We start from the raw sequence: 69,658 nt of genomic DNA, 5'->3' as shown, positions 1-69,658 counted from the left end.
TTTTTCATGATATTTTAAACGACATACTAACCTAGGACTTTTTTATCCGTTTTCGGACGACATACTAACCTATGACTTTTTTATCATATTTTAAACGACATACTAACCTAGGACTTTTTTATCCGTTTTCGGACGACATACTAACCTATGACTTTTTTATCATATTTTAAACGACATACTAACCTAGGACTTTTTTATCATATTTTAAACGACATGCTAACCTATGACTTTTTTTTATCATATTTCAGACGACATGCTAACCTATGACTTTTTTATCATATTTTAAACGACATACTAACCTAGGACTTTTTTATCATATTTTAAACGACATGCTAACCTATGACTTTTTTGTCAGTTTTCGGACGACATACTAAACTATGACTTTTTCATCATATTTTAAACGACATGCTAACCTATGACTTTTTTACCCGTTTCTGGACGACATGCTAACCTATGACTTTTTCATGATATTTTAAACGACATGCTAACCTATGACTTTTTTATCCGTTTTCGGACGACATACTAACCTATGACTTTTTTACCCGTTTTCGGACGACATACTAATCTATGACTTTTTTATCATATTTTAAACGACATAACCTATGACTTTTTTTATCATATTTCGGACGACATGCTAACCTATGACTTTTTTTATCATATTTCGGACGACATACTAACCTTTGACTTTTTCATCATATTTTAAACGACATGCTAATCTATGACTTTTTTATCCGTTTTCGGACGACATGCTAACCTATGACTTTTTTATCCGTTTTCGGACGACATGCTAACCTATGACTTTTTTTATCATATTTCGGACGACATACTAACCTATGACTTTTTTATCATATTTTAAACGACATGCTAACCTATGACTTTTTTATCATATTTCAGACGACATGCTAACCTATGACTTTTTTATCATATTTCAGACGACATACTAACCTATGACTTTTTTATCATATTTTAAACGACATACTAACCTATGACTTTTTTGTCAGTTTTCGGACGACATACTAACCTATGACTTTTTTATCATATTTTAAACGACATGCTAACCTATGACTTTTTTTATCATATTTTAAACGACATGCTAACCTATGACTTTTTATCATATTTTAAACAACATACTAACCTATGACTTTTTTGTGATATTTTGGACGACATACTAACCTATGACTTTTTTATCATATTTTAGACGACATACTAACCTATGACTTTTTTATCATATTTTAGACAACATGCTAACCTATGACTTTTTTATGATATTTTGGATGACATGCTAACCTATGACTTTTTCATGATATTTTAAACGACATACTAACCTATGACTTTTTTTCCCGTTTCTGGACGACATATTAACCTATGACTTTTTCATCATATTTTAAACGACATGCTAACCTATGACTTTTTTATCCGTTTTCGGACGACATGCTAACCTATGACTTTTTTTTATCATATTTTAAACGACATACTAACCTATGACTTTTTCATCATATTTTAGACGACATACTAACTAACCTATGACTTTTTTATCATATTTTAGACGACATGCTAACCTATGACTTTTTTATCAGTTTTCGGACGACATACTAACCTATGACTTTTTCATCATATTTTAGACGACATACTAACCTATGACTTTTTCATCATATTTTAGACGACATGCTAACCTATGACTTTTTTATCAGTTTTCGGACGACATGCTAACCTATGACTTTTTTATCATATTTTAGACGACATGCTAACCTATGACTTTTTTATCAGTTTTCGGACGACATGCTAACCTTTGACTTTTTTATCATATTTTAGACGACATGCTAACCTATGACTTTTTTATCATTTTTTCAGACGACATGCTAACCTATGACTTTTTTATCAGTTTTCGTACGACATACTAACCTATGACTTTTTTATCAGTTTTCGTACGACATACTAACCTATGACTTTTTTTATCATATTTTAGACAACATGCTAACCTATGACTTTTTTTATCAGTTTTCGTGCGACATACTAACCTATGACTTTTTTTTATCATATTCTAGACGACATACTAACCTATGACTTTTTTGTCAGTTTTCGGATGACATGCTAACCTATGACTTTTTTATCATATTTTAGACGACATACTAACCTATGACTTTTTTATGATATTTTGGACGACATACTAACCTATGACTTTTTTATCATATTTTAGACGACACGCTAACCTATGACTTTTTTTATCATATTTCAGACGACATGCTAACCTATGACTTTTTTATCAGTTTTCGGACGACATGCTAACCTATGACTTTTTAATCAGTTTTCGGACGACATACTAACCTATGACTTTTTCATCATATTTTAGACGACATACTAACCTATGACTTTTTTATCATATTTTAGACGACATACTAACCTATGACTTTTTTATCATATTTTAGACGACATGCTAACCTATGACTTTTTTATCATATTTTAGACGACATACTAACCTATGACTTTTTTATCATATTTTAAACGACATACTAACCTAGGACTTTTTTATCATATTTTAAACGATATGTCATCATATTTCGGACGACATGCTAACCTATGACTTTTTTACCCGTTTCTGGACGACATACTAACCTATGACTTTTTTATCATATTTTAAACGACATACTAACCTATGACTTTTTCATCATATTTCAGACGACATGCTAACCTATGACTTTTTTATCATATTTTAATCGATATGTCATATTTCGGACGACATGCTAACCTATGACTTTTTCATGATATTTTAAACGACATACTAACCTAGGACTTTTTTATCCGTTTTCGGACGACATACTAACCTATGACTTTTTTATCATATTTTAAACGACATACTAACCTAGGACTTTTTTATCATATTTTAAACGACATGCTAACCTATGACTTTTTTGTCAGTTTTCGGATGACATGCTAACCTATGACTTTTTTATCATATTTTAGACGACATGCTAACCTATGACTTTTTTATTATATTTTATACGACATGCTAACCTTTGACTTTTTATCAGTTTTCGGACGATATGCTAACCTATGACTTTTTTATCATATTTTAGACGACATACTAACCTATGACTTTTTTATCATATTTTAGACGACATACTAACCTATGACTTTTTTATCATATTTCGGACGACATACTAACTAACCTATGACTTTTTTATCATATTTTAGACGACATACTAACCTATGACTTTTTTATCATATTTTAGACGACATGCTAACCTATGACTTTTTTATCATATTTTAGACGACATACTAACCTATGACTTTTTTATCATATTTTAGACGACATGCTAACCTATGACTTTTTTATGATATTTTGGACGACATACTAACCTATGACTTTTTTATCCGTTTTCAGATGACATGCTAACCTATGACTTTTTTATGATATTTTGGACGACATGCTAACCTATGTAAGTATGAGATATTAGAGATAATAGAGATAATTAGAGACAATAGACATTTAGAGATTTTAGACATATTCATAAATAATAGATAGAGGTTTTAGATATTAGAGATATTAGAGGTAATTAGAGATATTTAAAGATATTAGAGACATTTAGAGATAATTAGAGATATTTGAGATAATTAGATATATTTAGAGATAAATAGAGATATTAGAGATAATAAAGACAATAGAGATATTTAAAGATATTAGAGATATTTAGAGATATTAGAGATAATTAGATATATTTAGAGATAAATAGAGATATTAGAGATAATAAAGATAATAGAGATATTATAGAGATATTATAGAGATATTTAGAGATAAATAGAGATATTAGAGATATCAGAGATAATAAAGATAATAGAGATATTAGAGATATTTAGAGATATTAGAGATATTTAGAGATATATAGAGATAATTAGAGATATTGATAGATATTAGAGATATGTAGAGATAATTAGAGATAATAGACTTTTAGAGATATTAGAGATGTTTAGAGATATTTAGAGATAATTAGAGATAATAGACTTTTAGAGATATTAGAGATGTTTAGAGATTTTAGAGATATTCATAAATAATAGAGATAGAGATATTTAGAGATAATGAGAGTTGTTAGAGATATTTAGCGATATTAGAGATAATAGAGATATTTAGAGATATTTAGCGATACTAGAGATAATAGAGATATTTAGAGATATTAGAGATGTTAGAGATAATTAGAGATATTAGAGATAATAGAGATATTAAGAGATGATAGAGATATTTCAGAGATATAAGAGATAATACAGATAAGACATATAATTAAAGATAGTTAAAGATAAAGAATTCATGTAACTGACATGTTACATCCTCCCAACCATGAAAACAGCACCTAAAGGCCACTAAACAGATTACCTGGATACATGCCATCCACTTGAAGACGAGTCCTGATCCAAGAGATGATGTGTCTCAGTTATCCAAACAGATTTGTTGTAATTCTTTATTAATTACAGTTTCAAGACATGCACAAGACATACATTTCAAACAACGACATACTAACCTATGACTTTTTTATCCGTTTTCGGACGTCATGCTAACCTATGACTTTTTTTTTATCATATTTCGGACGACATACTAACCTATGACTTTTTTATCATATTTTAAACGACATGCTAACCTATGACTTTTTTTATCATATTTTAAACGACATGCTAACCTATGACTTTTTTTATCATATTTCAGACGACATACTAACCTATGACTTTTTTATCATATTTTAGACAACATGCTAACCTATGACTTTTTTATCCGTTTTCGGACGATATGCTAACCTATGACTTTTTCATGATATTTTAAACGACATACTAACCTATGACTTTTTTATCCGTTTTCGGACGACATACTAACCTATGACTTTTTTTCCCGTTTCTGGACGACATACTAACCTATGACTTTTTTATCATATTTTAAACGACATGCTAACCTATGACTTTTTTTTTATCATATTTCAGACGACATGCTAACCTATGACTTTTTTATCATTTTTGGACGACATACTAACCTATGACTTTTTTATCATATTTCGGACGACATACTAACCTATGACTTTTTCATCATATTTTAAACGACATGCTAACCTATGACTTTTTTATCATTTTTGGACGACATACTAAACTATGACTTTTTTATCATTTTTGGACGACATACTAACCTATGACTTTTTTATCATATTTCGGACGACATATTAACCTATGACTTTTTCATCATATTTTAAACGACATGCTAACCTATGACTTTTTTATCCGTTTTCGGACGACATGCTAACCTATGACTTTTTTTTATCATATTTCAGACGACATGCTAACCTATGACTTTTTTACCCGTTTCTGGACGACATACTAACCTATGACTTTTTCATCATATTTTCAACGACATGCTAACCTATGACTTTTTTGTCAGTTTTCGGACGACATACTAAACTATGACTTTTTCATCATATTTTAAACGACATGCTAACCTATGACTTTTTTACCCGTTTCTGGACGACATACTAACCTAGGACTTTTTTATCATATTTTAAACGACATACTAACCTATGACTTTTTTGTCAGTTTTCGGACAACATACTAAACTATGACTTTTTCATGATATTTTAAACGACATGCTAACCTATGACTTTTTTTTATCATATTTCGGACGACATGCTAACCTATGACTTTTTTATCATTTTTGGACGACATACTAAACTATGACTTTTTTATCATATTTTAAACGACATGCTAACCTATGACTTTTTTGTCAGTTTTCGGACGACATACTAAACTATGACTTTTTCATCATATTTTAAACGACATGCTAACCTAGGACTTTTTTATCATATTTTAAACGACATGCTAACCTATGACTTTTTTACCCCTTTTCGGACGACATACTAACCTATGACTTTTTTATCATATTTTAAACGACATGCTAACCTATGACTTTTTTATCATATTTTAAACGACATGCTAACCTATGACTTTTTTTATCATATTTTAAACGACATGCTAACCTATGACTTTTTTTATCATATTTTAAACAACATACTAACCTATGACTTTTTTATCATTTTTGGACGACATGCTAACCTATGACTTTTTTATCATTTTCGGACGACATACTAACCTATGACTTTTTTATCACATTTCGGACGACATATTAACCTATGACTTTTTCATCATATTTTAAACGACATGCTAACCTATGACTTTTTTATCCGTTTTCGGACGACATGCTAACCTATGACTTTTTTTTTATCATATTTCGGACGACATGCTAACCTATGACTTTTTTTTTATCATATTTCGGACGACATGCTAACCTATGACTTTTTCATCATATTTCAGACAACATGCTAACCTATGACTTTTTTATCATATTTCGGACGACATACTAAACTATGACTTTTTTATCATATTTTAAACGACATGCTAACCTATGACTTTTTTACCCGTTTCTGGACGACATACTAACCTATGACTTTTTTATCATATTTTAAACAACATGCTAACCTATGACTTTTTTTTTATCATATTTCAGACGACATGCTAACCTATGACTTTTTTATCACATTTCGGACGACATATTAACCTATGACTTTTTCATCATATTTTAAACGACATGCTAACCTATGACTTTTTTATCCGTTTTCGGACGACATGCTAACCTATGACTTTTTTATCCGTTTTCGGACGACATGCTAACCTATGACTTTTTTATCATATTTTAAACGACATGCTAACCTATGACTTTTTTACCCGTTTCTGGACGACATGCTAACCTATGACTTTTTCATCATATTTCAGACAACATGCTAACCTATGACTTTTTTATCATATTTCGGACGACATACTAAACTATGACTTTTTTATCATATTTTAAACGACATGCTAACCTATGACTTTTTTATCATATTTTAAACAATATGTCATATTTCGGACGACATGCTAACCTATGACTTTTTCATGATATTTTAAACGACATACTAACCTATGACTTCTTTATCCGTTTTCGGACGACATGCTAACCTATGACTTTTTTACCCGTTTCTGGACGACATACTAACCTATGACTTTTTCATCATATTTTAAACGACATACTAACCTATGACTTTTTCATCATATTTTAAACGACATACTAAACTATGACTTTTTCATCATATTTTGAACGACATGCTAACCTATGACTTTTTTACCCGTTTCTGGACGACATGCTAACCTATGACTTTTTTATCATATTTTAAACGACATGCTAACCTATGACTTTTTTTATCATATTTCGGACGACATGCTAACCTATGACTTTTTTATCATATTTCGGACGACATGCTAACCTATGACTTTTTTATCATATTTCAGACGACATACTAACCTATGACTTTTTTATCATTTTTGGACGACATACTAAACTATGACTTTTTTATCATATTTTAGACAACATGCTAACCTATGACTTTTTTATCCGTTTTCGGACGATATGCTACCTATGACTTTTTCATGATATTTTAAACGACATACTAACCTATGACTTTTTTGTGATATTTTGGACGACATACTAACCTATGACTTTTTTATCATATTTTAGACAACATGCTAACCTATGACTTTTTTATCAGTTTTCGGACGACATGCTAACCTATGACTTTTTTATCATATTTCGGACGACATGCTAACCTATGACTTTTTTTATCATATTTCAGACGACATGCTAACCTATGACTTTTTTATCATATTTCAGACGACATACTGACCTATGACTTTTTTATCATTTTTGGACGTCATACTAAACTATGACTTTTTTATCATATTTTAAACGACATGCTAACCTATGACTTTTTTGTGATATTTTGGACGACATACTAACCTATGACTTTTTTATCCGTTTTCGGACGACATGCTAACCTATGACTTTTTTATCATATTTTAGACAACATGCTAAACTATGACTTTTTTATCATATTTCAGACGACATACTAACCTATGACTTTTTTATCATTTTTGGACGACATACTAAACTATGACTTTTTTATCATATTTTAAACGACATGCTAACCTATGACTTTTTTTATCATATTTTAAACGACATGCTAACCTATGACTTTTTTGTGATATTTTGGACGACATACTAACCTATGACTTTTTTATCATATTTTAGATAACATGCTAACCTATGACTTTTTTATCCGTTTTCGGACGATATGCTAACCTATGACTTTTTCATGATATTTTAAACGACATACTAACCTATGACTTTTTTTCCCGTTTCTGGACGACATACTAACCTATGACTTTTTTATCATATTTTAAACAACATGCTAACCTATGACTTTTTTTTTATCATATTTCAGACGACATGCTAACCTATGACTTTTTTATCATATTTCGGACGATATACTAAACTATGACTTTTTTTATCATATTTTAAACGATATGTCATCATATTTCGGACGACATGCTAACCTATGACTTTTTCATGATATTTTAAACGACATACTAACCTATGACTTTTTTATCATATTTCGGACGACATGCTAACCTATGACTTTTTTATCATATTTCAGACGACATACTAACCTATGACTTTTTTATCATTTTTGGACGACATACTAAACTATGACTTTTTTTATCATATTTTAGACAACATGCTAACCTATGACTTTTTTATCCTTTTTCGGACGATATGCTAACCTATGACTTTTTCATGATATTTTAAACGACATACTAACCTATGACTTTTTTGTGATATTTTGGACGACATACTAACCTATGACTTTTTTATCATATTTTAGACAACATGCTAACCTATGACTTTTTTATCAGTTTTCGGACGACATGCTAACCTATGACTTTTTTATCATATTTCGGACGACATGCTAACCTATGACTTTTTTATCATATTTCAGACGACATGCTAACCTATGACTTTTTTATCATATTTCAGACGACATACTGACCTATGACTTTTTTATCATTTTTGGACGTCATACTAAACTATGACTTTTTTATCATATTTTAAACGACATGCTAACCTATGACTTTTTTGTGATATTTTGGACGACATACTAACCTATGACTTTTTTATCCGTTTTCGGACGACATGCTAACCTATGACTTTTTTATCATATTTTAGACAACATGCTAAACTATGACTTTTTTATCATATTTCAGACGACATACTAACCTATGACTTTTTTATCATTTTTGGACGACATACTAAACTATGACTTTTTTATCATATTTTAAACGACATGCTAACCTATGACTTTTTTTATCATATTTTAAACGACATGCTAACCTATGACTTTTTTGTGATATTTTGGACGACATACTAACCTATGACTTTTTTATCATATTTTAGATAACATGCTAACCTATGACTTTTTTATCCGTTTTCGGACGATATGCTAACCTATGACTTTTTCATGATATTTTAAACGACATACTAACCTATGACTTTTTTTCCCGTTTCTGGACGACATACTAACCTATGACTTTTTTATCATATTTTAAACAACATGCTAACCTATGACTTTTTTTTTATCATATTTCAGACGACATGCTAACCTATGACTTTTTTATCATATTTTAGACGACATACTAACCTATGACTTTTTTATCATATTTTAAACAACATACTAAACTATGAATTTTTTATCATATTTCGGACGACATACTAACCTATGACTTTTTTATCCATTTTCGGACGACATGCTAACCTATGACTTTTTACCCGTTTTCGGACGACATGCTAAACTGTGACTTTTTTATCATATTTTAAACGACATGCTAACCTATGACTTTTTTTATCCATTTTCGGATGATATGCTAACCTATGACTTTTCTACCCGTTTCTGGATGACATGCTAACCTATGACTTTTTTATCATATTTTAAACGACATGCTAACCTATGACTTTTTTATCCATTTTCGGATGACATGCTAACCTATGACTTTTTTTATCATATTTTAAACGACATACTAACCTATGACTATTTTTATCATATTTTAAACGACATGCTAACCTATGACTTTTTTATCCGTTTTCGGACGACATACTAACCTATGACTTTTTTATCCATTTTTGGACGACATACTAACCTATGACTTTTTTATCCGTTTTTGAACGACATGCTAACCTATGACTTTTTTATCATATTTTAAACGATATGTCATCATATTTCGGACGACATGCTAACCTATGACTTTTTCATGATATTTTAAACGACATACTAACCTATGACTTATTTATCATTTTTGGACGACATACTAACCTAGGACTTTTTTATCATATTTTAAACGACATACTAACCTATGACTTTTTTTATCATATTTCGGACAACATACTAACCTTTGACTTTTTCATCATATTTTAAACGACATGCTAACCTATGACTTTTTTACCCGTTTCTGGACGACATGCTAACCTATGACTTTTTCATGATATTTTAAACGACATGCTAACCTATGACTTTTTTATCCGTTGTCGGACGACATACTAACCTATGACTTTTTTATCCGTTTTCGGACGACATGCTAACCTATGAGTTTTTTATCCGTTTTCGGACGACATGCTAACCTATGACTTTTTTTATCATATTTCGGACGACATACTAACCTATGACTTTTTTATCATATTTTAAACGACATGCTAACCTATGACTTTTTTTATCATATTTCAGACGACATGCTAACCTATGACTTTTTCATCATATTTTAAACGACATACTAACCTATGACTTTTTTATCCATTTTCGGACGACATACTAACCTATGACTTTTTTATCCATTTTCGGACGACATACTAACCTATGACTTTTTTGTGATATTTTGGACGACATACTTACCTATGACTTTTTTATCCGTTTTCGGACGATATGCTAACCTATGACTTTTTCATGATATTTTAAACGACATACTAACCTATGACTTTTTTATCCGTTTTCGGACGACATGCTAACCTATGACTTTTTTATCATATTTTAAACGACATGCTAACCTATGACTTTTTTATCATTTTTGGACGACATACTAACCTATGACTTTTTTATCATATTTTAAACGACATGCTAACCTATGACTTTTTTGAATCATATTTTAAACGACATACTAACCTATGACTTTTTTACCCGTTTCTGGACGACATGCTAACCTATGACTTTTTCATGATATTTTAAACGACATACTAACCTATGACTTTTTTATCATATTTTAGACGACATACTAACCTATGACTTTTTTATCATATTTTAAACAACATACTAAACTATGAATTTTTTATCATATTTCGGACGACATGCTAACCTATGACTCTTTTATCCATTTTCGGACGACATGCTAAACTGTGACTTTTTTATCATATTTTAAACGACATGCTAACCTATGACTTTTTTATCCATTTTCGGATGATATGCTAACCTATGACTTTTCTACCCGTTTCTGGATGACATGCTAACCTATGACTTTTTTATCCGTTTTCGGACGACATACTAAGCTATGACTTTTTTATCCATTTTTGGACGACATACTAACCTATGACTTTTTTATCCGTTTTTGAACGACATGCTAACCTATGACTTTTTTATCCATTTTCGGACGACATGCTAACCTATGACTTTTTTATCATATTTTAAACGACATACTAACCTATGACTTTTTTATCCGTTTTTGAACTACATGCTAACCTATGACTTTTTTATCCATTTTCGGACGACATGCTAACCTATGACTTTTTTGTGATATTTTGGACGACATACTAACCTATGACTTTTTTATCATATTTTAGACAACATGCTAACCTATGACTTTTTATCAGTTTTCGGACGACATACTAACCTATAACTTTTTTATCATATTTTAGACGACATGCTAACCTATGACTTTTTTATCATATTTTAAACGACATGCTAACCTATGACTTTTTTATCATATTTTAGACGACATACTAACCTATGACTTTTTTATCCGTTTTCGGACGACATACTAACCTATAACTTTTTCATCATATTTTAAACGACATACTAACCTATGACTTTTTCATCATATTTTAAACGACATACTAACCTATGACTTTTTTGTCATATTTTAGACGACATACTAACCTATGACTTTTTTATCCGTTTTCGGACGACATACTAACCTATAACTTTTTCATCATATTTTAAACGACATACTAACCTATGACTTTTTCATCATATTTTAAACGACATACTAACCTATGACTTTTTTGTCATATTTTAGACGACATGCTAACCTATGACTTTTTTTTATCATATTTCAGACGACATGCTAACTAACCTATGACTTTTTTATCATATTTTAAACGACATGCTAACCTATGACTTTTTCATCATATTTTAGACGACATACTAACCTATGACTTTTTATCAGTTTTCGGACGACATACTAACCTATAACTTTTTTATCATATTTTAGACGACATGCTAACCTATGACTTTTTTATCATATTTTAGACGACATACTAACCTATGACTTTTTTATCCGTTTTCGGATGACATGCTAACCTATGACTTTTTCATGATATTTTAAACGACATACTAACCTATGACTTTTTTTTATCATATTTCAGACGACATGCTAACCTATGACTTTTTCATCATATTTTAGACGACATACTAACCTATGACTTTTTTTATCCGTTTTCGGACGACATGCTAACCTATGACTTTTTTATCATTTTTGGACGACATACTAAAGTATGACTTTTTTATCATATTTCGGACGACATACGAACCTATGACTTTTTCATCATATTTTAAACGACATGCTAACCTATGACTTTTTTATCCGTTGTCGGACGACATACTAACCTATGACTTTTTTATCCATTTTCGGACGACATACTAAACTATGACTTCTTTATCATATTTTAAACGACATGCTAACCTATGACTTTTTTACCCGTTTTCGGACGACATGCTAACCTATGACTTTTTTTTATCATTTTTGGACGCCATGCTAACCTATGACTTTTTCATGATATTTTAAACGACATACTAACCTATGACTTTTTTATCCGTTTTCGGACGACATGCTAACCTATGACTTTTTTTTATCATTTTTGGACGCCATGCTAACCTATGACTTTTTCATGATATTTTAAACGACATACTAACCTATGACTTTTTTATCTGTTTTCGGACGACATGCTAACCTATGACTTTTTTTTATCATTTTTGGACGCCATGCTAACCTATGACTTTTTCATGATATTTTAAACGACATACTAACCTCTGACTTTTTTATCTGTTTTCGGACGACATGCTAACCTATGACTTTTTTATCATTTTTGGACGACATACTAACCTATGACTTTTTTTAATCATATATTAAACGACATGCTAACCTATGACTTTTTTTTTTATCATATTTCAGACGACATGCTAACCTTTGACTTATTTTTTATCATATATTAAACAACATACGAACCTATGACTTTTTTTTATCATATTTCGGACGACATACTAACCTATTACTTTTTTATAGTATTTTTGACGACATGCTTACCTATGACTTTTTTATCATATTTTAAACGACATGCTAACCTATGACTTTTTTATCATATTTCAGACGACATGCTAACCTATGACTTTTTTATCCGTTTTCGGACGACATGCTAACCTATGACTTTTTTATCATATTTTAAACGACATGCTAACCTATGACTTTTTCATCATATTTCGGACGACATGCTAACCTATGACTTTTTATCAGTTTTCGGACGACATGCTAACCTATGACTTTTTTATCATATTTTAAACGACATACTAACCTATGACTTTTTTATCATATTTTGGACGACATACTAACCTATGACTTTTTATCAGTTTTCGGACGACATACTAACCTATGACTTTTTTATCATATTTTAGACGACATGCTAACCTATGACTTTTTTATCATATTTTAGACGACATACTAACCTATGACTTTTTTATCCATTTTCGGACGACATGCTAACCTATGACTTTTTCATCATATTTCGGACGACATGCTAACCTATGACTTTTTTATCATATTTTAAACGACATGCTAACCTATGACTTTTTCATCATATTTCGGACGACATACTAACCTATGACTTTTTATCAGTTTTCGGACGACATACTAACCTATAACTTTTTTATCATATTTTAGACGACATGCTAACCTATGACTTTTTTTATCATATTTTAAACGACATACTAACCTATGACTTTTTTATCATATTTTAGACGACATGCTAACCTATGACTTTTTTATCCGTTTTTGGACGACATGCTAACCTATGACTTTTTCATCATATTTCGGACGACATTCAGACTTTTTTATCATATTTCGGACGACATGCGAAACTGACTTTTTTATCAGATTTTAAACGACAACTATGACTTTTTTATACATTTTCCGATGACATGCTAACCTATGACTTTTTTATCCGTTTTTGGACGACATGCTAACCTATGACTTTTTATCAGTTTTCGGACGACATACTAACCTATGACTTTTTTTAATCATATTTTAGACGACATGCTAACCTATGACTTTTTATCAGTTTTCAGACGACATACTAACCTATGACTTTTTTATCATATTTTAGACGACATGCTAACCTATGACTTTTTTATCATATTTTGGACGACATGCTAACCTATGACTTTTTATCATATTTTAGTCGACATGCTAACCTATGAATTTTTTTATCATATTTCAGACGACATGCTAACCTATGACTTTTTTCAATCAAATTTTGGACGACATGCTAACCTATGACTTTTTTCATCATATTTTAAACGACATACTAACCTATGACTTTTTTATCCGTTTTTGGACGACATGCTAACATATGACTTTTTTATCATATTTCAGACGACATGCTAACCTATGACTTTTTTGTGATATTTTGGACGACATACTAACCTATGACTTTTTTATCATATTTTAGACAACATGCTAACCTATGACTTTTTATCAGTTTTCGGACGACATACTAACCTATAACTTTTTTATCATATTTTAGACGACATGCTAACCTATGACTTTTTTATCATATTTTAAACGACATGCTAACCTATGACTTTTTTATCATATTTTAGACGACATACTAACCTATGACTTTTTTATCCGTTTTCGGACGACATACTAACCTATAACTTTTTCATCATATTTTAAACGACATACTAACCTATGACTTTTTTGTCATATTTTAGACGACATACTAACCTATGACTTTTTTTTATCATATTTTAGACGACATGCTAACCTATGACTTTTTTATCCGTTTTTGGACGACATGCTAACCTATGACTTTTTCATCATATTTCGGACGACATTCAGACTTTTTTATCATATTTCGGACGACATGCGAAACTGACTTTTTTATCAGATTTTAAACGACAACTATGACTTTTTTATACATTTTCCGATGACATGCTAACCTATGACTTTTTTATCCGTTTTTGGACGACATGCTAACCTATGACTTTTTATCAGTTTTCGGACGACATACTAACCTATGACTTTTTTTAATCATATTTTAGACGACATGCTAACCTATGACTTTTTATCAGTTTTCAGACGACATACTAACCTATGACTTTTTTATCATATTTTAGACGACATGCTAACCTATGACTTTTTTATCATATTTTGGACGACATGCTAACCTATGACTTTTTATCATATTTTAGTCGACATGCTAACCTATGAATTTTTTTATCATTTTTTAAACGACATGCTAACCTATGACTTTTTTCATCATATTTCAGACGACATGCTAACCTATGACTTTTTTCAATCAAATTTTGGACGACATGCTAACCTATGACTTTTTTCATCATATTTTAAACGACATACTAACCTATGACTTTTTTATCCGTTTTTGGACGACATGCTAACCTATGACTTTTTTGTGATATTTTGGACGACATACTAACCTATGACTTTTTTATCATATTTTAGACAACATGCTAACCTATGACTTTTTATCAGTTTTCGGACGACATACTAACCTATAACTTTTTTATCATATTTTAGACGACTTTTTTATCATATTTTAAACGACATGCTAACCTATGACTTTTTTATCATATTTTAGACGACATACTAACCTATGACTTTTTTATCCGTTTTCGGACGACATACTAACCTATAACTTTTTCATCATATTTTAAACGACATACTAACCTATGACTTTTTCATCATATTTTAAACGACATACTAACCTATGACTTTTTTGTCATATTTTAGACGACATACTAACCTATGACTTTTTTTTATCATATTTCAGACGACATGCTAACTAACCTATGACTTTTTTATCATATTTTAAACGACATGCTAACCTATGACTTTTTCATCATATTTTAGACGACATACTAACCTATGACTTTTTATCAGTTTTCGGACGACATACTAACCTATAACTTTTTTATCATATTTTAGACGACATGCTAACCTATGACTTTTTTATCATATTTTAGACGACATACTAACCTATGACTTTTTTATCCGTTTTCGGATGACATGCTAACCTATGACTTTTTCATCATATTTTAAACGACATACTAACCTATGACTTTTTTGTCAGTTTTCGGATGACATGCTAACCTATGACTTTTTCATGATATTTTAAACGACATACTAACCTATGACTTTTTTTTATCATATTTCAGACGACATGCTAACCTATGACTTTTTCATCATATTTTAGACGACATACTAACCTATGACTTTTTTTATCCGTTTTCGGACGACATGCTAACCTATGACTTTTTTATCATTTTTGGACGACATACTAAAGTATGACTTTTTTATCATATTTCGGACGACCTACTAACCTATGACTTTTTCATCATATTTTAAACGACATGCTAACCTATGACTTTTTTATCCGTTGTCGGACGACATACTAACCTATGACTTTTTTATCCATTTTCGGACGACATACTAAACTATGACTTCTTTATCATATTTTAAACGACATGCTAACCTATGACTTTTTTACCCGTTTTCGGACGACATGCTAACCTATGACTTTTTTTTATCATTTTTGGACGCCATGCTAACCTATGACTTTTTCATGATATTTTAAACGACATACTAACCTATGACTTTTTTATCCGTTTTCGGACGACATGCTAACCTATGACTTTTTTTTATCATTTTTGGACGCCATGCTAACCTATGACTTTTTCATGATATTTTAAACGACATACTAACCTATGACTTTTTTATCTGTTTTCGGACGACATGCTAACCTATGACTTTTTTTTATCATTTTTGGACGACATACTAAACTATGACTTTTTTATCATATTTTAAACGACATGCTAACCTATGACTTTTTTATCATTTTTGGACGACATACTAACCTATGACTTTTTTTAATCATATATTAAACGACATGCTAACCTATGACTTTTTTTTTTATCATATTTCAGACGACATGCTAACCTTTGACTTATTTTTTATCATATATTAAACAACATACGAACCTATGACTTTTTTTTATCATATTTCGGACGACATACTAACCTATGACTTTTTTATCATATTTTAAACGACATGCTAACCTATGACTTTTTTATCATATTTCAGACGACATGCTAACCTATGACTTTTTTATCCGTTTTCGGACGACATGCTAACCTATGACTTTTTTATCATATTTTAAACGACATGCTAACCTATGACTTTTTCATCATATTTCGGACGACATGCTAACCTATGACTTTTTATCAGTTTTCGGACGACATGCTAACCTATGACTTTTTTATCATATTTTGGACGACATACTAACCTATGACTTTTTATCAGTTTTCGGACGACATACTAACCTATGACTTTTTTATCATATTTTAGACGACATGCTAACCTATGACTTTTTTATCATATTTTAGACGACATACTAACCTATGACTTTTTTATCCATTTTCGGACGACATGCTAACCTATGACTTTTTCATCATATTTCGGACGACATGCTAACCCATGACTTTTTTATCATATTTTAAACGACATGCTAACCTATGACTTTTTCATCATATTTCGGACGACATACTAACCTATGACTTTTTATCATATTTTAGACGACATGCTAACCTATGACTTTTTTTATCATATTTTAAACGACATACTAACCTATGACTCTTTTATCCGTTTTTGGACGACATGCTAACCTATGACTTTTTCATCATATTTCGGCGGACATTCAGACTTTTTTATCATATTTCGGACGACATGCGAAACTGACTTTTTTATCAGATTTTAAACGACAACTATGACTTTTTTATACATTTTCCGATGACATGCTAACCTATGACTTTTTTATCCGTTTTTGGACGACATGCTAACCTATGACTTTTTATCAGTTTTCGGACGACATACTAACCTATGACTTTTTTATCATATTTTAGACGACATGCTAACCTATGACTTTTTTATCATATTTTGGACGACATGCTAACCTATGACTTTTTATCATATTTTAGTCGACATGCTAACCTATGACTTTTTTTAATCATATTTTAGACGACATGCTAACCTATGACTTTTTATCAGTTTTCAGACGACATACTAACCTATGACTTTTTTATCATATTTTAGACGACATGCTAACCTATGACTTTTTTATCATATTTTGGACGACATGCTAACCTATGACTTTTTATCATATTTTAGTCGACATGCTAACCTATGAATTTTTTTATCATTTTTTAAACGACATGCTAACCTATGACTTTTTTTTTTATCATATTTCAGACGACATGCTAACCTTTGACTTATTTTTTATCATATATTAAACAACATACGAACCTATGACTTTTTTTTATCATATTTCGGACGACATACTAACCTATGACTTTTTTATCATATTTTAAACGACATGCTAACCTATGACTTTTTTATCATATTTCAGACGACATGCTAACCTATGACTTTTTTATCCGTTTTCGGACGACATGCTAACCTATGACTTTTTTATCATATTTTAAACGACATGCTAACCTATGACTTTTTCATCATATTTCGGACGACATGCTAACCTATGACTTTTTATCAGTTTTCGGACGACATGCTAACCTATGACTTTTTTATCATATTTTGGACGACATACTAACCTATGACTTTTTATCAGTTTTCGGACGACATACTAACCTATGACTTTTTTATCATATTTTAGACGACATGCTAACCTATGACTTTTTTATCATATTTTAGACGACATACTAACCTATGACTTTTTTATCCATTTTCGGACGACATGCTAACCTATGACTTTTTCATCATATTTCGGACGACATGCTAACCTATGACTTTTTTATCATATTTTAAACGACATGCTAACCTATGACTTTTTCATCATATTTCGGACGACATACTAACCTATGACTTTTTATCATATTTTAGACGACATGCTAACCTATGACTTTTTTTATCATATTTTAAACGACATACTAACCTATGACTCTTTTATCCGTTTTTGGACGACATGCTAACCTATGACTTTTTCATCATATTTCGGCGGACATTCAGACTTTTTTATCATATTTCGGACGACATGCGAAACTGACTTTTTTATCAGATTTTAAACGACAACTATGACTTTTTTATACATTTTCCGATGACATGCTAACCTATGACTTTTTTATCCGTTTTTGGACGACATGCTAACCTATGACTTTTTATCAGTTTTCGGACGACATACTAACCTATGACTTTTTTATCATATTTTAGACGACATGCTAACCTATGACTTTTTTATCATATTTTGGACGACATGCTAACCTATGACTTTTTATCATATTTTAGTCGACATGCTAACCTATGACTTTTTTTAATCATATTTTAGACGACATGCTAACCTATGACTTTTTATCAGTTTTCAGACGACATACTAACCTATGACTTTTTTATCATATTTTAGACGACATGCTAACCTATGACTTTTTTATCATATTTTGGACGACATGCTAACCTATGACTTTTTATCATATTTTAGTCGACATGCTAACCTATGAATTTTTTTATCATTTTTTAAACGACATGCTAACCTATGACTTTTTTCATCATATTTCAGACGACATGCTAACCTATGACTTTTTTCAATCAAATTTTGGACGACATGCTAACCTATGACTTTTTTCATCATATTTTAAACGACATACTAACCTATGACTTTTTTATCCGTTTTTGGACGACATGCTAACCTATGACTTTTTTATCATATTTCAGACGACATGCTAACCTATGACTTTTTTATCATATTTTAAACGACATACTAACCTATGACTTTTTTATCATATATTAGACGACATGCTAACCTATGACTTTTTTTTTATCATATTTCAGATGACATGCTAACCTATGACTTTTTTATCATATTTTAGACGACATGCTAACCTATGACTTTTTATCAGTTTTCGGACGACATACTAACCTATAACTTTTTTATCATATTTTAAACGACATGCTAACCTATGACTTTTTATCAGTTTTCGGACGACATACTAACCTATGACTTTTTTTAATCATATTTTAGACGACATACTAACCTATGACTTTTTTATCATATTTTAAACGACATACTAACCTATGACTTTTTATCAGTTTTCAGACGACATACTAACCTATGACTTTTTTATCATATTTTAGACGACATACTAACCTATGACTTTTTTATCCGTTTTCAGACGACATGCTAACCTATGACTTTTTTTTAATCATATTTTAGACGACATGCTAACCTATGACTTTTTATCAGTTTTCAGACGACATACTAACCTATGACTTTTTTATCATATTTTAGACGACATGCTAACTCTATGACTTTTTTATCATATTTTGGACGACATGCTAACCTATGACTTTTTTATCATATTTTGGACGACATGCTAACCTATGACTTTTTATCATATTTTAGTCGACATGCTAACCTATGAATTTTTTTATCATTTTTTAAACGACATGCTAATCTATGACTTTTTTCATCATATTTCAGACGACATGCTAACCTATGACTTTTTTTTATCATATTTTAGACGACATACTAACCTATGACTTTTTTTTTATCATATTTTAGATGACATGCTAACCTATGACTTTTTTCAATCAAATTTTGGACGACATGCTAACCTATGACTTTTTTCATCATATTTTAAACGACATACTAACCTATGACTTTTTTATCCGTTTTTGGACGACATGCTAACCTATGACTTTTTCATCATATTTTGGACGACATGCTAACCTATGACTTTTTTATCATATTTCAGACGACATGCTAACCGATTAATTTTTTTTAATCATATTTCAGACGACATACTAACCTATGACTTTTTCATCATATTTCGGATGAAATCCCCTCAAAAAGTCATAGGTTAGCATGTCATCCGAAACACGATAAAAAGGTCACAGCGTTCGTATTTCACCCAAAAGGTGACAAAAAAGTCATAGGTTAGCATGTCGTCCAAAATATGATAAAAAAGTCGTGGTTTAACATATCGTCTTAAAACTGGTCAAAAAGTGATAAAAAAAAAGTCCAAAGTTTGTATGTCATTCAAAATATGATAAAAAGTCACGTTAGCATGTTGTCCAAAACTGATAAAAAAAGTCAAAGGTTCGCATTTCGTCCGAAAACTGATAGAAAAGTCAAAGGTTCGTATTTTAGTCCGAAAAGTGATAAAAAAAAGTCAATGGTTAACACGTCGTCTGAAAAGTAATAAAAAAAAAAGTCAAAAGTTTGTATTTTGTTCAAAATGTGATTAAAAAAAGGTTGTGATGTCGTTTTGTGTCAGTTTGCAGGATTATGCTAAAACTTCTGGATGGATTACTACAAAACTTGGTGTTACTTTGAGGTTTGAGTCAAGAAAGAACTCATTAAAGTTTTGTTTGATCCGCATCAGGTAGCAAATCCAGGATTTTCTTTCCCTTTCTTTAATATTGTTTATTACAACGGCTGTAGTTAAAAAAATATTTAAGTAAACAAAAAAGAAAAGACAGGACTGAGAATTCTATTTCAATGTTTCTTTATTAAAGAATGAAAATACAACCTCATTATTTACAAAACAACTAGAACACCTCAGGGACAGCAACATTTTAATTCATTACAGCAAAAATGTCTTTTCTGTCCTTTTAACTATCACGGCAGCTTTAACCTGACGCTAACTCATCAACATGACAACCCCCTGAGGTTAAATGAGTCATATGGGACGAGGAATGAATAACGCTGCTAACATGAATGTTTCTGTGCACTCACTAAATTTAGAAACAGGATCAAAATGAGTGAGTGTGTAAATGTCCGAGCTTCAACTTCCCTGAACATTCTGAACCAGGCCGCAGCATTTCGTCACTTCCATCACCATGGTGACGAGGCGGCGGTTACAGTGTCCACTTCAAACACCTACGGAGACACAGAAAAAGATCTTCATGAACTAATCTGACATTTTACTAAAGTGGGGAGATCAACGTACTGATTCCACAAACTTCTGTACTTATCTCGCATGTCACAAACAGCTCATCTAATTGACTTGTCGTGTGACGGTGTTGGTTGTTTAACAGACTCTGAAATAGTCGACTTGTAATGTAGGAGTGATTTACTGAACTGATGATATTTTTTCAAACGATGAAAAACATTGACTATAAAATCACTATGCACCATAGACTGCTCACAAAAAGCTCTGCACACAAGCAGTAAAAATGTGTGTTTCAGGATGACTCACTAATAACAAGGAATAATTCTGAATTAGCATCAACTGTTACGGTCATAGGTTCAAATCCCGTACGAGGCCCCAAATATGTAAAGCTGATAATCGTAATAAAAAAAAAAATTTAAAAAGGAGGGGAGAAAGAAAAAAGTGAGGAGAGCGTTACAACACAGGACATTTACACATAACATGTTTATTAGTTTAGACAGACAAACCTGGTCTCTCTGTGAGTACACAGACACTTGCTGGAGCAGTAGCGCCCCCCGCAGGTGGTGCATGTGTAGTGGGAGGGGAAACCACAGACGCAGCAGAAGTGACGGGGGGGCAGCGATGAGACGGGGGCTGCCGCTGACAGGTAATTGGGCTCCGGCTTCTCCGACAGGTTCTACCAATCAGAAAAGAGGGGAGGAGTCAGCTAACAGATCAGCCAATGACAGAGTCGGGAAAGTGTGAAAGTGCAGGACCCACCTCCTCCTCCAGCAGGGTGGTAAAGTTTTTCCTGAAACGTTGTTTAAAGTGGTCGCCCCTCGTCTTCCTCCTCTTCTTCTCTGGACGAGACAAACATTTGGAAATATGTCACATGAGAAGGAAGCGAGGAGATGACGCATGCCGTCCTCTGACGTGTCCAATCAGGACTCGTTGGAATTGTTATGTTTTGCTACAATATTGTCGAGTCTCTACCTTAAAGGGATAGTTCACTGAAAGATTTTAATTCACTCATTATCTACTCACCACTCTGCCGATGGAGGGGTGGGTGAAGTGTTTGAGTCCACAATAAAAAACATGTTTACACTGTGTTTTAAGACTCAAAGTCCACACGAGGTGGCTAAAATATCAGAGGATGTTTCGGCTTAAAACACGGTGGAAATGACCAAGTTGAGTCGAATAAGAACGTCGGGGCTTGCAGACACTTGGACGACACCACACTTTAATTGTCCTGGATTCTGCTGCAACAAAGTTCACCCCTGAAACTCCAGAAGTGTTTTGAGGAGTCAAGCACCTCACGCACCCCCGTTAGGCAAAGTGGTGAGTAGATGAGTGACGGTGAAGTATTCCTTTAAAACCTAGAGTGTCTTGAGACAGTGACTGACATGAGGTCTCACCTGGTTCCTCTGTCTCACTGAAGGCGGGCAGCCGGGCAGTCGGCCCTGGGGGAGGGAGGGAGGACAGAGGGTCGTCCTGGAAACACAAAGTGAAAACACTGACCTGGATGAAAACCACGAGGTGCAGGTGAGAGCTGCACCTTTGAGCGTGGACGTTAACTGAGCTCCTCCTCTGAGTGATCGGCTGGACGACGACGCTCACCTGGAAGTTGTCTTTCTCCAGAGCCTCCAGCTGACGAGTCAGACGCCTCTGTCTGGTCGCTTCATCCAAGACTCTGCGCTGACCCTCCACCCGAGCTGAGAGACAGAAAGACATGTAGAGAGACATGTAGAGAGACAGAGAAACATGTAGAGATAGAGAGACATGTATAGAGACATGTAGAGAGACAGAGAGACATGTAGAGAGACATGTAGAGAGACAGAGAAACATGTAGAGATAGAGAGACATGTAGAGAGACAGAGAGACATGTAGAGAGACAGAGAAACATGTAGAGATAGAGAGACATGTATAGAGACAGAGAGACATGTAGAGAGACAGAGAAACATGTAGAGATAGAGAGACATGTATAGAGACATGTAGAGAGACAGAGAGACATGTAGAGAGACAGAGAAACATGTAGAGATAGAGAGACATGTATAGAGACATGTAGAGAGACAGAGAAACATGTAGAGATAGAGAGACATGTATAGAGACATGTAGAGAAACAGAGAGACATGTAGAGAGACAGAGAAACATGTAGAGATAGAGAGACATGTATAGAGACATGTAGAGAGACAGAGAAACATGTAGAAAGACAGAGAGACATGTAGAGAGACAGAGGGACATGTAGAGAGACAGAGAGACATGTAGAGAGACAGAGGGACATGTAGAGAGACAGAGGGACATGTAGAGAGACAGAGAAACATGTAGAGAGACAGAGAGAGATAGAGAGACATGTAGAGAGACATGTAGAGAGACAGAGAAACATGTAGAGAGACAGAGAAACATGTAGAGAGACAGAGAGAGATAGAGAGACATGTAGAGAGACAGAGACACATGTAGAGAGACATGTAGAGACAGAGAGAGACAGAGAAACATGTAGAGAGACATGTAGAGAGACCGAGACACATGTAGAGACAGAGAGAGACAGAGAAACATGTAGAGACACATGTAGAGACAGAGAAACATGTAGAGACATGTAGAGAGACAGACATTAAGTGAACAAGTTACTGTGTGAATCTCTAACATTAAACATTTATTGACGTTAAATCGACATTTAACCGTGAACCGATAGAAACTCAGCGTTGTAACTATGACATCACGACGGTTGAATCGCGGTAACGTCGCGTTTCTCTGAATCTTTTCGTTAAAACAAACTCACCGGACGTTTTCTTCTCCAGCACCATGTTGTTCTTCCGCTCTACGGCAGCCGCACGGGGACACACTGAGTCAGACCAAACGCGATTTGTTTTCAATCACTATCCGATGGTTGATTCAGAGAAACTTCCCCGAAAAAAAGAATCGTTAGGAAAATTAACGTTCGGTTTAATTCGGGATGAAATTTAAAACGGTGGAGCATCTGTGTAACTTTAGTTTAAACAAAAAAAAAAACATTGAACCAATCACAACACATTTCAAACTGTTAATTTGACCTGATGAATAATAAATGAATACGTGAATAAATAAATATTCTTACGTAAGTAAGTTTGGAGCTGTAATTAAAACCAGGACCCGTTGTTACGTATAAAGGCAAAACAATTACAGTTAAAAGTTACTTGGTTAAACATTGTGAAATCAGGATTTAAAAAATCTGCAACATTTACTCAACTGTAACTTCCACTTTAATCAGTAAGTCACTTCCTGCAGTGAAGCTTTTAGTTTGTAAAGAAATGTATTTCATAAAATAATCGCAGGTAAGTTCCGAGGTCAGGTGACTATTTGAAAATCAAACAATCACAAGCAGGACAGGACATTTGAGATGGAGAGAGAAGAAGATGAATGAAAACTCAACTTCACATCTGGAACAAACGCAACCGGCTGTAACACTAACATTATTTATTAAAATCTCAAAACATTAACAAACGTCATTAACAAATAATTTAATGCAGTTTGTACAAAGCTGATTCCTTGTATCGACAGGCACGCTGAGAAAACTACAGGAGGCGTCAGGCTGAAACCTCGTCCCTTAAACACTCGACATGATTTAAATAGTTATAAACTGAGAGGAGACGATGGAGTCACAGTTGCACCTCAGCTACAGCATCAAACTGAAAATATGAAGACATGAAAGATTTTTCAAAACGATGAATAAAACATGAAAATATAAAAAGGCCTCTAACGTTTTCCCAGTAATATCTTGAAGCAGAGTTTTACCTCCGTTTACACGTTTAACAACAAAATAATGTTATATGTTTTCTTTCTCCTTATTTTCATTTACGTTCGTCTTTTCTCGAGTCATTTTCTTTGCTCATTTTTCTCCTGTTTCAAACCTTCAAAGATCGAAGAGCAATCTACACGATCTGATTGGCCGAGAAAAGCAGACGTTCGCTGTTATGATCCCCATCATCAAAACTGGTTGCCATGGTAATATCCACAGAACACGTCCAGTGGTGGATGATTAGGATTTTAAAATCGAGCTGATCAAAGTTGATCCTGTAGAGGGCACTGTGGATCAAGGTTAGGAGAGCGGCCCCTACAGGATAAAGAGTGTAACAGCAGAGAGTCGATGGACACAGAGGAGGAGTGTTATTTTTGCATAGATTGAGGTTGTGGTTAAAATAAGGCAGCGCAGTGGAGTTTTACAACAGACTCTTTTTTTGAAATGTCAGACTTTGTTTTTTTATCGGAACCTATGAATGACAATAAAATAAAGTGACTCTTACTCTGAAATGTCAGACTTGTAACACCTGGTATGAGGAAGCACTGAAATAAATCGTGTGATTGGCAGGTGAAGGTTGATCATTCAATCAGAAACAAAACAAAAAACGCTCCATAATGTCTATGCCTCCGTCCAGTCTGTCTTTACTCCTGACGATGAGGCACACGCACAAGAAACATTCAGGGGTCAACGAAGGACACCATGATGTATCTGGTCCCCCTAGTGGTCGGCAGACCCTCATGGTAGTGGGTCAGACGCCCGGGGTGCATGAAGGTCCAGCCCTTCCTGGGAGACTCCACCTTACAGTCATAACGCAGGAACCTGCAGCCTCCACCCTGTGACACACACACACACACACACACACACACACACACACACACACACACACACACACACACACACACACACACACACACACACACACACACACACACACACACACACACACACACACACACACACACACACACACACACACAGTGATGAGTCTTTACGAAAGACGTGATTCTTCCTAAACCTTCAACTTTTTTTGCATGTACCTCGTAGTCGATGTTCTTCCTGTTCAGGGCAACATTGATGGTGAAGGTGGACGAGTCGTGATGCGGTCGCAGAGACGGCTGCTCGTCAGGGCGGTAACGGACCACAAAGTTCATTATGGCCTGGGCCTACACACACACAAAATCCCAATGATCTGTAAAACCATTCATGACTGATGCTGCACACGTCTAACTTTACTCTGGAGTAGTATCACGACTGTACTTTGAAGTAACTTTACTCTATAGTATCCTGACAGTACCTTGGGGTAATATCCAGGATATAGTTTTTCCGTGACAGGAGAGATGTATTCCTTGAGGAATTTGAGCCACTCCTTCTCAAAGCCGATCTGGTTCATGTGAATATCCACAGTGGGGACGTTTTCGTAGCCGCCGGCCAGACGCTCGTCCTGAACACAAAGAAAACACAAAAAGTTTCAAAGCTGAAGTTCTCAGGTTTGTTCACAGACGGTCGGTCAGACAGGTGAGCATGTTACCTTGTGTGATCCTCCAGACCACTGGTTGTTATCCTCCATGGTCTCCACCAGGTGATCACACATCTTCTCTGAGAAAGCTGGAAACCAGTAAACATCTGGACAGGGCTGAGACACACATATTGTTTAGTTACAGAACTTTTACATCATTCAACTAATATTGAAACAGAGCGTCAGAGACAAGTCATTTGTGAAGGATTTATTTTTCATCCCTGGGTTTGATGTTGCTTTGTTACCTGCTCCACGAAGCTCTTCTCATCTTCAAAGATCTTTGAGTAGTTCTCGTGGATGTACTTCTCCTTCCAGTCCTGTAAACACACACACACACACACACACACACTCAGCCCTGGTTTTCTCTCAGTTTATCTCATGTTCGTATGGTCACGTGTGCTCGTCTGACCACAGGGTTGTCGAAGATCTGCCACATGTCCGGGTGCAGCCTGGATGTGTTGAAGTTGGTCGAAGCCACCAGACGACCAAACTCGTCGCGGTTTGACACGAACATGAAGATGCCCTGTGGACACAGTTGTTAATTGCCTTTATATACAGTCACTGATCGTCTTCATATACAGTCTCTGTCCGTCTTTATATACAGCCTCTATGTTACCTGGTCTCTGATGCTTTTGCAGAACACCATGTCAGGGTCCATCCCCTCCCCCACGTACAGATTCATCTGGGACAGTTTAGACCGCAGCACGCTGCCTTTGATCAGGTAGGCCTGAGAGATGTACGGCACGTTCCAAAGACCACTGGACACACGTGATGATAAAAGTGCTTAGAACAAAATAAAATCTGGTGTGTGTGTGTGTGTGTGTGTGTGTGTGTGTGTGTGACTCACATCCTCTTTCCCTGGACAATCTCGATGTAGTCTTCGGATCTTGAGTAGTATCCTTCAGGACTTAGAGCGCCCCAGAAGTTACTCCACAGCTTCCCGTGTTTTGACAACATGGGGGCGATGACAGATCTTAGAGAGAGGCATGACAACATCAAACAGGTAAATAAATAAAGCTTCATTCCGAAAATATTAACATCACTTAAACAACAGTTTGTGGTTTAAACGAAACGTCACAGTTGAACGAGGACATCACTCAGTAGTTTATACCTTTAAATTCACGAAATCATGTTAATTCAGATCTGCATCACATGTTCTTTCCTGTCTCATATCACACCCTTTGTCTGGTTTTTGTGTAACCCTACATAATAAGGACTATAATACCCTTTAGGACTCTTTCACACCACAGCCAAGAAGAACATCATAATAGACGCTACATGAACAGGGTACGCACTTGTTTTCCTCGATCAGTATCCTCAGTGTGTCGGGATTCGTCAACGCCACGCCAGAGTCGATGCTGAAGTAATAATCACACGCTGGATCCTTCTTACACGCCTCGCTGCACACACGTACACAAACACATGAATATGAACTCAAGTTTATTATTTGTATAAATTATATATTGAGTGGGTTCCACTCACATAGCCATGGTTCTGGCTTTGTCCTCCTGCAGATTCTCCTCGGGTCCGACCAACAGGGCTTTGGGGAACAGTGACCTGTGACGCTCCCAGAATCTCTGAATGTGACGCTCGTGGTAAACGACCTGAATTACAGGTGAACACACACGTCAGAACAGTCGTGACCAGAACACGTCACTGAGTTTTCTCCTGTGTGTCTGCGTCTGTATCGTACGTTGTTGTGGATGAAGAGGTGGATCTTCGCCGCAGGATAGTTCAGCGTGGTTAGTCGGTCAAGGAACTCCTCCATGAAGGGAGTGGCTTGTTCGATAAACACAGCAACATGAACCAGGGGCATCTCCTCATCCTGAAAATAACACTTTCTGGTGAGTCAGTGCGAAAGATAAATCAGGAGCTGTCACTTCAGGGGAGCTCACTTACAGGAACCTCGTTATAGAAAACCAGGTCGTCGTCACAGATGCCACATCCACTCTCATAGGTCCACGCCGTGGGGACGTAGTTACCGAGGTAATTCAACTGCAGCTGCAGAGATAAAGACACGTCTGACATCTGATTGGCTGATCACCTCAAACATATGATGTTAATGTTTCAGTTACTGACAGCCCATGGTTTTAAGGGGATAGTTCAGCCAAAATAGAAAATTCACTCATTATCTTCTACTATCCCTTTAAGTCGCCGGATAATTTGATAGTTTGATTTTATTTCACAATAAGACAAACATTATACAGGTATTAGTCTCCGTCATGGCAGCAACATTCACAGAATCAAAAGTGTGAGATAATCTCGTGGATGTAGTCACTAAGATGCAGTGTCAATCACAGTCTCCCTACACAATCTAAGCATCAATCGTTTGTTTAAACCAGCTGAGCTCACGTCACATGGTTCTGATGGGTGACTGGTCGTTACCTTGGTGGGTCCGTTGCCATGGATAACAACAGGGAGTGTGTCGTAGGCAACGTTCCTCGCTCTGACCTTTGCCCTCTCAAACTTCAAGACGACTTCATCTGACGGACGGAGACGAAGGGTTAATGCCTGTCGACTGTGTTACGTATAGGTACAAGTGTGTGTGTGTGTGTGTGTGTGTGTGTCTTACCGACGGCTCCATTCAGATTCTGGAAGATTCTGGATCGATGATCCAGCGTCATGTTGAACTTGGTCTGACGAGATCACATCATCGACGTGATGTTAGAACATTAATTTGAATGATTTGATTCAATTATGGCATCACAGGAAGTTACGTGTAAAACATGAGACGACAACTGAGCTCTCAAGCGTTCACGTTGCTTTAACGTTTCTGAGACTTGCTGCTGGCAAAATCGTCATAGCGACAACAAACCAATCATAGACTGCTGCTCTACAAAGTAGTGGAGCTTCATGCTAACGTGCTATGCTAGCTGTCTACACCAAAGGGAAGTACAGCGTTAATAAACTGCCTCCTGACTTGTGTTTAACGTGTTACAGGTGAGACCACCGTCACATGAACAGAGAGCAGTTTAAGATCCATTTAAGGTGCATGTGGTGTATGATTGTTGTCATGGTGATTGTGTGGCGCCAGTTCACCCGCTGCGTCTTGTCCAGGTAGATCTTGGTGTAGAAGAGCTGGTCGTCATCGCTGTCCTTGTTCTTCCAATGCTGAACGATTGCGCTGAGATCTGGAGCGTAGCCGATGAATCCTTAAGAGAGAGGAAGAGTTTCTCGTCATCACTTTTATTTTACTTTCAGTTTCAATCAGTGTGTCTATGTGTAAGTGTGTGCGAGTGCGTGGTTTAATTTCAGACCTCCTGAGTTGAGGTAGCGTTTCCCAGAATGCACCACAGGGTACTTTGGGGCCAGTCTCTGGTCGGGCCAACAGAATCCCTCGGCTGAGAAAACCACTCGATGACCCAGACGTTTGAATTTGGAGAGCAGCTCCTCCGGGCCCGACGCAAAGATGACGTCATAACTACAGAGACGAGGGGAGAGAGGACAAGTCCGTCATCACATGATAAAGTTTCAGTCACACGTGTCACATTCTTTTGTAACTCAAGCGTCGTCAGTTTACAAGACACTGACGCCGCACATGTGTTTTTATGTCAAAGAAAATAACTGATGTTTCTCAATGTTTTCTACATCTCAGCCACAGACTGAACAAAGCTGGATGAGGTGGTGAAGGTGGACGTCTCCACTTCCTGGTTTTGTCAAAGATAGTTTCTCACACCCAAAGTGATTCTAATTTCACACATTCGCTAAAGCAACAACAACCAATCATAGTTTCCTGTTCCACAAAGTAGCAGACATTCATGCTAATGGTGCTATACTAGCTGTCTATTAAAATCCCAACCAGTTTCTTTTCTACCGATCGATTTATCAAAACAAGCTGCTGTAAAGCCTCTGATTGGTTGAGGCTGATGCAGTTGCAGACAACTATCTGTCAATAACGCCGCTGCACAGGTGCATCATGGTCCTTTTTACCTCCGTGAGAAGAATGGGTGAGGAAAAAAAAACAAGAAACAAGAGAAGAGTGAAATACAGAGGGAGGTGTGGTGGGATGGGAAGTGAAAAGAAACGAGGACAGAGTTAAATAACACACACACACACACACACACACACACACACACACACACAGTTTACCTGTCCACAAACATGATGATCATGTCCTTCTTGTCAGAGTGTTTGAGCAGCTCCTTCTTCAACCATCTGACCTTCTGACCTCCACCCACCGTCCGAGCCACGTCACCTCCCTTCCATTCCTCCCCCAGACCCAGCACCTGCACACGTAAAGATTTCATTCGTTAGATGTTGGTTTTCATTGTAGTCTATAGACCTGTGTGTGTGTGTGTGTGTGTGTGTGTGTGTGTGTGTGTGTGTGTGTGTTACCTTCACTGTGTAGTTGAACTCTCTGATCGTCCTCATGAAGCGGTTGAAGCCGTCTGTCTCCTCTGTTGCCGCGGTGATCACCAGCAGATTTTCTATAAGGACAATACAATGACATCATCAGTGATATCTATTTAATCAACATGAAATCAATCACATGTTTCTCAGTGAGGAGTTTTTTCTGTAGAGTCAAGAAGATGGTTGATAATTAATCAATACTATTGATCGGAAGTCAACACAGCAGCGGTATATTTAAAAAGGCGACTCATTAAAATTACTGACGGGACAAGAGGCTGAAGCTGTCGGAGCAGACAACAAGTCCTGACCTGACTCAGCGAATCCCCAGTCAGCAGGTCAAACTGGGGCAATCGTCAGTGAGAACGCTGCTCAGCCTCAACCTCCTCGCTGCCTCCAGGCTTTCGAGGAATTTAAGGCAGAGTGAAACTCGCCAGAAAAACTTTGGGAAAGGTTAAAGAGGTGAGGAGCAGGAGGGGGAGGATGGGGGAGGACAGACGCCTTCTTGTCCTCTGTCACCGTTGCTGAAACCACAGGGTCTGTGACTGATGACAAACTCAAACTCTCATCTCTTCCAGGTCCCTGAAGACCGGAGAGGATTATTCCCAGCTGCTGCAAACGTCTCAAGGGTGCGTTCATGTCACAAGGATTTTTGAATTAAAAACAAGTCCGGACTTATAACTGTTTGTTCACTAATCTAATGCTCAAGCGTTAAACAACTTTGACACAACTGTTTAAACACACACACACACACACACACACACACAGAGAGAGAGAGAGAGAGAGAGACACACACAGAGCTGTCTTAACCGGAAACTGTTCGTGCAGCTCTCTAATAAAACATAAAATCACGTAAAATCAAACCTGAAACAGAAATTGAACTAGTGTGGAGTACTGTAGTACTGTGGAGTACTGTAGTACTGTGGAGTACTGCGTCTGAAGGGGCTGATGCTGCTAGTAATACCATAATGATGTTACCATGGCAACCAAATGAAGCTCAATTTCTCCATTCAAACAAAGACTACTACCCCCCCCCCCAAACTGACAACACGCAAACTTCAGACACAAACCGTCTTTAAACCAATCAGGGTCAAGTATCGGGAGCCGGAGTCCATGTAAGAGATAAAGACCGGACGTAATTATGTCAGACAAAATTCTTTGGTCCCTAAATTACAATGTGAAAACAAAACTAACCAGATGAAGCCTGGTTCAGAGGAGAATCCTCAGTCGTTTTATTCTTAAGCGTGAGAATCTGACTGCTCTCTGCACTTTACATAAATGTAATCTGTCTTCTAAATGTGAGGTAACTGAGGGTCAGTGTCTGTCTCACTTTGTGTGACTGACAATAGAAGCTGTATTTAATATCAGAACAGAAATCTGATCATCGGGTCAGTGTCTGAACAGGAGCTCGAACGATTTATCAGCTGACACGAGTCACATCAGTGTCATCGACTTTAATTTATTTCTGCTCTGAACCATTAAACCTTCACTGTCCAGGAATCAATGATGAGAAATGAACATTACGTAGAAACAACTTTACATGTCAGAGTTATTCAGGTGATTTGGAACGTTCCCTCACAGACCTTAAACTAATCATTTCACAGCAGCAAAAGATTCTGAATGACAAAATGCTATAAAATAATTATTCTAACAGAGGGCTGTGATTTAGAGAAACATTGGATGTGAGAGTTATTCAAAGTTAGACATTTAAATTGACGTCATAAGTTCAGAGGTAGAAGATGTGGACTCTAACAATCAATGTGTGATATTTGAATTAATAGCTAAAGACATTTATTTGTGCCATCGACTTCCTGTTGGTCGAATAATCGACTGGTCGGTTCAGCGGTGGATCAACGAGCCTCCGGGCGACGAGGAAAGTTTTGAAGTTTGAGCTTCATTTATTTTCTACGCGTGAACATTCAGTAATAAACTCACGGTTTCCTCGAGGTTCGGGATCAAAAGAGACGTGACTGTGAATAAAGCGTAGTTAGCAACAGTTAGCTCGCAGAACCAGAGTCGGGCAGCTCCAGCGGGACATGGGGGTCCGCCTGGCCGGGCAGAGGACCCTCCGGAGCGGCCTTACCTGCAGAGAGGCTCCGCTGTTCGGCGGACACGGAGCTCTGGAGGAAGAAGAGCGGCAGCAGACAGAGGAGGCGGCGGGGAAACATGGCGGCGGATTGAAACGTTAACGTTCAGACAGAAACACTCAGAGCTCCACTTTCTTCTTCTTCTCCTTCTCCTCCTTCGTCCTCACTCCATCAGCTGCGAGACTCTCACGAGCTGCAAATGTCGCGATGACGTGAATCTTGCCGGGATGTCAACACGAGGGAAAAAAACTTGGTCCCGCCCCATTTCTGAGCATCGGCCAATGAGGAGAGACGTACGCGTGATCGACGGGGACACCGAGCAATCGGCGCGTAGAAGCGGCCTCGGGCCAGCCAATCAGCGGAGGACAAATGGAAACGGGAGGACGGAGATTTTTTTTTTCGTGGCAGAAAGTTCGTGAAAAACTGAGAAAGTGAAACTTTGCCACGTGTGAGGGAGGGAGGGGGGGGAGACAGAGGGGGAGAGAGGGAGAGAGAAGCGACTCGACTTCATGAACTCATTAACCTTTTATCACTTAACGCTTTAGAAATATTCTTCACGTGACATTAAAGCTGAAATGAAAAAAAAGTAAAAACTTAGAGGGAGAGACGTTTGAGAGATCGTTGCACATTTCACCCCATTAATATTATTGTCCAACGACAGGTCATAATAATAAACGTTGTTTATATAAAAGAACCCTCGCGTAATATACAGCAAAATCATTTGTGATGAAACGAATTACATAAATAAATATACATAGCAGGTAAAGCTAGGGCTGGACAGAACAGCCATCATGTAAAACGTTTAACATTTTTGCAGCAAGAGATAAACTGAAAAAGATCCGTCAGGAGAAAACTGTTACAGAAGTGAAAAAACTCAATTAGAGAAATATATCGCTATATTTTAATTTTAAAAACGTAGTTTTAAAACATAAGTTACACTTTATGAATCAATGATCTACATTTTTCTTCAACTTTTTATTCCTTTATTTTTCTTCAATTAATTAGCAATGTTGTGATGTCTTTGGTCCCGCCCCCCGGCTCTGCCTCCTGGTTGCCATAGTAACGTGACCACGCCGAAGCGGAAGAGCTCTCGTGAACAGGTGAAAAGTTTTTTTTTCTCGACATGAACAGACAGAAGTTCTTCACTTCCGCTGAGGTCTCAGCTCACAACACCGCCGACGACCTGTGGGTCTCGTTCCTGGGTAAAGTCTGCGACCTGACGCCCCTGATGAACCGGAACAAAGGTGCGTGACAGCCGCAGGGCGAGTACTCTGGAGTCGAGAACTCTGGTACTACTGTACTCTGGTACCACTGTACTCTGGTACTACTGTACTCTGGTACCACTGTACTCTGCCTGTTGCTCACTGGGAGACCTCAGGAGAACTTTTCCTCCAGTGGTTCTGCTCCTGTCATCATTCTGCCTGTCAGCTGAAAGCCACAGTACCATTTCTCTGATTACCCGTGTACTAACCTATTCTACCTGCTGGTGCAGTGGTTTAAAGTAACTGTGCTTTTACTCAAATATATTCAATTACATTTATTCAGTGAGTAAAACCTCACACGGTTTTATTTTATTAAACACGATTTATAAAATACGACAATTTGTTACAAAATAACGGTTTTCAAATATTTTACTTTTTACCGGATGTTATTCAGAATCTTCAGTCACCAGTTTAATTTCACAGTGAGATTTAACATTCAAAATAAAAATCAATGAAAATCAATAGACTTAAACGTGCAATAGGAATATATAAATGTCATGATACATGTGAAGAGACAGCTGTAAAATGTAAATGTTGTACTTTATTCATTCAGTCTATAAAATACTTACATGGAGACAATCAGTAACTGTGTATAAAAATTATAAGTGATTGAATTTAAAGACGCCCAGCGACTGTACATAAAGATGATGAATGACTGTTTAAAACACATTTCAGCTCTTGGGTTTGAATGCTCAGTTTTATATTTGTATTATTCTCTGACTCATATTTGAATATTAATAATAAAAGAGATGTAAAATGTGACTGATGAACATATGTGTGTTTCTGTGCAGGCGACGCTCTGCTCTTACCCATCATGGAGTCTGCAGGAAGTGACATCAGCAGCTGGTTCGACCCTGAAACCAAAGACGTGAGTGAGCAGCAAAGAGTCCCCTGTATTTTCCAACATGGCGGTCGGGCCTCTCTGACGGGTCCCCAGATAAACCTGAGGGGTCACATGATTTAAAGAAGTGAAAACACAGTTCTGATGATTGATTCTTTTCAAAAGCAGTAAAATGTGTATTATGACATGAAGTCGAGTAAAAGTGTTCAAATTGGAGATGCAGTGTAATTTAAATTTAAAAAATGTATGATCACTAGCGTGAGGTCAATCCAAAGTCCAATGACTTTGCCTCCAGTTTCTCAACTAAAAAAGAGGAAATAAAACCCAACTCCACAAGTTAGAAAGTTCAACAGAAAGAGGAAGCTCTCCTGGAGGGTGTTGTCCATAAAACCTCTGCACATTAAACCTGATTGAAAAAGCAAAAAGATTGAAAACAGATTGCAGGCATGAATCATCTTCCCGGCACATCTCATTACAAAAGTCTAAAGTGTCAGAACATTGAAATACTCGATAACTTTCATCCAAAACTTGGGTAAAAGAACTTGGCAATTTTTCTCTGCTGGATTTACCTGCATGTGTCCGTCCTTTGTCCTCAGATCCTGAAACATGTGCATCCACTGACTAACTGCGTGAGGTACTACACTCCCAGGGGGCGCTTCTTGCACGTCTCCCCTACTGGCCCCTGCTCTGATTGGGCCAGCGACTTTGGCGAGCCCTGGTGGAGGGATCGGCGCTATGAGGTGGGACTGTTGACAACTAAAGCCAGGTGGATAAGGGTCATCAACACGCTGACGTCACAGGAGCAGCAGCTGCAGGTAAACTGATCACACAAGGTGCATTCTGGGTAATGGAGTCTGAGCTTAGCCTGGCTTAGCACAAAGACTGAAAGCAGCAGGAAACAGGTAGAAACAGACATCAGTTACTTTCACTGCTCATCGATGCTTTGACTGAAGTGAAGTATTGGAGCACTGAGACCTGTGGATCTGTGAAGTTTATTCAGTTTGTGTGTAAATGTGGAGGTTTGTTTCCACCTGACATCCTGCGTTGCTCCTCAGGTGTGTTCAGAGGAGACTCTAGACGAGATCCTCCAGCGTTACCTGCGCCACAACTCTCACGCCCGCAGCTACACCTGGAAACATGACGGAGTCAGTCTGGACATGAGCAGGACGCTCAGCGAGAACAACGTCCCTGATGAAGACCACGAGCTCGAGGAGCTGCGACTGGACCATGACCTCTTCATTCCCGCCATCCTCCTCCACTTCAACGATGACCTCACAGAGGGATGACCTCTGACCTCATGAGGGCCCCCATGGACAGGTGTGACATCACAACTCGAGTGTCACCTGACTGGAAACTGAACTGCAGCTGTGAGAAAAGTAAATAAATAAAAATTGAAAGAGAGCTTCTTTTTTTTTTTTCTACTGATAATTATATTATAACACATTATATTATTTTACACTTGTGCTTCCAAAATATATATATGTAAATGTATATCTACACACACACACACACACTGTATATGTATGTGTGTGTAGATCTATACACACACACATACACATATATATATATTTCATGAACTCAAGTGTTGATATCAACCCAAAGATGGTTAAATTGAGGAAGTGGGATGTGACCAAGGAATATTTTTCAGTGTAAGAACAAAGAGGAAGTGTAATTGTCATACATTTATAAGATTCACAGGAAGCTGAGGAGGCAAACACTCATATGAAACATATGAAATTTAGTGAAGTGATAACTGGATGTGTTGATATAAAAGAAGAAACTGAAGAAACTGAAGAAAACGACCTGATTCTTCTTCACCCAACTTCAACAAGTGAGAAAACGTAAATATGATTCCTGTTAAAAATTAATTTTAAATGTAACATCTGAACTGGTTCAGTAAAAAAACGATTTGAGTCTGAGCTGCAGAAGAAAAATGTAGAAATAGAATCAGTTTGTATTTGAGTAAATGTCGTTGTCTTCATGTTAAAGAGTACAGAGACGATGATGCGCCTGAAGGAACTAGACGACAGCGGCCCCCCACTTAAAGGTATGTTTCACTGGAAATACCCTGAAACACCAAACAACGTCCTGACTGATGAAATGATCAACTCACTCTCTCTCTCTGTCGGTCAGAGTATCAGCCTGTCACTCTCTCAGGCTGCTACAGGTTCAGACGTTGGATATTTCCAGCTCTGACGGTGACAGTCATCGTGATTCTGATCATAACACTGGGAGCTAGCAGTGAGCATACACACACACACACACACACACACACACACACACACACACAATAACTGTACAAATGAAAGGATCATGTCAATTTTGCAGGAAATACAAGTAAGATGTAAACAGCATCTGATGAATCTGATTTAGTTTGATATTTTTGTGGAATAATTCTCATGTGTATTTGTGTGTGATCAGATGTGAAGACGTCAAATCACCTGTGGTCTGCGGAGAAGAGAATTTCCAACCTGAGCAATGTCATTGAGTCACTCAGCGCCTCACTACAGAACGCTCAAGGTGACTGACACACACACACACACACACACACACACACACACACACACACACACACACACACACACACACACACACACACACACACACACACACACACACACACACACACACACACACACACACACACGGGTCATGTATGGTTCCATTGTTGCCAGGGGGAGAAAACAATAAATGTGAAAAACATAAACGTCCATTGCGATTTAAATTACTCAGCTTAGATCAAGATAAGACAAAGTCAGTTAAGTTCATTATTAATTGTCACTAATGATTTACAAAAAATTCTGTATACTGTATTTTTTATTATTCATGGTGTCACAGATATGCACGTAAGCCCATGATGTAGCTTTGCAACATCCAGCATGTTTTTGTGCTCTGTTCCAGAAACTGCCAAAGAAGTTCAGAGGCTGCATTTCACTGTGGAGAACCACAAGGACCAGTTGACCTCAGGTATCACTCAATCAAAAAGCAAAAATACAGGAAGTCTTGCAGAGTGAATTATTCATTCCTGACTGTTAGCTGACTAATGTTGGGCGAGGTAGCTGACTGCAAGAACCAGTCAGTGCTACATTGACAAGAAATAAAAACAATTAATACTTAATTTCCTTTGTGTGTGTGTGTGTGTGTGTGTGTGTGTCAGTGTCGGAGGCATTGAAGCAGCTGTCGGTCTTGGACTCTCTGAGCAGTGGTTTAGCTGGGCTCAAATGTTCCCTCCAACACATCATCAACAACAGTACGTCCATAAATCATATTATTAACATGTGACTGCAGAAGACACGTACTCACGCCCATGTACCTGTCTCTGGACCTGTCTGTCTCTCAGGCTCAGTGTCGGACAGATGTTGTCCTCTGGATTGGAAACTCCTCGGCTCCAACTGTTATTTCTTCAGCATGTCCAGTTTGTCCTGGAACGACTCCAGAGTCTGGTGTGACAAACATGGATCTCACCTGGTCATACTCTCCTCTGACAAGGACTGGGTAAGTCCACCCGTCTCTCTGTGAGGAGCAGAGGACATCTCCCCTTGTTAAGCCATATGAAACAAACTGATTTGTGAATATGGACTATACCAATAAATCTTGATTGGTGATTGCTGTACTGACGCTGCGTCGTAACAGATGTGACCACAGGCTGGTTTTGACATCATTCAAGTGAGACAGTAACATGAAGACGACCTGGTCTCAACTGGAGATACTCACATAAATGATGGAGTCATCCGCGTAAAAACAGACTTTATATTGTTGGGAACTGTGTCTCTGTTCAGAACCTTGTGACCAATTACACAGTTCCTCAATTTTACTGGGTCGGTCTGAGTGATTGGAGAACTGGGAGCTGGGAGTGGGTGAACCAGACTCCGTACACCATAGAACGCAGGTACACCTTCAGTTTCATGTGAATGCAGCAGTTGTTGTTTTTGTCAGAGAAACTCAAAGAAATACATTCACACTAACACACGATCTAAAGTATGATACGTGTTCACAGATTGTTGTGTGTCATGTGGTTTTCAGACACTGGGTCCCCGGTCAGCCTGACAGCTGGACCCATCACGGCCTCGGGCCCGGAGATGAAGACTGTGCTCACCTGCACATGAACGGCCGCCTCAACGACCTGCACTGCTCCCAACGGTTGCTATTCATCTGCCAAAAACACAGCAGTAACATCTGAGCAGATCGTCCCGGCTCCGCCCGCACGCCACTTTCTGCAAGGTTCACAGATACAAAGTGAAAAATGATCTGAAGTTGAAAACATCAGTGATGAGCTGCTGTCAATATATCTGGTGTTACAATAAACTGTTTGGAAAATAAATGTTTTTCTCCCTTTTGTACAAAATGTGGTGGAGTGCACAAAGTTTTGCTTAAAGGTTCAGTGTGTAGAATTTAGTGATATCTAGTGTTGAAGTTGAATGTTACAGCTGAACACCCCTCCCCTCCCCCTCTCCTTCCAAACATGAAAAAGAACCTGATGTAGACTTTAATTATCATAAAAACTCAAAAGGTGTTTAGTTTGTCCAGTCTGGACTAATGTAAAAAACATGGCGGCCTCCGTAGAGAGGGTCCCCTCGATGTAAATATAAAGTATTTCGATATTAAGTATTTAAATATAAAGTATTTCAATATAAAGGGCCTTTTTCTGGGGTAAATAAAACTACGATTCATACAATTTAGATGAAACGAACTAGTGAAAACATCCTGAGGATTATTCTACACCTCAATCTTACACACTGGAACTTGGAAAGACGAGGAGATTCCATGAAGCTGTAAGCAGTGTCCTCAAGCTCTCAGTCAGGCTCCACCCCCCCCCGCTCCTCCAAATATGGCTACTTCTGTTTTCAAAAACCAAAGATGGCGCTGGACAAAATGTCAAACTGAGGCTTCAAAATGTCAGTCATGTGTTCAACGGAGACGTCCAGAGGAAACAGGAAGGTTCACAGGTGAAATCGTTAAGAATAAGTCTCCCTCCTCGAGCTGCGACACGACAAACTCAAAGAATCAGCATTTAGAGACACTTTACACAAACGCACACACACACACACACACACACACACACACACACACACACAAACACTGTGTTTTCCTGTTCAAAGTGCGTTCGCTGGTCAATGACCCTCGGCTGCTGTTTGGACTGTGACAGTTTTGTCGGGCTTCATCGCAAAGAAGAAGAAGGAAGACACACCGGGTGAGGAGACATCGCCATGACTACTGAATACCATGACAACAGTGAAGAGGACAACAGCTCGTTCTGGAACAAAGGTACCTGTCTGTCTGTCCAACTGTCTGTCTTCACATGTGGCTGAACTATGAAGCAACTGTTCACCTTCTGAATATAAATTAGAAAGAGTCTGTCTGTCTCCACCTCTCTGTCTCTGTCTCTGTCTGTCTGTCTGTCAGAGCCTCGACCTGTCTATTTCTCAGGTGTCCCCAGGTTCAGACGTTGGATATTTCCTGCCCTGACAGCGACAGTCATCCTGGTGCTGATCATAGCACTGGGAGCTAGCAGTGAGCACGCACACGCACACTTTCTGTCATCTCAGTTAATTATTATCACACCGATGTTTGTTCAAGTCTTCTCGTTTCTGATAACTTTTTTTTTAATTAGTTATTGATGATATAAAATCAGGCTAAGACTCATGAGTGGTCAAACACGTGTATGGACGGCACCTTGACACCACGGCTCCACAGCACAGACTGACTGCCAATGACGTCATCCACACAAGATGGCAGCGTCAAGATAAATTACGAGATATTTTGTGAAAGGACGTGTCGCCCATGTTTGTTTACAGCTGATGATATTTATATATATAGTGTATATTTATATATATTTATATATACAGTCACTGATTGACTTGATGTAAAGTTATCATTTGTGAAAAAACATGTTTATTTTTGTTCAGACACGAAGACGTCAAATCGACTGTGGTCTGTGGAGGAGAGTGTTTTGAATCTGACTGAATCGGTGGTCGTGGCTCAGAAGCTCAGTGCAGGTAACGCACCTCGTCCTGTCAGTCAGAGGATGAGATGTCAGCGGTGATGATGGACAGTCGGGTTCTTCTTCTCTTCTTCTAGACGCAGCCGCAGACGTTCGCCGGCTCAAGTTTTCTGTGGAGAACAACAAGGACCAGTTGACATCAGGTGTCTCACTCACTGCAGATTGATCATTCCTCCAACAGCAACATTAACAATCCCTCATGATAACTGTGTTTGTCTTGTGTCTGTGTGTGTTTGCTCAGTATCCGAGGCCCTGAGGCAGCTCTCGACCCTGGACGCTCTCAGCAGGACGGTCACTTCACTGAAATGTTCCCTCGAACACATCATCAACAACAGTACACCCACACGACCACACCTCCATCTTTCCTCTCCTCAAATTCTGAAACACTTCCATTTTTTCACTTCGCAAAACTATCTCAACCTCATTTTCACAAACATCTGAACTTTTCGAAAACATTTTTAAAAAATTGGCTCAAATTCCAAACATGGTTCCCCCTCTAAGAACGTCGACCAAACACGTCATCACTTTGGCGTCTAAATGTGAAGCCTCAGATTTTCTCTATGTGTCTCTCAGGTTCACAAACGAGCGGCTGTTGTCCTCTGGGTTGGGATGTTTTCCAGACTTCCTGTTATTTCTTCAGCAGGACGCCTTTGTCGTGGCACGCTGCAAGAGACTGGTGCAACGAACACGAATCTCACCTGCTCATACTCAACATTGACAAGGAGTGGGTGAGACAGCCTGTCTGTCTGTCTGAGCTGGTTTTGACACTGAGTCGCTGTTTAAACACGTTTTGTCTTTTTAACAAAAAAAAAAAACTTTTAACGGGTAACGTTGGTCATTAAAGTTAGACTGTTACTTCAGACCAAACATGAAAGATGGCGTCATCTTCTCTAGGTTTGTTTGTGTTTAGTGTTGGAAGTGGACGGAGCACAGCGACAGAGTTCATGTATTTCTGTGTATATGTCTCTCTGGTCCAGGACTTTGTGACCCACCATTCTAGCGGTGCCTTCTTCTGGATAGGTCTGACCGATGAGAGAACAGGAAACTGGGAGTGGGTCAACCAGACACCGTACGTCATGAACCGGAGGTGGGCTGTCACAGTGTTTCTTTCTTTTCTTATTCCATCAGTCGTTTTTTAATAAACGTAATTGATCTTTAAACCAGTTGCCTGTGAACCTGGTGTTGGGATAAACTACTTTAATGAATGTCTGACTGCGTCTGGAGGCTTAAATGTCTGTAACATGGATGAAGTAATTTTACTGGAGAAAAGTTCATAATTTTTGGAGAATAAAGATGAAAAATATGTTTTAGGAATTAACCACAGAGGAGATCTGGTGCTTTGGAAGTGGACTGTGAAGTTATGGTTAAATCTGGGTCATATTCAAAGAGCTTTCAGAGTTTCTCACGATTTTACATCCAGAAGGAGAGAAACTCCAGAGATCAGAGTTCTCCTTGATGGTTGTTTACTAAAAGAAGTTTTCTCATTGAATTACTTTACTAATTTAATTTTCTCAAAATGTCAGAGAACACTTGGGAAACATTTAACTTCTAGAAACAAAATCACAGGAAATGTGTTCAGTTGGAAAACAACACAAACATTACGAGAGATTTCTAAGATGTTACAGGTTTTTATAAGATTGTGTTAAAAAGAGTAACACAAACACACCTGTGTGTTTCCAGACGGTGGAAACCTGGTCAGCCGGACAGTTGGATCCATCACGGTTTAGGCCCCGGAGACGAGGACTGTGCTCACCTCCACAGCGACGGACGCCTCAACGACCTGCACTGCTCCTCCATGTTGCGCTTTATCTGCCAGAAACACAGCGAGCACAGCTAAAGACCGCCTCCTCCGATCAGGCTCCGTCTTTATGCTGCTCACTTCATGCGTCCACACATGAAGACGCCATTAAACAGTTTGATCCAACGAATCAGACTCGTCCGTCTTTGTTGTGTCAGCGACGTTGATCTGTGCACTTTTTCCTCCTGTGGACTCAAACATGATTACAATTTGGTGGTTAAAGGTCAAAGGTGAAGGCAATATCACAAAACACGATTTTGGCCATGACTCAAGAATTCGCAGTTATATTACGAAAAAATATAAAACAGATGTTTTAAAGAGTCTGGACGGACATGGACGTAAATGAGCTGCTGTTTTAGAGAATTAAAGGTAAAGTTGTGATGTGCGTGTTCAGATTCTGGGAGTTGAAAAGACGAGCGAGGACACGACAGTGAGGGTGCAACAGAGTTTATTAGACTGTAAAAGTTTTTCTCAAAAATAAAACTTTACACAGTTTTGTAGAAAACAAAGAAGTGTGAAAGGAGCGGAAACCTTCAGTTTACAACTTTAAACAAAAACTAAAGCTTTTTAAAAGAACAAACATTCAGATGTCCGAACACTGGAGACAACCACAGACCTTTTGGCAATAAAATGTCACTTTAAGAAAACTTCTTTTCTTGAATCACACAGAAGCTTTAGTGTCTGAACAGGAAACACGAAAACACACGACCCTGGTCAAAGATTTAGGATTTACTGAGTTGGGCCGGGTAATGTATCATTAATATATTAGCATTTAAATCAAGTTTCTGTAAATTTCGAGGCTTTATTTCTCTTTCAAAACCTTCTCGTCACAAACAGGGTTAAAATACTGAACTCTTTTATTTCTTTAATTTCATTTTTTGAACCAAAATAATCGGAGTAATTTGGATCCAGTCAATACAACACTCTTTTAATATTTGAATTTTGCAAATATTAGATAGCTAATAGCTAATATAATAATGATAATAATACTTATTCTGAGGCCTTTTTTATTAAATACGTAAATTATTCATACGTAAACACAACACTCCTACTGTTCTCACATACTTTTCCTACTATTAGTATTTTACTGACACCACCTATATACTCATATAAATATAAATATATAAACTTAAAAAAGGGAACTGAACTTGTTTCAGTTCAAATGAAACACTTTGACCAAAACATAAATGGCAGCGTTCCACTGACGTCTGGATAAAATCCACCAACAGACTGCGAACGAAGGAGTTTTCAAAGTTGTCAATGTTGTTTTTCAGATGTAGACAAATTACTTAAAAGATTCAAACTCACAACATTTATTAAAGTGCTTCAGTGTGTGTCTTAATAAATAACTAGAAATACTTTGAATTGTCCAATATCTGAACTTAAACAACAATAAGTTATAAAATCTCCCATCGGGCGATGAGAGTGTGTGTGTGTGTGTGTGTGTGTGTGTGTGTGTGTGTGTCAGTTGGGCAGCTGAAAGGCTCGGCTCAGGATGAGTTCAGTTCTGGTTCCCCCCAGGTGACACGCCTCCAGGACGCACACCAGCCTCTGATTGGTCAGCTGCGATGCCAAGACGGTGAGGTCAGCTGAGAGACAGAAAGAGAGAGTGGGTGTGTGTTTGTGTGTGTGTGTCTGTGTGTGTCTGTGTGTGTGTGTGTGTGTGTGTGTGTGTGTGTACCTGGTGAAGGTGGAGGTCCATGTGAAGAGAAGGCTCCGTGGGATAAGATGGAGGTCCAGGTGTTGGGGTGAGGGAGATCAGGAGGAGAGGAATGAGGGAGGAAGACGACGTGGACCGACACGGAATCCGACAGAGCTGAAACACATTTCATATTATTAATAAACTGAGTTTAACCGATTTCTGGATAAACAAGAAGTGTGTGTGTGTGTACCTCTCAGTCTCAGAGTGTAGTAGTCATCGAAGGCAGGGTCAAACCTCCCAGGGTCCGCCCTCCCTCCCATCGCCACGACGACAGCCTGCTCCTCCCTGCTGGCGTGGTCGTAACGCATCGGCAGTGTCTCCTCGGCAATGGGTGGGAAGGCGGGAAAGAGGGGAGCGGTGACGAAGGACGAGGCATCATCATCATCGCTCTCATCCTCATCAGCGTTTGAGTTTTCTAGAAACTCCATGGAGGCTTCGAACAGGATGACTGCACAGAGGACGAAGATTCACCATCATCATCATCATCATCATGATTTTTATTATCATTATTTATTATAATTGACATTTATGAAACACACTCTTTATCTGCTTTGCCAAACTTTATTTAACGTCACTTCTTGAGACCATGTTTATTTTTAATCACATGCGAGGACGACATTTTTCATCAATCACGGGAGAAACACACACTCACTCACCTGTGTTGTTGTTTTGTTCTGGTTGTAGTGTGACACTCGGATGTCTGAAGAATGAGACAAAACTATTTGTCATTTTCAGTTTTAGTAACATTTATAGGAACAGATCAACATTTAGTTCAATCATCAATTTCTTATTATTTTCAGATCAAATGTTTTTCCCATTCAACCCTTGAAGAGAGTTTCTGCTTTAAGTGTCCATGAGACAAAAACAAACACACACAGGTTCTGATGAATAAAAATATTTCTTGCTGAGTAAATCTGATGATGCTCACCTCTTCGTTGGAGTTTCAGGCTGAAGCAGCAGTTTCCTCTTACACGACCTCCTGATGGAACAAACAGATCGACTGTGAACACAGAGTTTAACACCGACTCAGCTCCGACAAAGAAATCATGTTTTAATGTCTCACGCTGCTCTGAGGTCCACAGGACGAGACGCCATCTGACTGAAGGCTGAGGACGGAGAGGTTGGAGATAAAGACGAGGGGGAGGTTGAGAGAGGAGGTCTGAATGAATGGGGTGTGGAAGGGAGAGGCAGGAGGGAGGAAGAGGAGGAGAGGGACGGAGACGGGTGAGAGGAGGATGTAAGGAGACGAGGGGAGGACGATGAGGAGGAGCAAGATGCAGCTCTGTCCGTCCAAAACAAAGAGCGATCCTCCTGCAGGAGACGAGAGACGACAGGTGAGTCAGCACCTGGTTTTCTCCTGAGAAATCTGACATGACAGCAAATTAAACTTTTGTAATCAACCTCGAACTGATCACATGTCTGATCAGAGACAAAACAGCCAATCAACATTCTACATTATCTTTAAATCACTTTATTCAGAGGTTAAAAAAAAGAATGTGAAAAAAATATTATTTTATCAGTGTGAGAAAATCAAATCTCTGAAATCGATAAATAAATCTCACATATTTTTATTTGATAAAAAATTAATAGTGATGAAATTATAGGAAATACTTTTCTGTTTGACAAACATTTATTTAACGTCTCCATGGAGGAGGCGGGTGTATGACCTGTACTGCAGCCAGACACCAGGGGGCGATCCAGATGATTCTGCTTTAGGAGGCTGTCATGTTTATTTACGGAGTATGTTGTGACCATGGAGTGTGTGCGTGTTCAACAGTCACCTCTCCTCTGCGGCTGTACGTAACCATGGTTACTGTTGCCTGAATGCAGAAGGTGCGTCTCTCCCGATAACAGAGCCTCTCCAGCTCCCTCTGAAGCTCCGCCCCTCTAAGGAAACCTGGTTCACCTATAATCACACACACACACACACACACACACACACACACACACACACACACACACACACAGTAGATAAAAGTGAACTTTTTAAAAATATAAGTTAACGACTTTAACGGATCTGACCTCTTCGATCTTTCATGTACGTTTCCAGGGAGACCGGAGGAGGTGGGTACACGTAGAATCCTCCAATCAGAGCCCTGCTCAGCACCTGTCCATCATCCTGGCTCCTCAGCCACTGAAGGAACTGTCGAACTGGCCGGACTTTACGATAACTCATCTCTGAGTGGTGGCCCAGCCCTGACAAAATAACCAATGATGAGAGAAGACCAATAAAGTGATGATGTAATGACAGAGAAGACGACTGGTGTAAAAAACTGAGGTTTAATCCATAAGTGTTATGCGTGTTTCTACCAGCAGGGGGAGGGACGGGGAGTGTTACCTGTGCAGTACACCTGAGTGTTTACTGTGTTTGTCAGGAAGCAGCAGTTGTGAGTTTGATTTGCAGACTTGATCAACTTCAGTCTCGTACAAACGACCACAGACACTGAAACAGACACAGACTTTCTTTAAACATTTAGAAAATATATTTCTTCGTTTTAAATCTAAAAATATTTATGTTTCCTGAACTGAAACCTAACGCCTGTGACCATAGAGCTAAGTAACTGAAGCAGAAACCACGCCAAACACTCAGTCTGACTTACAGACTTCAGAATAAAGATGGACGGCATGACAGCTCCGCAACAGTGAAGTAATCACTACTGCACAAACTATACAGCTGCGATCCTGCCGTGTTCCTCAGGACTTTAGCCGTAGGTCATGTCTTTTGTCTTACATGGGTGGAGGTTGTGGTGTGTTTCAGGTTGAGATGTGGAGAAGAGCTTCACGTTGATCGGCTGATCGCTGGTGCCGTCCTCCAATTGCAGCCAGCGATACTCCAAAAGCTCTGCCCCTCGACCATCTACCAATGAAAACAGAGATTGCTGAGATGACGGGTTTTTGAAATTAAAAAAAATAAATAATTGAATTGCGGCAACATTATTAACTTGAACCGGTCAATGATTTACATATTTTCTAGAAAAATTAATTTGATTGTTCGGTTGCTGAATTATTTTCTGTTGCTGATCGATTCATCGCTGCAGAAATAATTAAGGACGTATTGCAGGAGTAACCATGGCAACCCTCACCCTTGCTCCTCATTCGCTCTGCTCGTCCTGTGAATGTCAGCAGGCCAATGACATCACACACGGCGCTGTGAGGACGGTCCAGGAGCTCCTTACTGGAAAACAGTGTGTGTGTGTGTGTGTGTGTGTGTGTTTAAACAAAGTGAAAACATTCTGGCCAATGTGTGGTTTGGTTTAGACGTGGTTTGAGGTTGAGGTCAGAAGGAGGTTTGAGGTTAGGAAATGCATTATGTACAGGGGTGTGTGTGTGTGTGTGTGTGTGTGTGTGTGTGTGTCTGTGTGTACCTGTTGTAGAAGCTGTAGATTGGTGCAGGTGGGAGATACTCGGGTGAAACTGAGGATTCTGGGAGAACAGATATCTGTGCAGCAGGATTCCTGCTGTTAACGCTGATCTCTGGACAGAACAAGAGTAACAGAGTGACACGTCTGTTTATTTAAGAGCTGAGAATCAATACTAGTGCTAAATTAGAATCCACGTTTAACAGGAAGAGAATGAATATGGGCAAATTTTAGTCCATTTTACTTTAAAAATGCTAAATCGAAATTTTGCGTAAAATGATTTATCTGCTGTGGATGTGGGGAAACAAACAAACTCAACTAAACCCTTTGATTCAGAAAGGTCAGGTGGAGGAAAAGTCCCCACGTGACCTTGAGACAGGTTTGTGTGTACCTATATCATCCAGCTCAGCCTGGTAATGCTGTTTGACTCGATAGCGTCTCAGGCTGATGACATCACCCGGCTTCAAACAGCGATACCAGTTGACACACACACTGTTCCACAACACCACGCACACACCTCCTGTCCGGTCACACACCTCCAACACCGCCTGAACAGAAAGAATGTTTGGTGTTCAACAGGGATCGATCTCAGGTCCGGTTTTATTTACATCATTTACACAAAATAAAATGACCATTACAACTGCGTGTGTGTGTGTGTGGTCACCGACCTTATAAGGACATTCACAGTTTCGGTCAGTTCTCCCATAATACATCAGGTGTGACTTGTTGATGATGCGTAGGATCAGACGATGCTGGACGGCGCCCCTAGCAACGCTGCGATGACCAGACAGGAAGGAGTCACGCAGCTCAGACACTGTCACAGCAGGTCGTTGCCCTGACAACACACACGCACTTACTTGATTTCACCATTTTAATGAAACGTTCAATCCAAACTAACAAAACATTTTTTTACTTGAAACATGAAACTTAATCGATGTTTTTATCATTTTCAAACACAAACAATGACAATCCCACCTTCCTCCTCCTCTTCATCATCATCTCCATGTTCCGCCTCTTCCTCAGTGGGCGGGGCTTCCCTCCACACCTCCCCGCTGTAGTCCACATTGTTCCACTGAGGGAGGAACACGCTCCTGCTGGCTCTCAGAGGAACCAGAGGACCTGTGGGGTCAATCAACCAGTTTAACGGTTCTACTCCACAGACTGTAAATACAGATACAACGACATGACGGCTCCTAACAGTGAAGTGTCTCGGCCCCCCCTGGTGGCCGGCTGTAGTACATGTCATGGACATGGACCAAACTACGAAGAACTAAATAAACATGAAATAAATGTTCGTCAAAGACGTGTTCAGTCATTTCAGGTGGTTCTTATCACACTGAGGTTTGATTTCCTCTCTGACTGTACCTGCAGCGTCTGAGGATCCAAACCAGGGCAGAGAGTCTACGTCCACATCAAACCTCCTGACTCCATCGTCCTCATCATCACCTCTGACCTCCACGCTCTCCAGTCTGTAGCTGCAGGAGCAGAAACATTGACCCCGATCCGTCATGACACACTGACACGTTCACCTGTCACTCACTCACCTGTCCGTCTGCGCAGAGGCCCTGGGGCATGCTGGGTGCTGAGCGCTCATGGCGGGGGCGAAGGTGGCATTCCGAAGCGTTGATCCGGGCCGCAGGACGTTCCTCTCCACCAGCCGGTTCAGACCAGGATCCAGAGTCACCTGAAGCCTGCAGTCGCCGTCTGTCAGCGTGATGTCATACAGGTCGTCACCTGGAGTGAACAGAGACATCAGAGACATCAGAGACATCAGGGACATCAGGGACATCAGGGACATCAGGGACGTTACAGTCAGTGATGTATGTCAGAGTGTGAAGGCTCATTTACAGAGACAGACTGTTCTTCCTCTCATTCTGTCCATACTGTCTGAATGTCTTACAGATCAGGACAAAACAAAAGAGACAGAGCAGCACCACGGGAAGGGGGGGGGGGGGCTGTCAGAGACTCTTGAGTCTGTGTTGCCCTCTAGTGGAAGTGTTGCTGAACAACCATGCCAACGTAAACACACGCTGCAGCATGTGGGCAGTGACGGAATCGTACCTGTGTGTTTTTGTAAGTGAGCCTGTGGACGTGTGTTGTGTCTCACCGCTGAGGACAGCCTGGGGGAAGTAGACGGACGAGCCCTGGTCTCTGCTGTAGCGCTGCAGGTCCACCACGGACAGGAAGTCCCTGCAGACGGCGGGAGAGGACGAGGACTCCTGCGAGACAAAGACGAGGAGACATCAACCAAACATACGAGGATCCGTAAACAGGGAGAAGTTAGTTTGAAGCCGCTGGTGTCGATGATCTGGTTCAATGAAGTGAATTCATTCTACATGTTACACACATGTTACACACGTGTTGGAGGAAAACATGATCTGACCTGGTTGGGTCCGGACCGGGACCTGGACCGGGACCGAGTCAGGGTTCTGTGGAAGACGCAGCCCGCAGCCGCCATGTTGGACAGGCGACAATAACAGTGCGGTGCATTGTGGGAGAGAGCGCAGTCTTATATACTGTCTCTATGTTAAATCAATGATATCTTTATTCTTCTTTAGTTCTTTAATGATATTTTTTATTTCATTATAACAGAGCAATTTCTAAAAAAAAACAGTTTTGTGAAAATATGTTCTTTTATATTTTTATCATTTTACATTTTACACCGAACCTTAATGACAATAAACATGAAATAAACTCTATGACCTGAACCACACTGAACATTAATATTACATTGATCAATCAGCAGCATCGTCTGATTGATTGAATTTGTACAAATAACAGAATATTTAACCAATAACCTGATGAACAAAGCAACACAAAGTCAAAGTTTAACAAACTTCTGACCTTTGACTAAATCTGAGGCGATGACATCACAGTTTAGAAACATACACGTCACACCTCCTGTATTTAAAGTTCTGGTATCAGAGAATACGATTCATCAGTTTTATGTTGAGGGGCTGATTTTCATGATTTTATGTTCCAATGAGCAAATTAATGTAATAATGTTTTACTGACATTATAAAGTGAGAAGTCATTTTCTCATTGAGAAATCCTGCCACCTGCTGTTCCCACACTTTCCTGTTGCTGTGAACAAGTCTGACCTAAACAATCTCCTGCTGCTTCTTCATATATTGATCACAAATCCAGAAAATGTCCAGACACTACAGAGTACATGTCTGAAAACTTTCTTTGATTTAATTAAACATTTAAACGTGAAGACATGGTGACGTGTGATTAGCTGAGAGTCAGAGGATGATCTTCAAACCTTTAATTGACATCTTAAAGTTTATTTAACATTAAAACTGAGTGGAACACAGGAACAGTTCTGTCTGACACTGATGACACCAGGTCAAAGGTCGTGACCTCCACTCTCTCTGTACCTGTGTCAGGTTTGTGTTCTGCGTGTGAAGTGCTGCGAGTCTCTGAACTCCAGGTAGAGGTTGAATAATAGGTGCAGAGACTGGATCCTGCTGCTGTGCACGGGGACGTCCAGCAGGGCGCAGACGAGGTCGACGTACTGCGTCAGGCTGCAGTTGAGGCGAGCGGGCGGCAGCTGCAGACGCCCAAGTAGCTCCTCTAGCTCGCCTGGCCACTCCTGCATCAGGCTGTCGATGTCAGGCATCGCGCGGCCATAGTGAACGCTCGCTGCTGGTTTGGAGCGGTGAAGCGCACTGATGCTCTCCACCCAGCTGTCCACCGCCCGAGGAATCGACTGAGGACTTGCCACGCTCGTCACCTTCTTCAGCTGAGGACGTACAGACAGGACGAGTAAAGACGGGACACGGACAGATGAGACAGGTGTATGTGTGTGTTTGAGTATGTTTGTATACATGTGTATATGTTTGTGTGTATAAATATATGTACCTCTGTGGCTCCGTGTTGTTTGGTTTCCTCTGACAGCCACAGCGACAGAACCGTGGGGTCAGACTGTTTCACACTGGGCTCATCCAGAGCCAACAGACCCAGAGCGTCCGTTTTACCGTCCGGCCTCGGCACCTAAACACATCACAGGTCACACTGAGGTCAGAGGTCATGGGGGGGTAAACACCACCTGTCGCTCCGCTCATGGCCTCAGGACTCTGGACTCGGGCCTCGTAAACATCAGTGCTCATGTGTTTATTATCAAACACTGTTTGGTGTGTTTTTACTTTCACAATAAAAGTCCTGGTATCGAGAAGCTGGAGGAGGAAGTGATGTCAACAAAGCGACGTACCTTCAGGAAGGCGTCGATGTCTCCAACAGCTGGGATGAAGTCCGGGATGAAGGGTTTCAGACTGTGATCCAACTCGATGGACTGAGGAGTGTAACTGAAGGGGACAGAGATGGAAATCAACACTGAGACTTTTGAAATGATTTAACTGAGTCACTGTAGCGCTGCTCGTCTCACCGTGTGATGTACTGGAACAGCTCTTTGACCTCCGTGCTCACAGGCAGGTTAGCGTAGTCAGCGGGGTCATACGCCCCCTCCGGAGCCTGCCCTGGTTCATCGTCATCGTCTGTATCATCTTCATCAGAGTCATCATCCTCCTCTTCTTCATCCTCTTCCTCCTCCTCCTCCTCGTTCGGACTGGTCCCAGGCTGCCTGCTGATTGGCTCTTTGGTCCTCTGAGGCTTGTGGTCCTCGTCAAACTCGTCGCTGCTGCTGTTGGCAGACATCAGGCCACGCCCCTCCCGACTCCTCCTGGAGTGTGACTGACAGGACAAGTGACCAATCAGAATGTGACTGTGAAAATATCATGGTCCTAAGAGGACAGAACAAACTGAACTAAACAAAGATCACCTCAGAGGAAAGATGCTTCACTCTGACACAAGTTTCTGCAGCTCAAACATGGACCAAACTAATGATATGTTATTTTCTAACATAAAGGAGGAGGGGGTTATCAGCCATGCTGCAGCGATCCAGGCGATTTGGCTTCACTTTAGGGAGCTGTCATATCATCCATCATTATTAAAAGTCAGCTGTGCCTCAATTCCGAGGCTGCAACCAACTATCCCAGGATTCATTGCACTTCGATGGCAAACTATTCTCAACGGTACAAACGGCCAATGCTTGGTGCACATGTTCTAATCTGTTGCTAGGTTACAGCTCTAAGGGCAGGACTAGGTTGTGATGCCAATTAAGGAAATCCTCTGTAGACCAGACGTCTCCTTTGGGGGCTGCATGGATCTGATCTGGAATTGAGGCGCAGCTCACTTCTCAGCCAGTCACATGTATTAAGCCAATCAGTGACTAAACACGTGTGTGGACCTCTCAGATCCATCAGGTGACCTCTGGAGGGGCCCGAGCTCTATGTTGACAACCAGAGGACCAAACATGAGTAGATCGTACATCAATAATGATCTGATCAGGGATCAGTCAGATTATTCGACATTATTAACAGTAACTAATGAGCTGAACGTGTGAAACGTTGTTTTAAACTTCGTCACAGAGTAAATGAAACTTTACAATAAATCTCAGCCGGTTCAAACTGTTCATGTTTCTCTCTGGTTCATCCACCAACACTGGAGGATGAACCACACAGCCGGGTCCGGTGGCCCCGGGCCGGGCTCCGGGTGTTACCTGACGCTGGCCGCGGGGAGTCGGGCTGGAGACACTCGCCACCTCCTCGGAGTCGACCACCTCCAGGCTCTCGTCGTACGGCTGGTTGTCCAACAGGCGGGAGTCTTTCCTCCGGTCAGTCCGCTCCATAGGACACCGAGCGATCACCGGGCAGCACACATGTATCCACCGGAGACTCAACCGTTTATCTGTCCGGTAAAAACCGACGATCCGCCGCTCAGACCGAGTTTCTGTCCCGTTAGCAACAAACCTCTCGTTGGGCTAACACTAGCCGCCTAGCAACAAACCGAACCGGAAGAGGTTCCGAGGAGTCGGAGGCTGTGAACACCGCGAGCTCCGGAACTAAAACACAACAAATCGTTTGTTTCGACCTTTCAAACGTTAAGTTACCGGATAAACTCAGTTTTAACGCGACTCTCCGCTGTTACCGTCCGCGGCTAAAACTCCACGACCGACGGGACCCGAAAGGTATCCTGGCAACCGACCGTGCAATGCATTATGGGTATTGTAGTCAGATTTGACGGAGAGCGTTTCTCTCATTTAAAGAGTATTTTTATGATCATATATTTTATCATATTATAAATGTTAAGTATATTATACTTACTTTAATAAACATATAATATAATACACAATTTAATATAGGTATAAAAATCGTATATTGAACGATTTAAAAGTCGTATATTTATATATATCGTTTTTATAAACGGTCACAGATGCTGCGTAGACATCATCATCAGTCTCCCTCTATTGATTGACTTTATTGGAAAGTGGAACAATTCATTTATCAATGACTGACAGTCACATTGGTCCTGCTCCTGACACACACACACACACACTCGCACGCACACACACACACACACACACAGTTTTATCCTAACTCAAAATAAAAGACGAGCTAAAGATGGAGGGAAGTTGAAATAAATCATGGGAAAATGTAGAAATAAAAAACGTCTAAAAAAACATCCTGTGTTTTGACTTCGTTGTGTTCAGAAGAAGTCGAGGTCTTCCGGAGCGTCGAGGTCTCTGTACTCGATGATGGAGCGAGGGTCTCCTCGTGCGCCCCTACACACACAGAGAGAGAGAGAGAGAGAGTCAGAGTGATGACAGCACACAGTGAAATGTATTGATCACGTGTTGATCAGATCTGATTTTACCTGCTGTTCCGTTGTTTCCCAGGAAACCCTCCTCCTCCTCCTCCTCCTCCCCCTCCCCCTAAATGACCTCTGAAGTTGTCGTAGTTACCACGCCCTACGCCAAACTGGTTGTGGGGGTAGGGAGGTCCCCCACCTGCAACACACACCCAAAAATATAAATCGATTAATAAAAATAATCTTTAGTGAGATACAAGTTGTGTAGCTACGATGTGTTTGAGTGTAGTGTGGTAGATCTGAGCTCTTTCAGTGTGTGTGTGTGTGTGTGTGTGTGTTTGTGTGTGTGTACCAGGAAAGCCAGGCATGGGAGGTCTGACACCAGGGGGATATCCCAGAAGGCTTTGCTGTTGTGGTGACTGACCAGGAAATCCAGGCATGCCAGGGGGAGTGGCTGGAAGAGCAAGAGAAGTCAGAGCTTTAGTTGAAGGTTCTCACAAAGTAACGACTGTGTTGTACTTTAAACGTTAGTGTTCTTCAGATGTCGGTCAGAGTCTTTGTGTCTCACCTTGCGCTGGTGGTAGGAGGGGCTTGTTCTCAGGAAGGGCGGGTCTCTTGGAGTCCAACAGGAAGTTGTTGAAGAACTCAACCTCCTGTCTGACGGCGGCGACCTTGTCTCCGTGTTTGTTCAGAATGTGTTTACGCACAAACTCTGGAGCCTGAACAATAACAACAATATAAAATGTTACCATGGTAACCACTCATTCCCCACAGGAAGCACACAGGAATTTGGACTCACCTTGAACTTCTTCCCGCTGAGAGGACACAACCACTTATCTTTACTGAGCTCCTGCGTGTTGGCTGACAGGAACTTCTCCACCTGAGCAGACAGACGGGCATTAAAGTACAAGTATACAGACAGGTAAACAGACAGGTAGATGGACAGGTGTGGCACCTCTTGTTCCGGGTCTTTCTTTCCGAGCCTGGCAGCTTCTTCCTCACTCAGCGTCTCTGATGGTGACAGCAGAGGAGCCAGACGCTCCTCACACATCCTCTGATGTTCACTCACTATCAGATCAGAAGAGACACCACTCGGTCACACAGCAACCTCCACAGCGTGCACGCCTTCATATGTGTTACAGGAGGTAACGTGTAACCTGCAGTTTCCACTTGTGACAAAATATTTGATGACGAACAAGTCTAATTTATTTATATTTGTGTGTGTGTGTGTGTGTGTGTGTTTGTGTGCATACTCTCGGCTGCAGTGATCTTGGCCACAGGTAGGGGTCCTCGTACATGGATCAGGCCACAGCGATGAGGCATCTCGTCCTCAGCAGGATACTCACAGAAGTTATAATAATCTACAGAGTGAACGAGGCGCAGGTAGAGCAGCAGTCTGTCCAGCACCTGCGCACAAACACACACACAATATTTTACCCTCAGAATCATAACTTTAAAAATATTAGGACAGAATAAGACAACCTGAGCTCCTCCTACCTTCATTAGCTTGTCGTCAGTCTCAACGGTGACCTCAGAGGAGGAGGCGGGGTCTTTGGCATCACCTGTGTCATCACTGTTGCCCCCAGAGGCGCCAATCAGCTCCTCCTCCTCAGCGCTGACTTCCTCTATGAGGTAATCTGTGATGTTCTTCAGGACGGGGTTTGTCTCCATCTGTACACACATGTAATTGAGGGATTATGGGTAATTACATCTCATCATAGTGAGTCAGACTATCAATATAAAAGCAGCTGAATTGACTGTGGTCAGATCCCATTTGTGAGCAGCCAGACTACAATCACTAACTTCCTGCTCAGAGTTTTAACGTGGTGTTTTTAGAATGGGTGACAACAACGGGACTGTACCTGCTCGGCCCACAGCTCCCCCCTCTGGTCCAGGCTGTGCACGAGTCGAGCTGACAAACGAATGTCGTTCCTCACCACCGGCTTGTGGTGCGTCAGACCGTTGACGTTGCGAACGCGCCGACACAGATCTCTGTTGACCACTGGAGAGAGTTCACAGTCTCTAAGCTGAGGATGTGGAGGAAGAGAGAGTGCAGGTATTATTTATCGATCAGTTCATGTCAGTGACAGTTCTGATCGGAGTATGTTTGGTGGATTTACCCTGATGTTCTGGAGGTTCCAGCACGTCTCCTTGATGTTCACACCGCGGTCAAAAGTCACCCAACACCGCCTAAAGAACCTGGCACAGACAGACCGACTCAAAATCTGGACATGTAAAAACTGTCCCTCTGAACCAATTCCTTAGTTTGACTGTTATTGACTTTTAGAAGAAGAATACAGATATCAATATTTTCTTGGACTAGAAGAAACGGAAACAGAACCACGATTACAAATGCATTGCTGATCTGGTCGCTCCCTGAGCCTGATTGGTCACTTAAGGTCCCCGTTGTTTACAGCCTGGACATTGCTAAAAGCCGACCTGCCAAACTGAGGTCAGATCTGTCACCGTCTTTAAATCATCATTGTTTTAAACTTTTCGGTTCTGTCTCAAGTTGAACTTCACTTCATTTTTTCCATTGTTTTTGTGAAGCAAAAACTTTTTTTATAAAAATAAATTCTGTGAAGGTTCAAATGCTTGTGGCCTGGTGTGTGTGTGTGTATCACTGTCAACTGCTGTGTTTTAAATAAAGCTAAAATAAACTGGAGGATAAATGTGTGATGAGACACTGAAATGACAATGACATCCAACGCTTCAGTTCTCACCTCCTCTCAGGCTGAGGGTCCGACAGCGCCACTCGTAGGAAGCCTGGGTACCTGCGACACAACTACACACACGAGCCAGGTTAGTCCATGTGTCAAGTGTGTGTCTGAGGATGTGTGCATGTGTGTGTGATCTCTTACTGCAGTGATCTCATCCTTTGACACCTCTGGGGGGATGCTCCTGATGAACAGAGAGGTGGTGAGGTGGAGGGGGCGGGGCTTTGCAGGGGCCTCCTTCTCCCTCTCTTTCCCTCGCTCTTTTCCTCGCTCTTTCCGACGCTCTGAGACACACATACACACACTGATCAGTTTTCCTCCACTCTTTCTGTCGTTTAACCTCTGATTAAACAGTTGCTGTGGTATGAAAACAAATTGGTCAGTACCGTCTTCTCCGTCTTCCTCCTCTTCCTTCTCGTCGTCTTCTTCCTTCTCTCCGTCAGAGTGGGAGGAGTCTGAGTCGGAGGCACTGCCCTCCCCACTGTCAGCTGACAAGCTGCGTTTCCTCTTCCTGCCCTGAGTGGAGGAGTCGACAGGATTTAACACCAACACCACAAAGAATGTTAGTGTCGACGAGAACCAACTCACCTTCTTTGTCTTCTCCTCCTTCTCGTCATCTTTCTTCTCCTCTTCCTCCTCCCCCTCCTCCCCCTCTTCAGCCTTCTCCTTCTCTCCGTTCTGCGTGGCCTCCTCTTCACAGTCCTGGGACAAAGATATTTTTGATGCCCTGACACGAAACACGTCGTCACTTTTATTTACCACAGTGTGACATCATCATTCTGACCTTATCACAGTCTTTTGTCTCGCCCGCCTCTCTGCTGGTCGTTGCCTCCGTTCGACTACTGGTCGCCTCGGAGCTGCTCTGATCGCTGACACTTCCTGCGCTCTGCTCTCCCTGACTCTTCTCACCTCCAGTTGCTCCTCCACTGGTGACGGCACTGCTGGCCTCCCCAACTACTGCTGCCACAGGTGCAATCGGTGCCTCCAGGACCTGCAGGTCAAAGTCTGTACCTCCCTCCATCTTTATCACGGCTGCAGGGAAAGAGAGAGGACTACATTACCCACTGCAAGGTGACACCAGCAACTGGATATATGTAAATATAAGTTTTATATCTTAATATACAGTCAATGATCATCCCACCTGCGTCAAGGAGTTTTATGATGGCAGCGCCATGGTCCATGTCCAAAGACACGTTATCCAGCCAATTGTTGTCGAGAAGGAAAAGGAAGACGCTGAGGCGGGTTTTGAGGGAGGCCAGAGACTCTGCCTTACTGCCCATGATGTCTTCGGGGTGGTACTTTGACCGAAACCACTCCTGGTCTTTGTGCTGGAGGAAGAAGTCCTGCAGCTGCTGCCGCCTGAAGTCCAGTTTGTATTGGTTGTAACGCTTCACCGCCTCTGTCTCATCAACACTGTCCTCCATGTTCAACAGGAACTCCTGCAAATGAATCAGAATGAGTGACCTTCAACCCTGTGCTCACGCGTTGTGACAAAAGCCATCAGTGTGTTTTCTCACCTTAAAGCTCCTCATGGTGGGAGGACCAGGAGGAGGAAGATCAGGATCCACCATCCCTAACCTGAGACAATATGAACCACAGAAAAAGAGAAATGTCGGATCACACTTCTGGTCACCTTTGTTAGAATCACCACTCTGTGGTTGTATGTCTCCACCAACCACTGATGTGTTTCTGTCATGTTACATTCACAACTGAAATCTTATCAGTTCATTTTTGAGTCCAAATGACAACTGGTTTAAATTTGAAGAAATTCCAGAGAGGGCAGATTTGAGATATCATGTTCAAGAGACCAAAAACCAGCTTTGTGAGGTCATGATGATCTTGAACTTTGACCACTAAAATCTAATCAGTTCATCTAAATGAACGTTTGTGTCAAAATTGACGAAACTCAATCACAACGTTCCTGAAATATCATGTTCATAAGAATGTCACATGTTGGGGCAGAGGCTGACCTGCCCTGCAGTGGGTGACCTCCATGGTGTGGGTGAAGGTGGGGGAGGTCAGGATGCCAGCCCTGAGGGCCTGCCCCTGGAAATGGACCCCCTCCTCCGTAGGGCATGTCGTAGCGGTACGGCTCCCCCCGGTGGTCATCCCTGAAAACATTCACCAACAAATGACAGAATTAGAATAGATTAGGGAATAAAATACATGTATGCCGCTGAAATACACACAAACACACAGCTCACCAGTCTCTCCTCATGCGTTTGTGTTGAGGGCTGATGTGTCGAGGTGGAGAAAACCTCTCTCTGCGTCCGCGATCGTAATCCCTCCTTCTCTCTCTGCCGCGGTCCCAGTCCCTGAACAAACGATATCCAAACACATCAGTCACACACATGAACACACTCATGCTGGGAAACAGTGTGTTCACCAGCACTCAGCAATGAGACTAAAATAAATTTGAACCACCATGCTGACTTGGTGAGAGTGACATCAGGTGAGTTTACCTGTCGGGCCAGTCGTCCCGCCGCCTCTCTTCCCTCTCTCTTGACCGCTCCATGTCGCTTCTCTCTCTCCTGAACTTGTCCCGCCTCCTCCTGTCGAACTCATCATCGCTATCTCCCATTGGACTGAAAACACACGGATGCAAAAAAACAAAATAATGTCGACTGCTAAAAATCTTAAAAACATAATGTACACGAAACTGAAAATTCATTATCAATAGATCTGTGGAATATTTCATCAATAATCAATCAAACGCTGATTGTATAGAACCTCACAGACTGAAGATGCCAATCAGAACCTAGCAGAGGTTATGTTTGCATCTTCGGTCATCTAAGTTTGGTTCGGTTTAACAAACCACATGAAGAGGATTCAATTCACACACTGAACAAGCAGAAAGTCACATTTCAGAAGCTGGATTCAGAAGTAATTTGTATAATCAGTTGTTTATCAGTATGTTAAAAATAATAACAAATGATTAATTGTTTAAGATTTTAAAAGGGAGACATATTGATTTAACCAACATTCATGAAAAACAAAACAACTAATATGATCGGCCAGTTCACGCACAGTTGATATAAACAGGTTAAGACACTGAACATCCTCACATTACATTCAAGTTAATTTAAGCGAGCACATAAAATTAATTCACTAAACCATAACCAAACTGCGACGAAGCTTGCATTACATTTAGTTAATAAAGCTCATAAACATTAATGCCTGTTGAGTTAGATTCGCATTCAATTTTTAAATCAACAATAAGCTGAAAGTTTGAGGAGGAACAGAGTAAAACCAGAAGCTCGGTATGTACTTCATGAATGTTAACAATACACTTTCAATGTCTCAATCAGAATTTAACGTTTGATTCAATACTTCCACTTCTTCCCCTCGATGCCAACACTCACATTAAAACACCGAAGCCGGAAACACAAACAACAGTTATTTAATCGTGTATTGTGTAGATGTTAGCTGAATTAGCCTGTTAGCTTCTCTGCTCTGTTCCGTTAGCATTGACTCGTCACGGCTGCTGCTGGTTTCCCTCACCCTGACTGAACTGAAATGACTGAGTGAAATGAAGTCACGCGCATATAATCTAACTTTAACAGTAAACTTAAGGTTAGCCGTGCAGCACCTGGACCAAGCTAGCAGCAGCTAATTAGCTAGCTGGCATCAGAGCTAACCCAGCGTGCTAAAATAAATATTATACACAATTCGTTTTCGTCCGTGTTTGTTCGCTTTGACTTTAGTGCGAAACAAACGTTATTTATAAGTTTGTGTTGTTTTTACCTGAAACTTCTCTGTTCACAAACTGAAGAATTAGCTCCGGAGCTAACGCGACTATTTCACCGCCAGCCGGAAAGGAATCCCAACCAACGACACTTCCGCTCGACCTCAGCTAGGATTCTCCTATTTCCGGTCAGGTTTACAGACTGAAACAAACACACGCGCCCCCTAGAGGCAGCTGCACAAAACACAACAATGATAATAAGTAGAGCGACCCCTTAATAAAATAAAATAAAATAAAATAAAATAAAATAAAATAAAATAAAATAAAATAAAATAAAATAAAATAAAGTAAAATTAAATTAAATTAAATTAAATTAAATTAAATTAAATTGAATTAAATTAAAATGTTCGTGTCTCACACAAATACCTAAAATGTAAAAAATAAAACACTAACAAGAATTTGAATCAAATGTTTAGCTTTGTATTTAATAATCAGAATTTAATGTCTCATAATTTAATTTTGATATAATACATGTTATGGTTAGATTTATTTTTACAAATCTTTGATAATTTTGACTTACTTTCACAACAATGCAGTTTTATGTTTATTACTCTCATCGGTTTGAAATGAGCTTTGCAGTCACACAATCATGTCAACAGTGATTTCTCCTCCTAGCAAAGCTAGCATTAGCAAGTCAAAGTATAAGGAAACATCTACACATAAATAAATCATTGTGTATCATTTGCATAGAGAGCGGACATCGAGAGTGCTATTGATAGTTTTCTTCAGTTTGTCCAATCAGAGCCTTCATAGTTTGCTCTCAAGAGTCACATTGTCTTCTTCTTGACCAATACTGTTGCTCCTCGAGGTTGTGGCTTCGCCCTCTATGTCGTCTGAAAAAATGAATGAAAAAATATCTTAATAATTTGATCAAATAACTTGAATAAGACTTTTATACATTAATCAATATATAGACGGTCAAGTGTGAAATTAAAACTGACCTATGACCTGTCGCTCCAGGAGGCGTGGTCCTGCCACTCCGATACCCAGTGCCCCTAAGGGAGCTGTGGTGAGGATGGCTAACACAGCAAGCGTTAGCACATCTAATCCAAACTTTATTAAGGTCTCATCTCCTTTCTCTCTCGCTATGTCCAGAGCCTTCGAGCCAATAGCAGCCTGACGCATTAACAAACAAAGAACACGTGTTAATAATAACACGTTGACAGTTCACAGATGTTATGGTCACTGACAAAGTTCTAGAGTTCCTGTTGCTGACCTGTACGGTGGCCTTCGGCAGCCAGGCCACAGAGATGAAGAGTTTCTCCTTCAGATTGAATCCTCCGAAATGAACCAGCAGGAAGGTAAAGAGCACACGGATCACCAGACCGATACTGATGCAGGCCAGACCGAGACCTGGGGAGCCAACGTAGAATGTGACGATAGTTTTAGTGTAGGTCCGCTAAATATTTATTCTGATAATTGTTCTGTGTCGGGTTCTTACCAACGGTGCTGGGGCTGAGGGTTGTTATGGAGATCTCTGCTCCAATCAGACCAAACAGGAGAGGCTGGAAAACATCCCATGACCGACCTACCAAGGCTGCCACCGGGGCCTGGATGAAAAGACAGAGTCGGTGGTATGAACGGTTTCAGACATGCTGATGGTGAGTAAACAAGGTTTGATCCATTGATTCTGATGTGTTTTACTTTGTCAGTTTTCCAGCCCAGAGCAGCCAGGAAGGCCAGCACCACAGTACAGAGACTACCGGCTCCGGAAAAACCAATAACGTGACTGAAGAAGACCGAAAATATGGACAGACCCAACAACATGAGAGTCCTTCTCAACACAAGGTCCTCCTGCAGGGACAGAGAAGCAGAGTATGTTAAAATATATTAAATTGGAATTAAGTTTGGTTTTGATTTTATAATACTTCAATGTCAAACCTGGTCTTTGCTTGGGAAGAAGCACAAGAACAGACCCAGAATCAGCCCAGCGATGATCCCTCCCACCACCTCCAGGACACCTTTCAGGATGTTCATCCACGTAGAACCTGCAGGACAAACACGACCACATCACGTTGAGTGTAAAGTGGATCACAAGGGAACAGAACAGAGTAGAAGCTGTTCTCTGACCTGTAGAGAAAGCGATTCCCAGGAATGTGGAGAACCCTGTAATGGACAGAATATCATCAAAACTCCCAGCGGCCAACAGCAAGGTGGGGATTCCCTGAACAACCGCACAGAACAATATCACAATGTTAACAGAACATCGCACAAACTAGTTACAACATTTCATGGCTAAAATGTTTTGTTTTGGTGATTCTTGTCGTCTCTTAGGAAAGACAATGTAGTGATTGGGGACATTGATCCGAGGGGAGACTCTCAGTTCCTTCAGGTGGTTCTGCTGGTTGTTTAGATTAGATATATTACATTTCTCTCATTGATGGGCTTCTGGAGGGGACTCAGGAATTTTATTCTTATTGCTTATTCCTCATGGTGATTCCCTTCATAGGTCTGTGTGATCAATAAAGACATTCTAGCGTTTATTCTCTCCACGGGAAGGGGCTGGGTGATTCTGCGCCCCCTGGGGGTAAAATGTAGAACCAGCAGTGTTAAGTCACAGCAGCAGCAGTTAATTTACCTTCCCCACTCCATATCCCTCTCGCTGCAGGAGCAACATCGCAGGACCGACCACCGCTGGAGACACTGCAGCCAGGACGAAGCTACGCACAAACGAACAGAATGAACAACACAGTGTGTGTGTGTGTGTGTGTGTGTTTTTGTGTGTGTACGTGTGTGTGTGTTACCCCAGTAAAAAGGCCCAGAACCAGGGTAGACCCAACAGGAAGTGAGAAACCACAGCATCAATGCAGGCCTCCGCTACACAGGGCCCTACCGCAAGACGCAAACACACCGCCTTCAGACGATTCAAGGCCTGCCGACACACACACACACACACACACACATAGAAACACATATACAGATTTAAACCTGTGGTGAAAGTACATCATTCATTGTGTGTGTGTGTGTGTGTGTGTGTGTGTGTGTGTGTGTGTGTGTGTGTGTTTGTGTGTGTGTGTGTGTGTGTGTGTGTGTGTGTGTGTGTGTGTACCGAGGGGTCGAGGCCCAGCCCTGCTCTGGTCAGGATGATTGACAGGGCGATGTTCTTCATAGCTGCAGACCAGTGAGTGTTGATGAAGACGGCTTCTGTTATGTACGGAACATTACGCAACACCAGACCTGCTAGCAACATTCCTACACACACACACACACACACACACACACACACACACACACACACACACACACACACACACACACACACACAATGAATTACGAACAAATGGGAGATGGAGTTAGAATTATTCTTTTTTGGATAAATTGAACATAGATCAGATCAGATCAAATAAAATCAGATTGTTGGGTCGTACCAAGTAGAGGAGGGAAGGGGGGTAGTGTGGGCAGTTGGATCATTCCCACCAGTTTCCCTCCGAGCACGGAGCAGATGAAGAGGATGACGAGGCCGAACAGGTTCCCTCCAGGTAAACACTCACGTCCTGTTATGGACCAGACAACTCCGAACAGCAGAGCAAACAAACACACTGCACTCACACACACACACACACACACACACACACACACACACACACATGAGGACACTCGTTGGCAGAATGCATTCTCTAGCCCCTTACCCTAACCTTAACCATTACAACTAAATACCAAACCGTTACAACTAAACCTGATTCTAACCCTAAAAAGTCTCAACCCCAAACAGTTGATTAAAGGGGGGTCAGAAAGAGCACACACACACACACACACACACACACACACACACACACACACACACACACACACACACACACACACACACACAGTTTGCTACCTTTAGTGATGAGCAGGCTGATGAGTCCTTGAGGTCGAGGACATTTTTCCTTCAGACTGATGCAACACGAACAGCAGGAGGAAGAGTCTGACTCCGACATAATCTAAAAACACACACACACACACACACACACACACACACACACACACACACAATCTTATCATATCGTATTAATTGAAATTGTATCATATACAATTATTATCGTATCAAACTGTAACATAACATATCAAATCAAATCGTATTGTATCATAGCAGTGAGTGCTCTGCTCTTAAGCTTGAATCTACTGATTTTGACTTGTTGTTTATTTAAAACAGTTATAAACTGTGATAAACTCTGTGAGTGTGTGTGTGGTCGACCACTCACCTCTGCCGCACAACGGTGATCTCTCTCTCCTCCTGACTGACCTGAACTTTACTCCCTCGCTTTACCACCAACGAGTGTGTAAATTATCATGAAAGAGAGAGAGAGAGAGAGAAAGAATGAACAAGGTGTTGCACTTTGTACTCAGTCTATATTCGGAAACTTTTACATTAGTAAAATTATTAAAATCACTTTATGTAAGAGGCGTATGTAGAAGTATCATCATATATGAATGTTTTATATCTTGTTTTAAAAATTCTATAAAACTTTTATTTCAATTATTGATTAATCTGCTGATCGTTTTATTGATGAATGTTCATCAGTTTGTTTCGTCCAAACTAAACGAATCATTCTGTCTGTACTTGTACATGAAGGTACTTTAAAGCCTCTTGTTTTATTGTAACTTTAGAGAAGTGTAGTTGAGTAAAGTCAATATGAGATGAAGTATGAAGTGGAATCACTCAAAGACAAGTACCTCACAATTGTGTTCAAGTAGAATCCTTGAGGAAATGCATTTAATTACTTTCCACCAGTGACGTATATCTCATTTAATATTACACTCTGCTGTGTGTGTGTGTGTGTGTGTGTAGTACAGGAAAAGATATAGTTTATGATTCATTTATCATCAGACTGTAAAACTTCAGAAGTCACAACACCCCCCACGCACACACACCTCAGCTTGTTTGGACTTCTGTCCGTCGTCACGACAGTAACGCTTCGTGGCTTCTTCGTCCATCATCTGCAACAAACACACACATGTTTTTTGTTCTATACTCAGTTACAGACATAAGATTCCTCAAATCATGTCTCAACCTTAAAATCTCTTAAATATTAGGAGCTCAAACTACAACTAATATTACACTTAAATACAACACAGTAAAAAGAGCTTGATATAGACATTGAAAAGTAAAAAACAATAGAATAAAACAACAAACATTATTGTGTCAAAAACGCCAAAATCACAGAAATGACGTGCTGCAGGTTTCTGATCGACTGTGTCACAATAGAAAGTTGTTAGATTCACTGTCTCTGGTTTAGAACCAAATGACACAATTAAAACTCAACATATATTGAGAAGTAACATATAGATATTGAATTATTATTTCTTTCACTTGTAATTGAGGGTTTTCTGTTCTTAGTATCAGATTTGTGCATTTTTGTCTGATTCTAGTTGCAGCAGAAATAAATTTGTATCAGTTAATTGGATATTCAATTAATTTAAACTTTATAAATTGAAACAAAGTCCATGAAATTATTGTTTTTTCTCAAATTAACCATCATGGTTCAATATATTTGCAACAGAATTAAACATCTACACGCACACAGACACACTCTTACCTTTGTTTGATGCGGAGACGTGTGACTGGAACCAAGAGGAAGAAACAACTGACAACCAAGTCATCAACCAGACACACAAGAGAGAGAGAGAGAGAGAGTGTGTCTGTGTGTGTGTTAATAACAGTGGGTTTTAAACTCTGTTGTTCGTCGCTCTGTAAAATGACAGACATCACACACAGCCTATAAAGCCTGGCATTATGGGAACAGAGGTCACTGTCACACCGTGGACTGCATTAATACGAGACTGTCACACACACAACCCGCACACGCACACGCACAGAGTTGCGTTCATTGTCACCTGCAGACGCTAACACGTCTTATTATCACGGAGATAATAGCAGCTGTGTGTCGGTGTGTGTGCGTACACTGACGTTAACGTCCCTCAGGCTGAGCTGATGATTGACAGCTGAAACTTACACTTTACTTAATAAAATAAAATAAAATAAAAATGTCCGTGTCTCCCACAAAAACCTCAAATGTAAAAAAACACTAACAAGAATTCGAATCAAATGTTTAGCTTTGTTTTTAATAATCACAATTAAATTTCTCATCATTTAATTTTTATATAATGAATCTTATGGTTTGATTTATTTTTACAAATCTTTGACATACATTTCATATGATAATGCAAAAAATGATGCTTAAATATGGCCTTCTGTTCTACACATATTATATATACACGTTTTCACTTAGTCCTAGTTTTGACTGTCAAACATTTTTAATACAAATTATAATTTTGACTTACTTTCACAACAATGCAGTTTTCTGTTTATAACGTTTCATCGGTTTGAAATGAGCTTTGCAGTCACACAATCATGTCAACAGTGATTTCTCCTCCTAGCAAAGCTAGCATTAGCAAGTCAAAGCATAAGGAAACATCTACACATAAATAAATCATTGTTTATCATTTGCATAGAGAGCGGACATCGGGAGTGCTATTGATAGTTTTCTTCAGTTTGTCCAATCAGAGCCTTCATAGTTTGCTCTCAAGGGTCACATTGTCTTTTTCTTGACCAATACCATTGCTGCTTGTAGTTGTGGCTCCGCCCTCTAAGTCATCTGAAAAAATTAATGAAAAAATATCTTAATAATTTGATCAAATAACTTGAATAAGACTTTTATACATTAATCAATATATAGACGGTCAAGCTGTGAAATGAGAACTGACCTTTGACCTGTCGCTCCAGGAGGCGTGGTCCTGCCAGTCCGATACCCAGTGCCCCTATGGGAGCTGTGGTGAGGATGGCTAACACAGCAAGCGTTAGCACATCTAATCCAAACTTTATTAAGGCCTCATCTCCTTCCTCTCTCGCCATGTCCAGAGCCTTTGAGCCAATAGCAGCCTGACGCATTAACAAACAAAGAACACGTGTTAATAATAACACGTTGACAGTTCACAGATGTTATGGTCACTGACAAAGTTCTAGAGTTCCTGTTGCTGACCTGTACGGTGGCCTTCGGCAGCCAGGCCACAGAGATGAAGAGTTTCTCCTTCAGATTGAATCCTCCGAAATGAACCAGCAGGAAGGTAACGAGCAGACGGATCACCAGACCGATACTGATGCAGGCCAGACCGAGACCTGGGGAGCCAACGTAGAACGTGACGATAGTTTTAGTGTAGGTCCGCTGAATATTTATTCTGATAATTGTTCTGTGTCGGGTTCTTACCAACGGTGCTGGGGCTGAGGGTTGCTATGGAGATCTCTGCTCCAATCAGACCAAACAGGAGAGGCTGGAAAACATCCCATGACCGACCAACCATGGCTGCCACCGGGGCCTGGACGAAAAGACAAAGAGTCGGTGGTGTGAACGGTTTCAGACATGCTGATGGTGAGTAAACAAGGTTTGATCCATTGATTCTGATGTGTTTTACTTTGTCAGTTTTCCAGCCCAGAGCAGCCAGGAAGGCCAGCACCAGAGTACAGAGACCACCGGCTCCGGCAAAACCAATAACGTGACTGA

The 69,658-nt window shown here is 39.6% G+C and overlaps 9 protein-coding genes and 1 pseudogene across 14 annotated transcripts in view; 3 read left to right on the top strand and 7 right to left on the bottom strand.

Annotated features, from left to right (window-relative positions):
• Positions 1-21,996: 21,996 nt before the first annotated feature.
• Positions 21,997-25,299, bottom strand: znhit1 (zinc finger, HIT-type containing 1). Its single transcript, XM_020108505.2, has 6 exons — positions 25,156-25,299; positions 23,997-24,091; positions 23,795-23,870; positions 23,160-23,239; positions 22,907-23,076; positions 21,997-22,387 (listed from the first exon to the last, which is right to left on the bottom strand). Exons 1-6 carry the CDS (start codon positions 25,178-25,180, stop codon positions 22,366-22,368), a joined length of 468 nt encoding a protein of 155 aa, XP_019964064.1. The 5' UTR covers positions 25,181-25,299; the 3' UTR covers positions 21,997-22,365.
• A 513-nt stretch (positions 25,300-25,812) lies between these two features.
• Positions 25,813-36,303, bottom strand: plod3 (procollagen-lysine, 2-oxoglutarate 5-dioxygenase 3). 3 transcript variants are annotated; one of them, XM_020108507.2, is made up of 19 exons: positions 36,176-36,303; positions 32,006-32,097; positions 31,760-31,896; positions 30,928-31,091; positions 30,710-30,822; positions 30,243-30,306; positions 30,056-30,153; positions 29,570-29,671; positions 29,364-29,495; positions 29,153-29,274; positions 28,966-29,070; positions 28,518-28,643; positions 28,287-28,428; positions 28,080-28,193; positions 27,916-27,987; positions 27,683-27,787; positions 27,449-27,595; positions 27,192-27,317; positions 25,813-26,987 (listed from the first exon to the last, which is right to left on the bottom strand). In XM_020108507.2, exons 1-19 carry the CDS (start codon positions 36,201-36,203, stop codon positions 26,832-26,834), a joined length of 2,145 nt encoding a protein of 714 aa, XP_019964066.2. In that variant the 5' UTR covers positions 36,204-36,303; the 3' UTR covers positions 25,813-26,831. The 3 variants fall into 3 exon arrangements, with proteins under 3 accessions (XP_019964066.2, XP_019964065.2, XP_069375090.1); XM_020108506.2 differs by lacking the exon at positions 36,176-36,303 and adding an exon at positions 34,101-34,341; XM_069518989.1 differs by lacking the exon at positions 36,176-36,303 and adding an exon at positions 32,329-34,318.
• cyb5d1 (cytochrome b5 domain containing 1) lies at positions 34,565-37,583 on the top strand. Of its 2 annotated transcripts, none has more exons than XM_020108509.2 (4): positions 34,565-35,348; positions 36,158-36,234; positions 36,804-37,022; positions 37,263-37,583. In XM_020108509.2, the coding sequence occupies exons 1-4, from the start codon at positions 35,228-35,230 to the stop codon at positions 37,491-37,493; spliced, it is 648 nt and encodes a 215-aa protein (XP_019964068.2). In that variant the 5' UTR covers positions 34,565-35,227; the 3' UTR covers positions 37,494-37,583. The 2 variants fall into 2 exon arrangements, 1 of the variants encoding a protein (XP_019964068.2); XR_011239967.1 differs by having other exon boundaries at positions 35,135-35,348; positions 36,804-37,109; positions 37,263-37,399.
• Positions 37,584-37,897: 314 nt separating this feature from the next.
• Positions 37,898-40,528, top strand: LOC109643396 (C-type lectin domain family 10 member A-like). Of its 2 annotated transcripts, none has more exons than XM_069519021.1 (9): positions 37,898-38,038; positions 38,197-38,254; positions 38,341-38,448; positions 38,629-38,727; positions 39,109-39,174; positions 39,365-39,457; positions 39,548-39,702; positions 39,987-40,096; positions 40,231-40,528. In XM_069519021.1, exons 2-9 carry the CDS (start codon positions 38,209-38,211, stop codon positions 40,385-40,387), a joined length of 834 nt encoding a protein of 277 aa, XP_069375122.1. In that variant the 5' UTR covers positions 37,898-38,038; positions 38,197-38,208; the 3' UTR covers positions 40,388-40,528. The 2 variants fall into 2 exon arrangements, with proteins under 2 accessions (XP_069375122.1, XP_069375121.1); XM_069519020.1 differs by having other exon boundaries at positions 37,898-38,048.
• Positions 40,529-41,086: 558 nt separating this feature from the next.
• On the top strand, positions 41,087-44,132 carry LOC109643401 (hepatic lectin-like; annotated as a pseudogene).
• Positions 44,133-44,437: 305 nt separating this feature from the next.
• LOC109643397 (RPA-related protein RADX) lies at positions 44,438-51,605 on the bottom strand. The gene is made up of 19 exons (XM_069518979.1): positions 51,451-51,605; positions 51,175-51,286; positions 50,612-50,801; positions 50,433-50,542; positions 50,043-50,186; positions 49,736-49,902; positions 49,459-49,615; positions 49,074-49,182; positions 48,792-48,883; positions 48,440-48,565; positions 48,047-48,151; positions 47,731-47,904; positions 47,490-47,614; positions 46,772-47,019; positions 46,637-46,687; positions 46,365-46,408; positions 45,899-46,156; positions 45,688-45,822; positions 44,438-45,595 (listed from the first exon to the last, which is right to left on the bottom strand). The coding sequence occupies exons 1-19, from the start codon at positions 51,523-51,525 to the stop codon at positions 45,471-45,473; spliced, it is 2,547 nt and encodes an 848-aa protein (XP_069375080.1). The 5' UTR covers positions 51,526-51,605; the 3' UTR covers positions 44,438-45,470.
• A 5-nt stretch (positions 51,606-51,610) lies between these two features.
• On the bottom strand, positions 51,611-55,120 carry ift46 (intraflagellar transport 46 homolog (Chlamydomonas)). The gene is made up of 5 exons (XM_020112469.2): positions 54,628-55,120; positions 53,455-53,759; positions 53,281-53,374; positions 52,932-53,063; positions 51,611-52,812 (listed from the first exon to the last, which is right to left on the bottom strand). The coding sequence occupies exons 1-5, from the start codon at positions 54,754-54,756 to the stop codon at positions 52,453-52,455; spliced, it is 1,020 nt and encodes a 339-aa protein (XP_019968028.1). The 5' UTR covers positions 54,757-55,120; the 3' UTR covers positions 51,611-52,452.
• Positions 55,121-55,359: 239 nt separating this feature from the next.
• On the bottom strand, positions 55,360-62,316 carry LOC109646666 (serrate RNA effector molecule homolog). Its single transcript, XM_069518974.1, has 21 exons — positions 62,177-62,316; positions 60,895-61,017; positions 60,637-60,747; positions 60,403-60,543; positions 59,950-60,010; positions 59,574-59,871; positions 59,217-59,464; positions 59,021-59,134; positions 58,819-58,948; positions 58,577-58,716; positions 58,439-58,500; positions 57,836-57,914; positions 57,578-57,742; positions 57,213-57,386; positions 56,969-57,122; positions 56,671-56,783; positions 56,515-56,595; positions 56,284-56,434; positions 56,068-56,169; positions 55,782-55,914; positions 55,360-55,689 (listed from the first exon to the last, which is right to left on the bottom strand). The coding sequence occupies exons 2-21, from the start codon at positions 61,011-61,013 to the stop codon at positions 55,614-55,616; spliced, it is 2,652 nt and encodes an 883-aa protein (XP_069375075.1). The 5' UTR covers positions 61,014-61,017; positions 62,177-62,316; the 3' UTR covers positions 55,360-55,613.
• A 362-nt stretch (positions 62,317-62,678) lies between these two features.
• Positions 62,679-66,097, bottom strand: LOC109645138 (sodium/hydrogen exchanger 9B2-like). Its single transcript, XM_069519000.1, has 12 exons — positions 65,998-66,097; positions 65,546-65,716; positions 65,227-65,369; positions 64,922-65,049; positions 64,756-64,837; positions 64,248-64,341; positions 64,059-64,165; positions 63,822-63,971; positions 63,619-63,727; positions 63,394-63,530; positions 63,119-63,293; positions 62,679-63,010 (listed from the first exon to the last, which is right to left on the bottom strand). The coding sequence occupies exons 1-12, from the start codon at positions 66,095-66,097 to the stop codon at positions 62,925-62,927; spliced, it is 1,482 nt and encodes a 493-aa protein (XP_069375101.1). The 3' UTR covers positions 62,679-62,924.
• Positions 66,098-68,201: 2,104 nt separating this feature from the next.
• The window catches only part of LOC138406526 (sodium/hydrogen exchanger 9B2-like), a 6,440-nt gene continuing 4,983 nt past the window's right edge, over positions 68,202-69,658 (bottom strand). For both annotated transcript variants that reach the window (XM_069518998.1, XM_069518999.1), the window contains 5 exons: positions 69,570-69,658; positions 69,365-69,473; positions 69,140-69,276; positions 68,865-69,039; positions 68,202-68,755 (listed from right to left, as the gene is read on the bottom strand). The exon at positions 69,570-69,658 is cut by the window's right edge and continues 61 nt beyond it. In XM_069518998.1, the coding sequence (XP_069375099.1) occupies positions 68,670-68,755; positions 68,865-69,039; positions 69,140-69,276; positions 69,365-69,473; positions 69,570-69,658 (596 nt within the window). In that variant the 3' untranslated portion in view covers positions 68,202-68,669. The remainder of the gene's footprint in view (positions 68,756-68,864; positions 69,040-69,139; positions 69,277-69,364; positions 69,474-69,569) is intronic.

The sequence above is a fragment of the Paralichthys olivaceus genome, chromosome 22, assembly GCF_024713975.1.
Source record: "Paralichthys olivaceus isolate ysfri-2021 chromosome 22, ASM2471397v2, whole genome shotgun sequence".
In the NCBI taxonomy this organism is placed as follows: domain Eukaryota; kingdom Metazoa; phylum Chordata; class Actinopteri; order Pleuronectiformes; family Paralichthyidae; genus Paralichthys; species Paralichthys olivaceus.
Note: the sequence above shows the minus strand (reverse complement) of the source record. Positions and strands in the feature narration are given on the sequence as shown.

Bases quoted from the DNA above. Each gene is read 5' to 3' on its own strand.
- cyb5d1 (XM_020108509.2), top strand. From the start codon at position 35,228: ATGAACAGACAGAAGTTCTTCACTTCCGCTGAGGTCTCAGCTCACAAC. The intron at 35,349-36,157 runs GTGCGTGACAGC...GTTTCTGTGCAG, and splicing joins CCTGATGAACCGGAACAAAG to GCGACGCTCTGCTCTTACCC. The intron at 36,235-36,803 runs GTGAGTGAGCAG...CTTTGTCCTCAG, and splicing joins TCGACCCTGAAACCAAAGAC to ATCCTGAAACATGTGCATCC.
- znhit1 (XM_020108505.2), bottom strand. From the start codon at position 25,180: ATGGTGCTGGAGAAGAAAACGTCCG. The intron at 24,092-25,155 runs GTGAGTTTGTTT...TCTGTCTCTCAG, and splicing joins GCTGGAGAAGAAAACGTCCG to CTCGGGTGGAGGGTCAGCGC. The intron at 23,077-23,159 runs GTGGGTCCTGCA...TCTGATTGGTAG, and splicing joins CCACCCTGCTGGAGGAGGAG to AACCTGTCGGAGAAGCCGGA.
- LOC109646666 (XM_069518974.1), bottom strand. From the start codon at position 61,013: ATGGGAGATAGCGATGATGAGTTCGACAGGAGGAGGCGGGACAAGTTC. The intron at 60,011-60,402 runs GTCAGCCTCTGC...ATATTGTCTCAG, and splicing joins GGTCACCCACTGCAGGGCAG to GTTAGGGATGGTGGATCCTG. The intron at 57,387-57,577 runs GTACAGTCCCGT...ATGTGTGTACAG, and splicing joins GGGAGCTGTGGGCCGAGCAG to ATGGAGACAAACCCCGTCCT.
- LOC109643396 (XM_069519021.1), top strand. From the start codon at position 38,209: ATGATGCGCCTGAAGGAACTAGACGACAGCGGCCCCCCACTTAAAG. The intron at 38,255-38,340 runs GTATGTTTCACT...TCTGTCGGTCAG, and splicing joins CAGCGGCCCCCCACTTAAAG to AGTATCAGCCTGTCACTCTC. The intron at 38,728-39,108 runs GTGACTGACACA...GCTCTGTTCCAG, and splicing joins CTCACTACAGAACGCTCAAG to AAACTGCCAAAGAAGTTCAG.
- plod3 (XM_020108506.2), bottom strand. From the start codon at position 34,185: ATGTTTCCCCGCCGCCTCCTCTGTCTGCTGCCGCTCTTCTTCCTCCAG. The intron at 31,092-31,759 runs GTAAACTGTGTG...TCGTCTCTGTAG, and splicing joins ATCATCATGTTTGTGGACAG to TTATGACGTCATCTTTGCGT. The intron at 26,988-27,191 runs GTACATGCAAAA...TGTGTGTCACAG, and splicing joins GGAAGAACATCGACTACGAG to GGTGGAGGCTGCAGGTTCCT.
- LOC109643397 (XM_069518979.1), bottom strand. From the start codon at position 51,525: ATGGCGGCTGCGGGCTGCGTCTTCCACAGAACCCTGACTCGGTCCCGG. The intron at 49,903-50,042 runs GTGGGATTGTCA...GTGTGTTGTCAG, and splicing joins TGATGAAGAGGAGGAGGAAG to GGCAACGACCTGCTGTGACA. The intron at 48,152-48,439 runs GTAAGACAAAAG...TGTCTGTTTCAG, and splicing joins ACACCACAACCTCCACCCAT to TGTCTGTGGTCGTTTGTACG.
- LOC109645138 (XM_069519000.1), bottom strand. From the start codon at position 66,097: ATGTCGGAGTCAGACTCTTCCTCCTGCTGTTCGTGTTGCATCAGTCTG. The intron at 63,972-64,058 runs GTTTGACATTGA...CTGTCCCTGCAG, and splicing joins TCTTCCCAAGCAAAGACCAG to GAGGACCTTGTGTTGAGAAG. The intron at 63,011-63,118 runs GTCAGTTTTAAT...TCATTTTTTCAG, and splicing joins CCTGGAGCGACAGGTCATAG to ACGACATAGAGGGCGAAGCC.
- ift46 (XM_020112469.2), bottom strand. From the start codon at position 54,756: ATGGAGCGGACTGACCGGAGGAAAGACTCCCGCCTGTTGGACAACCAG. The intron at 53,760-54,627 runs GTAACACCCGGA...TTGTCCTGTCAG, and splicing joins CTCCCCGCGGCCAGCGTCAG to TCACACTCCAGGAGGAGTCG. The intron at 53,064-53,280 runs GTACGTCGCTTT...TGATGTGTTTAG, and splicing joins ACATCGACGCCTTCCTGAAG to GTGCCGAGGCCGGACGGTAA.